The sequence below is a fragment of the Coptis chinensis genome, chromosome 2 (genome assembly GCF_015680905.1).
Source record: "Coptis chinensis isolate HL-2020 chromosome 2, ASM1568090v1, whole genome shotgun sequence".
NCBI classification, from domain to species: domain Eukaryota; kingdom Viridiplantae; phylum Streptophyta; class Magnoliopsida; order Ranunculales; family Ranunculaceae; genus Coptis; species Coptis chinensis.
In genome coordinates, this window is record NC_141457.1 from 1,431,489 (window position 1) to 1,492,436 (window position 60,948).

The window sequence follows — 60,948 nt, forward strand, 5'->3', positions numbered from 1 at the left end:
CAAAACCGGTTTGGTTCTCACACACCGAAATGATACGGCGCATTTCCCATCGATGTTGTACTCTCCCTCGATTAACGTGTTGAGCATTAGGTCGTAAGGCCGTGGGTACACGGACTGCTGCTGAGTTAGTACGTGGTCTACCAGAGGAATGCCCGTGATCCCGGAGAGCAACACAGGTGTGACTTCGTGGTGCACACCCTCGACGGTGACTCAAAAATGGTCGCCATTAAAGCTCCCATTGTCGTAGAATTTCATCACCAAATCCTTGGAATAAAGCCCTCCATTGGCATATAACAAACTCTCCCATCCTCTAGAGTGAATTTCATGATCAAAGAATGGAGCAAACATCCTGTTTTCAAACAAATTTCCAAAAAAAAATTCCACACAAATCCGCCTGTTTCCGGCCATTACTGGTCTTAGGGAGAGGATGGCTATTGATTCTTGATGAGGGGAGAAATGGGATGTTCCGACGGAAGGAAAATCTTGGTTGGAGATGTGAGGGGTCTTGCGCGAGACCGGTTTTAGTGTGGGCTGTCTCGTCTATGACTAAATCGAGAGGGGGCAAGATCCGGTTTTAGGGGAGAAGAATGATGTAAATGTGACGCTGCGTGTGTTCCGGTTTTTTGTGTTTAAATGGACAGAGAATTCGATATTTTGGTTGGGCCAAAAATTTTCCCCAAGCCCAAATCAAGCCTAAAGCCCAATTTAAGCCTAAAAAAATATAAATGCTTACCCACGTCTCGTTTGGACTCCGAATTGGACGAATGAGATATTGAAATGATCGGCACGAAAAATGATATCCAATTGTATGAGTCATCCTCAAAGGTCACAAGAGTTTTTGAAAAGAAGGAGGGTGTTTTATTTATAAACCAAGATTTTATTTATATACAAAGGAGATAAACGTGAAGAACATTAGATGTCCAAAAGAGTCACCATCTATAATCATAGACAACTGTCATGTCGGCTCTAGAGCGAACCCAATCCAGCCAGACTGTGGCTTTACCTTTATGTATTATGGGGTTAGGGGCAGGACGGTACCATCTTGGACCGTGCGCGCTACGGTCTAATAAAATTGCCTTTATTACATACGACTATCCTCAAACCGCCCCAAGGGAACTCAAAGTAACCAATTCTAGGGTTGGTCTGGTGGAATCCATTGCCCGTTTATGTTCCAAGTATGCAACATCCGAGGTTGGACACGAATCTCATGTGCAAAACTTAATGCAAAGGGAAAAGGCAACAATATAAACATATCTACAATATGAGTCTTTTAATGTCAGATCCTCACGACAAATCGAGTCTTTTAACGTCAGATCCTCAAGACGAATCGAGTCTGTTAACGTCAGATTCTCAAGACGAATCCAAACCTGTGGGAGAAACGGCGCGGCGACGAAGATTATCCCGCTAAGGGTGGTGTTAGACAAAAGTATACCTTAAACCGGCTAGTATCGGATAGGAAGTCAAGACCTAGACAGAAGGGTGTTTGGCAATGCATACACCAGCCCATCCTTCGCGCATGTTGTTTACGAGCAAAAGAACTACAACCATTCCCTATTCGTGATGAGTGAGACTTACACCAAATGATTAGCTGAAGTTCATGAAAGCGAGAGTAGAAAAGGGAAGAGAAGGAAGGAGGTGAAATTTTAGGTACCCATCGTTTTAATCGAAAGACGCGTTTTCGTGTGTTCGTAAGACATTTATACTCAATTCTGAAAAAGAGTTTTCGTGGACTAAGGTTCCGGCGCTTGCAACCACACACTTCAAAGAACTTTGGAGATCATAAAATAGAAGATGGTCCGGCTACCAAAATGGCGTACCCTCTATAGAAACAAGATTGAGTACGCCAAACGAAACATCTAGTCTGTGTATACTGGATCCTGAAGAAGAGTCTGTTCAACATCTGGTGAGCGTAATTCGTGGTAATGTTTTAGGCATTGTCCATTGACTTGAAATTCACTGTTATTTTTTGGATTAAGCAAAGAGATTGCCCCATAATGTTTCACAGCTGACACAATGAAAGGACCGCACTTCCATCGTGTTTTTAATTTACCGGAAAGATGTGTAATAATCTGAGTTGTACAAAGAAAACTTTTGGCCAATTTTGAAATCCTTACGCAAAATGTGCTTGTCGTGCACTCTTTTCATATTAGCTTTGTAGGATTTCGAGATCATAGGCATCACTCGAATCTCCTCCACCATTTAATTGCAGTTTTTACTTCGCTTTGCCTCGATGATATTGTAATTGAGGCTTTTGATGGCCCAAAGGGCACGATGCTCAAGTTCAACCGCGCAGATGACAAGGTTTTCTAAAAACAATGCGCGGTAAGAAGACATCCCTATAGTGTCTTTAAATGTCGCTCGGTATGCCCACAAGGCATCCGATAAGCGGAGAGACCAGTCCTTTCTTCATGGGTTGACAGTTTTATCCAGAATAGACTTTATCTCTATGTTGGAGACTTCCACTTGGCCACTCGTTTGTGGGTGGTATGGAGTAGCAACCTTGTGAGTAACTCCATATTTCTTCATTAAAAACCCAAAAAATTTATTACAAAAATGTGTACCCCCATCACTGATGATAGCTTTGGGGACACCAAAATGAGAGAAAATGTTTTCTTTAACAAATTTCACGACAGTCTTATGGTCATTTGAGCGACATGTGAGTGCCTCAATCCATTTGGACACATAGTCTACAACGACTAAAATGTATAGAAAACCTTGAGAAATAGGGAAAGGTCCCATAAAATCAATGCCCCAAACATCAAAAATTTCCACAATCAAGATAGGATTTAGGGGAATCATATTTCGTTTCGTAATTCGACCTAGGTACTGACAACGAATGCAAGCTATGCAATGTTCGTGTGCATCGCGAAAAAGGGTAGGCCAATAAAAACCACATTGTAACACCTTGGCCGCAGTTTTCTTTCCACTGAAATGACCTCCGCAAGATTGTTCATGGCAAAAGGATAATACGTCAGTGTGTTCCCAAATGGTGAATGCAAATGACGAATGAGTTGGTCGGAACAATACTTAAAGAGGTAGGGTTCATCCCAGAAATAATATTTCATAGTGGATAAGAACTTTTTATGAGCAGGACGTGACCAAAAGGAGGGGACTTCCTCAGTAACTAGGTAGTTAACAATATCCGCATACCATGGAGATGAGAAAATAGAGTACAAGTATTCGTTTGGGAAGGAATCATCGATAGCTTCAGAATCACTATCGATGTCACCAACCAGCCTTGATATTTGGCTACGACATTTTCGGTTCCTTTCTTGTCTTTGATTTCCAAGGTGAATTCTTGTAAGAGAAGGATCCAGCGGAACAATCATTGTTTTGCGTCCTTTTTCGCGAGTAAGTACCGAATTGCGGCATGGTCAGTATATACGATGGTCGATGTTCCAACTAGGTAGGGGCGAAACTTATCCAAAGCATAGACAACAGCTAGGAACTCTTTCTCAATTGTGGTATAATTACGTTGAGCGTCGTTAAGAGTTTTACTAGCGTAGTAAATGACAATGGGTTTGTCGTCCACGCCGTTGGCCTAGTCGGCGCCAATAGCAAAGTCGCTAGCGTCACACATCGGTTTGAATGGTTGAGACCAATCGGGGGTTGAATGATAGGAGCCGGTAGTCACCAAGCGGTTTTAGAGTATCAAAAGCTTGTTTGCAATTGAAATTGAAGTCGAATCGATCCTTAAGCGGGGAGATTGGTTAAGGGTCGAAAGCAACTTTAGAAAAATCCTGAATGAATCTCCTGTAAAACCCAACGCGGGCCTAAAAAGTCTCGGATATCACGAATTAATTGCAATGGGAAAGGTAGCGAAGCAATTTTAACAATTTTAGCTTTATCGACCTCTATCCCGCCTTTCAAACAATATGACCTAGAACAAGTCCCTTGGTAACCATGAAATGACACTTCTCCCAATTGAGTACCAGATTTTTCTCTTCGCAACGCGCTAATACTTTAGAAAGGTTGGATAAGCAAATGTCAAAGGAATTTCCGTAAATGGAAAAGTCGTCCATGAAGACTTCCATATAACGCTCCACCATATCACTAAAATGTGAAGCATGCAAATTGGAAAGTGCCCGGGGCATTACAAAGACCAAAAGGCATTCGCTTGTATGCAAAGGTTCCAAAGGGACATGTGAAAGTTGTCTTTTCTTGATCGGCCGGATTGATGACAATTTGGAAGTATCCGAATAGCCATCAAGAAAAAGCAATAGTAAGCATGACCGCTAAACGCTTCTAGCATCCGGTCAATGAATGGGAGAGGGAAGTGATCTTTACGGGTTCTAGCATTAAGTTTGCGATAGTCAATGCAAATTCTCCATTTCAAAAGAATGCGAGTGGAGATGCACTCACCATTTTCATTTTGCACAACTTGAATGCCCGACTTTTTGGGAACAACGTGGACAGGACTAACCCAGTCACTATCAGAGATAGGGTATATGATACCTGCATCAAGTAAACGTAAAACTTCCTCTTTCACTACTTCCTTCATGGCAGGATTAAGGCGGCGTTGTGGTTCTTGCGATGTCTTTGTGCCGTTATCAAGATGTATGCGATGCGTGCATATGCTAGGGTCTATTCCCTTGATATCATCTAAGGACCATCCGATAGCGGAGCGGTGTTCACGAATGACATGAATCAAACGTGCCTCTTCGTCGATAGTCAAGTGAGCAGAAATTATTATAGGGTGACTACCATCGAGATCGAGATGCACGTACTTCAAATCAGAGGGTAGAGGTTTTAAATCCGGAGTTGGAAGATTGGGGATCAAGGATTCGTGAGGGATCATCTCTTCAATGGAAAAGAGCGAATCCGGTTCTTCTGAATCAGTTTGTAACGCAGCATTAAGGTCAAATAGTGGTACTGACTCTAATAATGCATGGACATCCTTTATGTACGAGTCATCGTCAAACTCCGGATTATCAAAAGAAAGAAATTGGTGTATCTCGTCTGGGGGAAAAGAGTTTGTGAAATAATCATGTTCCAGACTATTAACCAGGCTAATCTCGCCCTCCATTATAGGATCGGGAAACTGTTTCATTAATTTGAACACGTTGAGTTCGACAGAAAGGTTCTCGAAAGACAATGTTATTGAACCATCCCAACAATTTATGAGAGCGTTAGCAGTTGCAAGAAAAGGACGTCCCAAGATGATAGGAATGGAGTCACAGGCCACTTCAGTATCTAAAATAACAAAATCAACTAGGCAGTAAAAATCTTGGACCTTTACTATAACGTTCTCTACTATGCCCTTTGGGTACTTGATGGAGCGATCCGCAAGTTGCAAAGTCATATTGGTAGGTTTTAATTCATGAAGACCTAACTGCTTAAATAAGTAGTAGGGAAGTAGGTTAACACTGGCACCTAGGTCTAAAAGTGCAGTAGCGGTATACTTGTCACCCAACGTGCATGGTATAGTTGATCAACTTGGGTCCTTGTACTTTACCACACCATTGGTAGTGGTAATCGAGGGAAACTGCTCAGTGAGGAACGCTTGTTGAGGTACATTCGTACGTCGTTTGGTGGTGCACATGTCCCTCAAAAACTTGGCATGCTTGGGCAAATGCTTTAGCGCATCTAGGAAAGGTAAGTTTATGGTCAAATTTTTGAAGGTTTCACGGATCTCATCAAAATGTTCGTCATGTTTGTTCTTTACCAAACGGGCGGGGAACGGAGCTTTTAGGCGAATCAATGTATAAGGATCGATGGTATCTTTCCTAGGGGGCGTGGGTGTAGATTTGGAAGATACAACTTCGTCCGCTATAGGTTGCGGTAGGTAGCAATTGGAAGGGCGTCGATCGTGGCTTCGCCGATTCCTCGTCCGCATAATGATATTATTATCGATGGTTCGGCCAGAACGGAGAGTAGTAATGGCATTCACCTCACCCTGGCTTGGATTACTAGATCCTGGTGCATTGTTGAGTTCAAAGGCAGTGTTTGTAGGCTTAGGGTTTGGAACTGCTTGGCCAGGGAACACGCCCTTTTGACTTTTATCCTGAGCTAACAACTGAAGAGACTGTTGGATAGAAGCTAGGATTTGATTCTGTTGATTCATGTATGTTAGGAAAGTTTTAGCCGTTTTATCGGCTGTGGATTGTACCAAAGGAGAGCAGGAACTAGTTCACGGTTATTATTCACGGGTTGATTTTGGTAGCCATATCCTTGATTAACGGGAACAAGGTTGCGGTTGTTTTGGTACCCTATATTTGCGTTGTTAGGAAAATTACTTTGCCCTTGCTGGAATTTCGAAGGATTTCCTTGACGATAGGGATTGTAATTCGCGGGTGATCGTACAGGAACGTTGTTGACACCTGGAGGAGCTTGTTGTTGGACAGGGGGTGCCCAAGCTAAATTCGGATGTTGTCGCCAAGGTGCATTAGGAATGTTGAAAGCACAAGCCTCTTCAGAAGATTGGGGAGGACACTCGTATACCAAAGGACAATAAGAATCGGCGTGTTCAGGACTTACGCAAAGAGGGCATGGGGAAGCGTTGGCAGCCATGACCTGTTTGGGTTTTTGTTCATTTACTTGTACCGAAAGAGCATCGACCTTTTTGTTTAGGGACTCGATTAGAGTTTTTAATTCCGGATCGGGTTTGACCTCGAACATAGACGTAACTTTGGTAGGAGTGTCTTTAGAGGATCTAGAAGGATCAGTGTTTCCCCAATGGGTGCTTCGTGAAGCCTGTTTCTCAAGAAAAGTGTATGCTTCAGTAGCGCCCTTGTCCATAAAACAACCGCCGTTCATGATATCTAATGTTTCTTTTTGATGGTCAGAGAGACCATTAAAGAATGAACGGACAAATACAACGGTGTCAAGTTGATGATGGGGACATTCGAGAAGCAGATCAGTAAATCTGCTCCATGCTTCCGAAAAGGATTCCTGGGGGTGCTGGCGAAAGAATTGAATCTTTTGAAGCATTTCTGTAGTTTTCTTCTGAGTATAGAACTTTATCATGAATGCTTGTACGAGTTTGGCCCATGTGTCAATGGATTGCGGCTCTTGTCCGGCAAGCCAAACTGAAGCTTTATCGAGCTAAGGTGAAGGGAAACAACCTAAGCAAGACTTGTTTCGTTGGTAAATATCCGGATGGCGGAAAGTGGTGACTACTTATTGCATCCGACGAAGATGATTGTACGGTTTTTCATGGTCTAAACCATGGTAAACAGGTAACAAACCGAAAATGTTTGGTGGAATGCGAAAATCACCTACAATCGCATCGAGTTTAATGCAGGAAGCAGGCCCTTCCTGTAAGGCAATATAGAAATCCAAAAGGGGTTTCTCGGCTGTGAGATTTTCCTCAGCCATAATTAAAGGAGATAATGGCAACGGAGATGTTTGACGAGGTTGATTTACGGAGGAGGAACTATGTCTAGGAGATAACATAAACAGTTGTTTCTTGTATTTTCGACGACGATATGTAAGTTATAATTCCTTATGTTTACCAAACCGTAGTCTCATACAAATATAAATTTTAATTTAAGGCTCATAAGGAACGAATAATGACTGGAGGTTTTAGAATTTAGGAAGGAGGGAGTTGAAGCACGTCTTCCCCGAAATTCTTGTCTTGGCGAAAGGTAAGCTAGGATAACGGTGAATATTCCAAAGCCAGCCTGTGTCACCGAGGGAGGTTGTTCGTGCTAGCACGCTCCTTAATTAGGCAACCTCAATTTTTTTCAAGTTTCCTAGGCAATCGATGGAATAGGATGATGATTTATGATGGTGTATTATGCGGGGTGTTATAATGATGATTTAGATAAAATTTTTAATTACTATGATTTTTTTTTTTTTTTTTGTTTACGTAATTAATGTATTATGGAGACGTGATTAAGAAATATACAATTAAAAACGATAGATGCCAAAATAGAAACTAACTAACATATACTAGTTTACGCAGAAAGTCTACACATGCAAATCTATATTACTTATACGTGCAACTATATGTAAGTTATACGTGAGCTAGGGGAATGTCGAGAACGAACTCATGCAATTGAATACCGTGTATGTGAATTGATGTAACATACACATACAAAAATATTCTAAGCAGATGGTTTGACGCTACACATATATCAAAATATATTTGAATCATATTGTGTTAACGTGAATATATAATGAACCACCTTTACATGCAAGGAGTCCTCATGCCAACATACAAATATACGAGGTAAAACAGGTTATAGCAAATAATATCCTCGACAAAGTTTGAGGAGTTTAAGAGTTTGAAACCTGGCGTCCCGCGATTCCTCGTATAGCGATCTACTAACTCCCGAGCTTATGCTTACTAGAAAAATAGGACCAAAGAGCCCAAAAGAGTACTGAAAAGGAAAGTGGCTTGTATCTGAAAACCGGAGTGTTGATACTCCAGGTTAGTCTCGCGTGCTACTAATTCAGGTCTCGTCCGAGACTCTTTTGTCCGCTCAAGATTTCCAAATTCCTACGGAGTACTTAGATCGTCGCTAATGAAAATAAACAAAACTTGGTTCACGATATTTGTTAGTAGAAAAGTTAGGGTAAAAGAGTTACGGTAAAGTGTTACGTAACTTGTTAGTATTGTAACGAAAATGAAAATTTAAAAAGATGAGGAGGTAGGGAGGGGTTTTATGGATGTATTCCAGCTTATTACGTTAAGTCCAGAGTCCTCCCTTCCCAACGGCGCCATTTGATAGAAAAACGCCTTTTATACGTTTTTTTATTTCGCCATTTATTTTCTTAAGTCCGAGGTCACAAACCCAAAGACCCAAGTCCAAAGTCCAAAGTCCAAAGTCCAACGTCCCAGATATAGTCGACGCTTTAGTCAAGTTACCTTACTCACGTGGGTTTGGTAGGATAGGTCGAGTAAGGGATCGTCGAAACCTTAGGGCTCGGAAAAGGTTCACAACTGGAATTACAACTTTTGGTGAGTAGGATTTTAGGTTTTTTAGTTGGATTTAATTAAATTAACGGTAGTGCAATTAATGTAAATTACTACGGTGATTTTGATGTAGGTAAACAAAGATGGAGAAATAGGGAGAGAGTTAATCATGCTCATGCAAGAATCGTTTTTCAACAGTTTACTATCACATCACTACATCTCTAATTCGTCTCGTGTTCGGAGACGATGTCGAGTATTGATCCCTAGCGCATGCCCACATCTCTAGGTCGCATTGCACTAGCATAAGGAGTTTAACTAATATCTCATCTCTGGTATATTATTTTAGCTCCTGGCTCGATTTCACATCAGCTGGACAAATTGGAGAGTCATTCGACACTGCAGAGTCGCGACGCGACATTTTTAGATTGTCGACACGAGATCGCTCGAGCATCAAAGACTCAAATTGGTACGATCCTCGATCATTTTGGGACCGGATGTCTAATCTATGCCTAAATCCTAAGTAGTGATTCTAGAATATTAACGAAGTCAATCCGATTTTTCACACGAAGCAAAGATAACCCTCCCCGGGGGATTAGCTCATGGTCATTGAAGGAATAATAAAACTTGTTGTATACATTAAGTAAATAAATGCAGGACAGGAATTACACTAGAAAAGAAATGACTGTTATTAAGGGTAAATAACTTACAATATTTAAGCTGCTGAAATGGAATTGACAGAATGTAAGTACTGAAAGAAAACGAACTAAAGCTAAGCGGATGCTAAAGCATGAAAATGCTGAAGGAAAATATATGAAGGTCACCCCCTCCTATATATAGGCTGGAGACTGAAGACGGTTTAATTTGATGTTGTTTGTTTGCTAATTGAGTTGTTCAAAACTTTGAGAATCAAAGTTTTGTTTTTTACCCATTTGTTTTGTCCTTTTCCGTATTAAAGTTTCGTCTTTTAGCCAATTTCATTTCAAACCATCTATTTTGAAAGGTGTACGTCTTCTCTCATTGCAATGTGGCACAATTTTGTGACCATCTCTTGCCACCTGCCTATGCTGACTCGTCATGCCTTTTGGGCCCGCAGAGTGGGTCTACTTAGTGTGTCTAGTAGCGGCGTCGATTTTGGCATTTTTACGACTTTCTGCCCTTGCGCAGAGTTCGTCGCCCGGGTCGCTATGGTAGCTTCACTAGCCAACGTCGGCATCTAGATTTATCCGATTTGAGCTTTGGAAGTTTGCTGCTTCTTTATATGTGGACTCATTCTGCACTGGTTTTGTTCTTTTGGAAACTTCGGCTTTAGTCAGGCTTTGTTGGGCTTCACGGGGGTTGAGTGGGAAACTTCAAATATTCTAGTATTCCCGTACTTTGATGCATGTTTTATCATTATATTCATTTTAATTGCGGAAACCTGCAAAAGTACGAAAATATAATTATTATATGATTATTAAACACATAATTGACCAAAATGCTATATCTCTCGGGGTTTAATATTACAGTTTTGGGTGCTTATCACAACATTTGCTCCTTTCTCTTGCAAAAGTGACATATTTCTTCACATATTTAACTCCAATACTTGAAATACACAAACGTACGCAAACAGTACTAACTCTTATTTATTATAAGTATAATTGGTATAAATGGAATATTATTAAGGGGTTAAAACTACAGTTTTGGGCTCTTATCAAACCACCCCCAAGCAACATTTGCTTGTCCTCAAGCAAATATGAGAAATTAAAATAAGTGACCAAAAATGGAGTTCCAACTAATCTCGTTTCACCGAGTGCGATTACATTGACCATATGCAATAAGGCCCTCAACCACTAGGAATTCCCTAGTGGACGAGTTATAGCCTCGTGAGAGTTTTTCAGAAAAGGTACTCACAAACTTCATCTATACTACAATGACTAAGAAATAAAATTACTGTTTCCTTATTTATTCTCAGATATCTATACATCTCACTAGCAATGAATACAGAATAATCAATTCGAAACCTAAGCTAATACGTGCATAATAATCAATCGTCTACGGATAAACATCTCTACTACTAGTATAGCCTATAATGATCGTGGCCTCTTAAATTCATCCGGGATTTTTTTCTGATGCATAATACCCTTGATGAATAATAAAATCAGATGCCTAGATATTTATTAATGAGGACTATTTTGTCTTTTTTATGTCTTTATAAATTTTCAGTACCGATATTGTCCTTAAATAAAAATATTGCTTAACACCTTTAAATAGGAGCAATCAGTCTTTTCATGTGGTAGTATATTAGAAATCCAAATCCACGCCATTCTCAATTGTACGCCTATCTATAAATGTCATTTAATTAGTAATAATTGGGTTATTTAATAAGAGGTTAAGAAAAGGAAAAGTTTAATCAAAGAATACGAACCGATTCTTTTCCATTCTCTCCCATATCTTCTGTTTCTCACAATTTTTTTTTCTCACAATGAAACTACTACTCTTATTCTTAAAGGAAATAAAAAATAACCAAAAAATTGAGTGTAATCTGAGTGTAACCAAAAAAATGAGATGCAGCGGTTCCATAAAGCACTAAAGGGTTGTTTGTTTTTTTTGAATTCAGCATTCAGAGCCTCTTAAACTTAAGTTTTAAGGATCTAGAGGCTCAAAACTTGTTTGTTTTTTTTAAGTAGTTTAAGCATTCAGTGATACTTTTAGCATTCAAGATTCAAAGATTCAAAGACCAAAATTTCTTCTTCCTCATGCTGAATTCTAATACTTGAAACAAGAAAGTCCCTTCTTGCCCTTTCTTAAGAACCCAATCTTAAGAACCCATCTACTTTCCTACCTTGACTTTTATGGCTTCAAAATAAGTTCTTCAAAATTTGATGTTGGCGTCACGAGTTTTTTCATTTTTTTGGGTGAATGATATCCACTTTGTTAAAAATAGAATTACATATATATATTCTGAAAATAAACAAAATATGAAAATAAATCGTTAAAATATATTTGTGAAAGCATATTTTAAATAAATTTATTTATCATTTATTTTTTTCGATAATCCATCTCTTCTCCTCAAATATAATATATATTTTGTTTAACAAGAAATCAAGTTAGTGTTTAAAATAGATAGCATGAGTAAAATTGTCCTAATGATTTATATTCAAATTTCTTCGAGCCGGAGTTATTCTAACAAAAACAAACATGTTTTTTAGAATTCAAAGAATCAAGATTTAGCATTCGTGGAGGATGAGCCATTCAAAGATTCAAAGATTTAGCATTCATAGGCTCAGAAAAACAAACGACCCCTAAGTCAATGTCTTTATCTTTTTGGGTGGTCTGCTGCCATGGAAGCATTTCCATTTCTTCAGTGGATTAATTATGGAGGGTACAAGGGAGCCATGAAATCTACCGGGTAGAGATCTCGACTCGTGTTCGAAGTTGGGTGTAGGAGCATCGACAGAGAAAACTTTCTGCAGATGTTGGGGATCATGAAGATTTTATTGATGTGATGATTTCCAGTTTAGAAGGTATGGAGTTCCCTGGCTACGACCACGATACCATCATCAAGGCTACGTGCGGGTAAGCATTACTAAACCGCATAATTTTGGACAAATTTACTTAAGTTTTGCAGATGGAATTACGATTGCGGTAAAAGTCAATATCATGATCATTCAATTTCGATACAATGTTGTTATGTAGAAATTTAAGTTTGGTAACTGAGCAAACAACAAAAATCATTTAAAAGTTTCTTATTAGCATTATTGTTAATTTGCTTTCTTATCTTAGTACGACAAGAAATTAAGTTCTCTGGATATTTTCTATCATGGAATATTCAGTTTACTTGATGGGTTTTAGATTTTACGTAGGCTATATGGTTCTAAGTGGTACAGACACAACCATGATCACCTTTGCTGTTGAATAATTGCCATGTGCTAAGAAAGGCTAAGGATGAGTTGGATGCTCACGTTAGGAAAGGAAGACATGTTAACGAATCATATATTCATAAACTGCTTTATCTTCAAGCCATTGTGAAGAAAATTTTAAGGTTATACCCCCTGTTCCACTATCAGTATCTCATGAGTCCATGGAAGACTGCACAATAGGTGGTTACATAACCTGGACTGCAAAGTTAATGGATCTAAACCTTATAAAGGAAGAAAGAGATGCTGCACAAATATGAGATACGACGCAAGGAAAACAATAAACTTCTTTTGGAACTTGCTTTTATTCAATCTAACTCCATCTCACATGGGCATAGAATTTCCAACTGATGAAACGTGATTGAAAACTAAAACTACACACTCATTTGGGTTTGAGTGTATATGGTTGTATAAGTCGGCATTGTCTCATGGGCATGACGGGTTGCGACCAGGTTCTCGGGTGTACAGTGAATTTGTCGGTTTCGACTATGGACTCAAGAGTCTCTAAAAGTGGAGATTCAAGCAAGCCTATAACTCCCTGATTTAACTTTGGTGAGAACCAAGTCACTATTGGGAAACAAAGGTAAGATCCCCTTGCTTTCCTACTTTTTTCAATATTTCGTAAGTGATAGCAGCACCTCACTTTGGAACCTTAAAACACTCAATGACTGCTCATTTGCCTTTGCAATGAGAGCACCTTTTTTCATTTGATTAACTAACTTATTTTACATTCAATTTAGTAAAATGGTTATATCAGGTCATGAAGATGCAACCATACGAATATCAAGTTGGAAATATTTCGCATCATAGTGCTCTGCAGCTAGATTAAATGTATGTATGGAATCTATTTTTCTTTTAATTTGATATATATTTATAGTCTGCAAATCCTGATCAGTTTCTACGATCTTTCTCAGAGGGATGTAAGGATGAAGGTTAATCCATAGCCTACAGAAGAATCAAGGTTTATATGTTTTCTGAAGTTTAGATTGACAATGTTATCTGCATGGTATCGTAGAATTATTGATTTAAAATCAGTTAATTTTCATATATTATTTTTTTTGTCATTTGTGGATGCAATATATATTATACAATTTGCAGTCGCCGTTTGTGAAGCTATAAGAGATAATCGAAACAAATAAAATCCTATCTCCCGATTCAACCGGCCATTTGTTGTCCCGACAGGTTGATATTCATTTGTGCAAAGTTTAGTCATATAGACAAGTATGTTAGTCAGAGATTCAGTTGTGATATTAAAGGTAATAGCATTGAACCGAACGATGTGGTTTAGTCGAAGTATTGCTTGGATTTGTGTGTACACTAATAGTTCATTGATACCATGCCATTCTGGTCTGTACACTAATAGTTCATTGAAATGGAAGTAACATTTGTTTAAAAAAAAGAAAAAAAAAATTGTGTGTATACTTTGTGATAGATCATAGCAAGTTCTAGATTTCGAGCGTATGGTCTGTCTTTGCGTTTCATGTAGTATTATAGCAAATTACGCCCCAAAATAGCATTATCATTAAGTGTTTGACCATCCTTCAAATATGTTTTAAAATTGCGCCAGCTTCTTTGTTGATAAAAAATTCATGACTTATCTGAGGCGAACAATTGAACCATGTCAACTTTGACATTTTACATATTATATGGATGAGTTCATAATTCATGAAGCTATCTTTTTTTTGTGCTTTTTATTCCATTGTATTTGATTTCATTTTACATGAGCATGATAGTTCGTAAGTCATGGTGTTGTTACTGTAATACATGTTAGTACTTCAGGTGTATGGCCTTATGGTTCTTATAGTAAAAAAGTTCTATATGTAGGTTGGTCAGTCGTGGAAGGCTATGCTGGCTGATTTTACTCTTTGGCAAGAACAGAGATCCATTTCTAATCTTTGAGGTTCAGGAGTTGCAGTTTTCGGTCAAAGAGTGGCAATGATGAGCATTGTGATAAGCAGTGAATGGAGCTTTTTCGGAGGTTCAAGAGTTATATATTCTGCATATGAAAGTAGTAAGATCTGTGCCCAATGAAAAAGCTTCTGAAGTAAATGCTTCATGTAAGATTGTAATACTTTTGCTCATTGAATTTTCCTTCAGTAGTTTTTCTCATTGGTAGAAAACATAAAACTTAATAAGGCTATGTGTAGCTATTCCTTTTTGTGACTTACATGCTTGAGTTGACAACAGCGTTTTGGTTAGATTCTTTATGGATTTCCTCTTATGGAATTACATGAGCTGAAAACAACGATACTGATCCCAAAGAAAAGTGCCTCAACTACCATAAACATTTTGGTATTGCAGGACTGGATACACATAAAGAAAAATGAAGTTATTGTCGCCTTTGTTGTTATCTGAGTTAGATTATCTTATAATTAGATGTATTTTATTTTATTCAAACTTCCTCATTTGGGTGTTACACGTGAATTTCTTCAGAGGACCATGTCGAGAATCTCAATCGAAAGGTGTGTTTAGTTTCTATGAATTCATAACTTTCCTTCAAAAAACAAACATTGTGTAGCACTGCACGATTGATTGCTAGCTTATTATTTAACAAGTTGTTTACTCTTGGCAATTTTCCCCATAGGTATTTTATCTTGGTTATGAATTTTAGATCGCCCTACACCATTAAGGTTTTTCTTAATACATGATATGATCAAGAAATCCTACAAGTGGTCAAGACCTTCCTAACTCATTGTTTAGTGAACAAGGCACTATCAATTCATCTATCATATCTCTTTGTTTTGAAATTTATTTGTTTATTTTAAAATTCCTGATTATATATTTTGGTTTATTTATATTTTTTCCATTATTGTTTGAATTGGAGAAATGAGTTATTATTGAGGTGTATGTAAGTTACATGGCCATTGCTTGCTTGTGGATGTAGGTAATTAAATAGTTCGTAGCCGGCAATCCTTTTAAGATGAAAGATATAGAAAAATCAGAATCACGCTTTCCTTTGTATTTGCATCCCACTTGACACAATTTAAAACTTTGAATGTTGGAGACTTGGAGTTGAACAGTTGTACTGTGACTTGATTATGTTCATGCTTTGTTTCTATCATATTATTTTTCGACGGATTTGTTGTTTTGTTAGTAAAATGTCAAGGTGAAAGCAATCTATTAATTAGTAAAAATAGTATATGTAGTCTTTTTCAACTGTTTCTTTGTGAATGCAGAAATATTACATGGCTTATTCCAGGGAATTTGTTCGCATTGTTAGCATCCAGAAATCACCTGTCATCCATCTCTTTAGAGAATCAATTGCTGGGACGGCTACAATCAGAGGCTTTGGTCAAGAGAAGCGGTTCGTGAAGAGGAATCTGTATCTTCTTGACTGTTTTGCTCGCCCTTTCTTCTGCAACATAGCTGCCATTGAGTGGCTTTGCTTGCGCATGGAATTACTCTCGACTTTTGTCTTTGCATTCTGCATGTTTCTGCTTGTAAGCGTCCACACAGAAGCATTGATCCAATCAAGTATAGAACTCTTCCATTCTTTCTCTTTATATCTGAGTCCTGTTCATTTTCTTGAAAAACATCCCAATATTTAACTTCAGATGATGACAATGTATCATAAATATAGTTTGAGTTTAGCACTTACTGCAGTCCCCTATTATCAAATCTTTAAGGTGTTGGAAGTGCTTCTATGCAGGTATGGCAGGGCTTGCTGTGCGTATGACCTTAACTTAAATGCACGCTTATCATGGTGGATACTGAGCTTTTTCAAGCTTGAAAACAAAATTATTTCTATTGAGCGTATTCATCAGTATTCTCAACTCCCAAGTGAGGCTCCACTCATCATTGAGGACTCTCTCGCCCTCCATCCTCATGGCCAGAGAATGGAACAATTGAACTTACCGATCCGAAGGTTAGTTAGGCTTTTCTTTTATGATTGCATTCACTTTGTTAATGATTGCTATGATTATATCCATAAACCTTATATAAAAATGATTCATTCACGTTATTTTGTCAAACCCATTTATCTCTATTTTCTGAAAATTATTATTTTTAAGGTTTGTTATAAGGAGAGTCTTCATGTTGTCCTTCATAATGTATCGTGTTCATTTCCCTCGGTGGAAAGAAAATTGGAATAGTCGGACGATTGAAGTGGTAAATCAACGCTTATCCAAGCTCTATTTAGACTAATCGAACCAGCAGGGGGAAGGATCATCATAGATAACATTGATATCTCTAGGACGCTGCAGTGAAATTGAACATTTCAAGTGATGTTACTGCTAAGTTTAGAAAAGTTGAACATTTCATTTGTTGTGTTACTATTCGGGCATTTACAGGATATAGCTCTAGGTGTGTTGCTTTATCTGAATCAACTCGAGTGAGATAGGCATTTTACTAGAATTTAATTCATTTTGCTATTAGGTTTTAATTAGCAGCAAGGCTGCCACAGTCAATAACAAGCATAAGCTATTGATAACACATATTTGAATATATCTTAGCATAAACAAAAAGTCTCAAATAGAAAGTAAGGTTCCAAAACTTCGGGAAAATAGGCTCTGAAGAGCCCTTCAGGCTTCAACCAAGGCTTAGGCGAGAAAGCAAGATGACTAAAAGAGAAGAAGGGGTCCGTTACAGGTAAACATACAATCAACAGTATTAAGAATGCATGCACATTATTCAAATCAGTCAAAGGTCGAGGGAGTCGGAGTATAACCAATCTAACCAAGTCAAGATTATGACAGCTCAACTTGTGTAACTAATTATGTTGTGTAACTAATTCTATTGTGAAAACTCCAAGATATCATTCTCTTCTTAATGAATTCCAGTTCAATTTGTCAAGCCACCCCATAACTCACTTTTTAGAATACCTTCTTGAATGCTATTTACTCCACCAACAAGTTTTAGTAAGTTCGTAGACTTGATAATATTTATGCTACAGGTTATCACAAATTGTATTGGGATAATTGAATTGAACTACAGATTACTAGACATATTCAAAACTGTAGATGAGGTATGGTGCATGCTAATATCATAGTCGGGATACTTGGCATGAAAATTCATTAGTTTTTTTTTTGTTATTCATTTCCACTAATTCATATGTTGTGGAATCACTAGACTGGCTTGAAACAAGCAGTACATCAAGCTATTTTTAGAGTAGCATGCCCAAAATAAGCATCGGGTGAAGTATGGAGTTTGAAATCAAATAATGATTCTAAAGGTTTACATTCGTCGATTTATTTATTTGTAAATATTATTATTCATAATTGTTCGTAGTTAGTGTGTTACAAAGAGGCCTTGGGCACCTTCTATGTAACACTTTAAGTCTTAGCTGATACGGGTTGAGGTATATCTAACCTTTTTAATGTTTCAGAAAAACATAAATTAGACGTTCCCCAATATAAACGAAAACACTAGAGACTAATTTAGACTCCCTAATATCTCCATTTTTGGTTATTGAAGAAACAAATATTTTCTTTTTTCGATTACTCCGACAAGGATCTCATGGTACATTGTTCACTTCTTCTTTCAAATTCTAATTCTAATTATTGTTTGTAATTGGAACTAAAATAAGACCTGATTGTAACTATGAATATTGACTATATGATTTCAGCGACCACTTTAAAACATTCTTTGCTTTCTGTAATTTCTCTCTTTCTCTAATCTAAAGTCAATAGAAGAAGCTCACATGTGTTTGCGAAGAAAGCATTTGCATTCAGTTCAATTTAAATCCTTCTTTTAACATTCTACAATCTACATACGTTAAACTGTGCTCTTGCTTTTTATTTTCTTTTATGGTGAAGAATTTGTGATCTTGCTGGTCGTTGGTGTATAATTTTTATATTTGGTTTTATATTCTTTTTTAGACAAGGAAGAGTTTTCTCTGGAGAGCTGATGCAACACGTGAACTGTGAATTCTAGGACTCAGTGAGGACGACATACTTGCATATATATATGTTGGTACCCTTTTTTTTGCAATACTTTTATGAGTTATGTTATTTTTCAAATGATCATCTTATAATTTGTATGCAACAAAGACACCTATCGACTGTACTATGTTTCCCCTTGTTGTAACAATGATTCACCTTATTAAAATAATGTAACACATTTACTATAGGAAATAGTGGATTGTTCATGTCACTTCTCTCTAGGATACTAACTACTGAGGGACGTGAGTGGTGTACATGCTAAACAAGGCACTAGGTAGTGATTCATATGAGTTATGCATAGGTTTGAATAGAGTAATGGTCCTCTGTAGAGCAAGATATGCAAAGTTTCATTAGGTTACGGTAGTCACCACTAGAGTCGTATGATATACTATAGGATGATTAAACCGTATTTACGTTGACAGTAACTGGTGTGGTTGGGGGTGATTAAACCATATTTACGAGGTGTTGGATTCAGCAAATTTAGATTTGGAGACTCAGGGGCACATTTTAATTGTTTGTAAAATATATTTAATTTCATGTCATACCAAAGATTGAAGTCCATGTGTACTATCACAATATATTTTGGACTTCATTCATACTTTCTTTGCCCACCTGATAATTAAAACATAGGTTGGACATCATCAACTTCAAAATTTAAACTTCACCTGACTCTTCTTCTTTGTACAGATATTTTCCCCATAATCAATATAAGAGACCCATACAAAAGGCTTGGAATCATCTGTCAAGCTTATGAGGATGAAATTCAAGCAGCAAGGAACTTTCTGATTAACAAATATGTAGGACACAAGCCTAGTGTCGATGCTATAGAATCAGCGCATGACAAGATAATTGCAGAAGTTTCACGAAAGGAGGAGACCAAAACTTAACATCAAGAAAAAAGTGAGGGATGTAACTCAGTCATGGGTTGTGCTGCCTGTCATCGTCATGAAGACGGCTGCTGTCTTTATGACAAAGTTGGTGGAAGGGGTTTGAAATCTACTTGTGATAGGCATCACAACCCCATCTTTGCAGTACTTGTTGTGCTTAGCGTTCTCTTTCTGATAGAGGATGGATTGACTTTGCAGGTGTTAATATCTCTTTTGACAACCATATATTTCATATATGATCGTCTGAAGAGCAAACTCTGAGCTATGCTATATGGGTATGCATACTGATAGTTCTTTTACTATTAAGATCGTATAATACTGGTCTATGGATCTTTGTTTTTGTTTTGTTGGATAACGCTGGGCTTTACTCACTCAGGATTGGTGCTTTTGGCTTTTGGTGTCTCCTGGCTATTGGGGACCTTTTTGTTGGTGTCTGTGATTCCACCCGTACTTCGAGGTCTAAGGAGTTTGGAAGTCACAACTTCACTCTTAACTTCAAAGAAGAAAATGGAAAGTTGAAGGAAGAGTTGAAAAAGAAGGTGAACACACTCGAACAAGAACTTCTGTTGTGCAAAGAAGAAAATGAAAAGTTCAAGGAAGAGTTGAAAAAGAAGGACCGGCAAGAGGGGGATAAGGAAGAAGTGCAACCTCAAACTGAAAAAGCAGTCCACCATCATGTACCGAATGAGGATGCAGAAATGGTGTTCAATAAGGATGCAAAAATGGTGCCAAATGAGTGTGCAGAAATGGTGCCAAATGAGTCTCCAGACTTTAGAGGTCCATCAATTTCCATCGGTATTCCTCAGTCACCTATACCCAAGGAGAAAGAAAAAGAACAGAGAAATTATGGGGAGAAAGAAGCTGAGAAAGAAATTAAAATGACTTCCATAATCAGGAAAGTGAAGAACAACAGAGATAGGAAAACTATGCAGATGGACCCCGATTTCACCAAAGAAGGGAAGACGAAACCACTCAAAAAAGTAACGAACCTTGACACTGGCAAAGAAATTCTTGATAAGGGGAAGCAAGTCAGAGATATTGACAGTGGGCCACTGCTAGACCCTAAGACAAGTCCCTACTATCATGGATTAGAATAAAGCAATAGACAAATTATTGACACTTTCTTCAAAATGGCGGACACCAGGTAAATCTAGGAAGACTGTAAGTGTTTTACTAGTTTAAAATAACATCAAATAGCATTTTTTTACTGATGCTAATTTCTTGGGGTTTTTGAAGCATAATCGCATGGGGAGTTGGTGACAATTTCCAAATAGCTGGTTCTCTAGTAGAAGACCTTTTGTTTGATAGGGAAATTGGTTATTAGGTAAATTCTGATACCCTTTTCTTGACTATGAACAATAAATGTTCATACTCTTGTTGGGCTATGAACATTCAATGTTCATACTTCATACACCTAGTGGACTATGAACAATGAATGTTCATACCATTGAACTATGAACAACGAATGTTCATACCTGACCTTACATCAACCGAATAATGTTTATACTTTACTATTTTTTAATTTTGATATCTGACCTTCATTTATTTGTAGAACTTACTTCATTTGTACTTTGTTTTGAATCTCAAAAATGCTCAATTCAACAAGTCATCGACTGGTGGTCTCTCCAACTTCGCAAAAGGTTCCCAACCAAAAAAGAAACATGTCTACTGTCTGCCAACTCAAAGGTGAATTATTTATTTCAAATTTTTGTTTCATATCTATTTTGTGGTTGGTCTCACATTCTTATTATTTCACGCACTCAATGTCACAGCATATACTGGAAGGAGGCATTGCAAAAATAGTGGACACAATCGACTTGAGTGCCAAATTATTGGCTATTCCAATACATTCAGAAAGCCATTGGACACTACTGGTTGTGGAGTTCGTAATGGGACAACAAGAGAAATGGTTACATTTCAACTCCTTAAAACACGAGGAAAAGTCATTCAAAATTGAAAAAGACATGGTAATTTCCACACTAAAATGAGAAGAAACTTTTGTATCTTCTAACATAAATAAAGGAATAACTTCTTGTTATTTTGCAGAAGACGAAACTGGTTGAGAAAATAAATCTTCGGATCAAAAAGGAGAAATTGACAATTAGTATGCTCAGTAGTCTAGTAAGAATACAGTCTCCAAAATGTCCGCAGCAAACCAATAGGTAAATGCATAATTATTCACTGAAATTCTTATAAACTTCTACATTAAGAAAATTATAATTGACCCGAGATTTGTATTTTCTAAATTGCAGCACTGATTGTGGACTCCATGTTTGCAAAATTATGGAAACTCTTTTTTTAAATGGTCGATGAGATATCCCTAAAGTAGCAAATGCAGAAGCAACACGCAGCATGCGCCCTAAGCTTGCATGCTACTTACTGACAGACAAACCAAGAAGCTGGACTCTAGAACATCATTTGTTTACGCAAAATTTTTGAAAGGGGTTGTTTAATGAAGAATTAATGTAGGAAGGATAAAACATTATATTTTGACATGTATGAATGTGCGTGAATGCGTTAGTATATCTGTATATCAGTTGTTATGAAAGACAAATAAAAATCTGTATATCTGTATATCAGTTGTTATGAAAGTGAACTATTATTGATGTTTATCATGTGTTCTCTTAATCTTTATTTTCTTATTTGAAACTATTATAAACTCATGTCTTACAAGTGTGAACACTGAATGTTCATACTCTTTTTTTGACAAATACCAACTTCTCTAGACTGAAATCGTACCAAAGGATCCTGTCGTTGCATTCAAAAACTGCAATATTTTCTGAGTAGGTCGACGAAACACGGGTGAGTTGGTCGACGAAACACGGGTGACGATAAGAGGAATACAATTTGTCCAATGAATACGTCCTCGGTTCACTCCACAACCTGTTGTCGTATTCATGTAAAACCCTAAGTTCTAATTTCACAGTAGCAATGTTCTCCTCACCCCAGAACCTGAACATAATAGCAATAGTACCATTAAACTGAAACAGTTTGTACGACTTTGGTGGGGATTTAGTCTGCGGTAGCCCAATCCTCGTCCAAGATTCGAGGGCAATGTTAAATACCAATATGCCTGCATCATAAAGAGACCAGTGAAGAGATCCTTTTGCAACCACTGCAGGCTGGTTCTTGATGTGTTCATCATTAAATGACAACTCCAAGTCGTTCAATCTTCTCCATTTCAAACTTCGGGAATCGAACAATTCAACATACATGATGATTGAGTGATTATAGGTTTTCATGGATTTTCATGGCTTAGGCTGTGCAGATGTCTCAATAGTAACAGAATTGAATTTTGATTGGGACATAGTCACCATGGAATCCATTTGATTCTATCCTTAAGCTGCCATGGAATCTATTTGACTCTGCATTGATTAAACATCTTTCTTTAGTTTCCAAGTCTTGAAGAAGCTTACAATCTTCTGGATTTGCATCGGCTGCCAACTAACACACTTCAAACTCAGATTGTAACTTTGTCACCTGATTATTTACATTGCCAAAATACTTGATGAAGAGAAACATTCGTCTGTTTATGAAGAGAAACACTACGCCAATGTAACATTGCTTTGGCATAAAACTCCACAAATGTCAGCCTTCCAGACGCTTCATCGATCTTGTAATCCTGGCAACTTTAGGAGTGGAATTTGACTCTTTAACACCAAGCTTCCGCTTATTCCCCTTCTTTTAATTTGTTTGCCAACGTCAACTACATCTCTTTGTAGTTCTTTGCACCGGAGGGTCCTTCTAGCTGAAAATCGATGCCCCTTTGCACCGTTGCACCTTGCTTGTGTTTCCTTGACAATTGTGGAATTAGGCAATGGAGCTGGATGCCTCAGAATATCAGTATATGTGAAAAACAATAAAATACAATTAAGAACACTATATTGTCTTTAGCTATATTGTCAAATATATCAGATGTCCTCTAATATACCGAAATAACAAATTGAACTATTTAAGTAAAGAACAAATTCACAGTCAACTAACTCTCAAATGGCCGAAGAAATATAGATATAGGGAATGGATCGGTTTACTCACTTTCGTACTCTAAATAGTGTGTCGTATCAATTAATCTAATGGCCAATTTTTTGCTTAGGTGGACAGCCATGTACTTTGTTCAGAAGGAATATGGCTTTGATCTTGAGTCAAGAACTCAAGAGCCAAAACTAGTAATGAGTTAAGGACAATCATGGGTCCCATTTCTTCTCTCTCATTCCTTTCCTTTGTTGTTCATACTCAGTGTTCATAGTCCACTAGGAGTATGAACACTGAATGTTCATACTATTGTTGAACTATGAACATTCAGTGTTCATACTCTTAGTGGACTATGAACATTGAATGTTCATACTCTTGTTGGACTTTGAACATTCAGTGTTCATACTCCTAGTGGACTAAGAACATAGAATGTTCATACTCTTGTTAGACTATGAGAATGGATCGGATTTCTTCCAATACCAAAAGAGCGTGCAAAGGATCGACTTGACTATTAGTGGCGCAATATTGCTAGTGTAACTATACAGCAAGTGTTTGAATGGAGTTATGCACAAAATCTGAAGGGCGCGACTATCACACATGGCCAGTACTACGAAGTCAAGCCTGATTGGTTTAGAAAAATGACGTGGCGAGAATAGATAACTAAAACGAGAAATAGACGAGAAAAGTAAAGGTAAATATCACAGTGAGTTCATTCTATCTCCTTTTACTAATCTCTATCTTTCTTCAGCTAAATACGTTGATCTTCATTGGTGTTTGTATGTTATATTCAGAGTTTGATCTCTCACATTGATTCATCAAAATCTTATTTAACATAAATGAAGAAGAGACAACTGAAAGGGATAGAAAACATATTGCAACACAAATGGATACTGATGAACGTAAGATGAATTCATAATCTGTTGCTGAGTATTTACAGGACTAGTGCTACATGGAGACAGAAAATAGCCCCATCATTGTTAATCAACCAAGTATTGTTCTTGTTGTAAGTTTTAGAAGCATAACACCCATATGAAAGAGAAAATCATCTCTTTCATCTTCCCCTGGCCTTGTGGACCTAGCCTTAACTCAAGCTTTTTATCTTCTGCAACTCCCAACTTCTTTTCTCTATCCTTGTGTATCAAATTTGTTTCAACTTAGGGAAATCCCAAGGAAGAAAAAAGTGAACTTGTGCTGTTCTGGATCGGTCTATTTTATTTCTCTGTCTCTTTTTGGTTATCTCAATTTCTCCTATCTTTTCGCATTTTTTTTTAAAGTTTTCACCACGTCATTTTTTTTAGGCCAATCCGGTTGATAGTGCTGGACATTTGTGATAGTCGCACCCGAAAAAGTAATTTTTGTGGGACCCAATAAAAGTTCATTTGAAGCTTTTCTCTCTCCAACCCGAAAATCCTTATTTGAGGCTTTCTCTCTTCAATTTTCCAGAACCCTAAATTGAATTTTTGTGGGACCCAATAAAAGTTAATTTGAAGTTTTTCTCTCTCCAACCCGAAAACCTTTATTTGAGGCTTTCTCTCTTCAATTTTCCAGAACCCTAAATTGAAACCCCCTAATGAAACACCAGACTCAAACCCTAAATTGAAAATGAAATTGTATACCCGATTTGCATCTGCAGTGGAAGGTACACTTCAAGTTTTTATTTTAATTTGACGTGATTGTATTCGTATTTGTGCAATTATATCTTCGGAACCCTTATATTTTCACCATTTTCCCATATATTTTTTTCTTGAACAAATGTGTAGTGTTATTTACTTACATTTTAGGTTAAGTTTGGGTAAAAGGTTTAGCATCGTGACAAATATAATAAGGGAAAAATATTTGAAAGGAAGGTTTTGATAGAGTTGGCTATCCCGGTAGGTGTTCGGTTATAATGATCTGTCTTCTCAATTTGAAAAAAACTTTCAATTTGAGAGGATAGATCATTATAACTGTACATCCACCGGAGGTAGGTAACTCTTTCATGTCCAAGTTTTCAATTATTTCTTTACGTTTTAGGTTAAGTTTTGGTACAAGGTTGTTCCATAGATATAGATAAATATCTGCCACGCAGTGATACATCACATAAGACAGTGCTGCTTTAGTTATTTTCATTGTCGAATTTGGTAATTACATTTGATCATGAGATATCTTATTATAGTTATTGGTAGAGGTGGAGAAGGTATTTTGATTGGGGAAACAATGTTTACTATTTCAGATTGGTGAAACTGTTGGCTAATTAGGGAGAAAAATGTTATTATGTTTTATGTTATTTTTTCTAGGATGAAGAAAGATGTGTATAAATATAAGCCTAAAAAAGTTGAAGACGGTCGACCTCGAGGTGGTATCAAGGTTACCGGTCGATCTTTGTCGAAAATGCTTTCGAGGATAAGTTGTTTTCGACATTTGATATAGATGAAAGGGTTGATTTCAGTGAAATCACCTTTTGGTTTTCTTCTAGATATTAATACAGAGATCCGACCGATAAAAGGTATACTATGCTTGCCCATTTTAATCGATTGTGGAAGTGTTGCAAAAGAGGATTTTACCACCGACTTACAAATTAAAAGAAGTATACTTAACTTTCAAGGATTCGGACGTGGCCCTTCCTACTGGACTGTCCACAGATCGACCTCCTGATTGGTATTTCCGGATGGATTTAACGGTGCCTACTGCCTTCCGGTTAAGGTATTTCAGGACAACCAAACTTCGGTGAGAGTCTTGTGTGGACGATGTTTTGCTAACGGAGATTTTGACGGCAAGGATGTTAGCTAAGACAAAGTCAGTACGGAGGAATAAGACGACTAGGAATGACATATTTTGACTCACGCACTTATTTGTACTAATTGTATCCATATTTTCTTCATCTATTAATAGGACGGAGAAGCTGAAAAGGTTGATGATGGTGACAACCGTGATGATGCTGACAACAAAAATATTTGTTTAAAAGTGGAGCACTTTTAAGTATGCGTATAATGTACTTCCCAAATGCAATTATATTTACGGATCCTTATATTTAAGAGTAAACATTACTGCATGTTACATTTGTTGAGGGGTGAGTAAATTTTAAGTGAGACACTGTATTGTACGTATGAGGCAATGTAGTGTAGGCTGGTTATGAAACTATTTTATCGCAACTACCGTTTCATAGCCGTTGGCTCAGTTGAGAGGAAAGCAACAGGCTATTCTCATGGATGATTTGTACTACAGGTGAAGGAATGCTACACTTGAAGAACTAGGATGTTACTATCTCTGTACAATTTGGGAAAAACTCAAAACTAATTGTATATGCGGATCAAATATATATTTTTTTTGCGACAATGTAGTTTACATGTGCGACAATGTAGTATAAGGTCTATTTTATGTGCAACTAACTCACATTTATCTTATATACTGTTGTAATTTTTTATCCTTATATTTAAGAATTCTATCTTGTTGATACTGATCACTGTCAGAAGTCCTAATAAGGCTATATTGGCAAGTATACCCGCTCAAACACCAACCCACGAATCAGGTAGCTATCAATAAATAGGATAAGAGCATAAGAACTTTGATGTCAAGATGTTTCATTTTGATTTGGAAACGAAGCGTTGGCACTGGATACCCTTGTAGAATTTATGAAAGAGGATGATAAGAAGAATGTTTAGTCCATGTTAAATCTGGTTTAGTCCACAATGTCTCTTAAGCAGTTGTAATTCAGTTTTTTTTAGGTGCATAAGTATTTAATTTAGTTATAGTAATCAAATTCTAAGTATAAAGGATCCGAAGTTTTTGATAATAACTTTTTATTATTTCCTCCAGATCCATTTTATTTCTACCTAGATTCATAATTAGTAATCGTAAAGACTATATAAATAAGATGTATTAAACTACGTCGGATCCTACCTAAAACATAACCTAGAAGCAGATCCTCATTATCTAAACGAACCCGAAATAGACCATTGGGAAGTGATTCAGTAATTAAACCTTCATGTATCCATTTTTGTTGTAACTCGTTGTTCAAACAACTATTCAGACTTGATTGTCTAATAGAGCGCTCGCTTAATTGTGGAGAAGAAGATGGATGATAAGAGCCCAAAACTGTAGTTTTAACCCCTTAATAATCATACTGTTAGACCAATTATGTGAATAATAAGTAAGAGTTAACACTGATTACGCGTTTTTATGCATTTCAGGTTACAAAGTCCATTATGTGCAGAAATGTACCACTTTAGCGAGATAAAGGAGCAAAAGTCAGCAGAACTTCCGAAAGCCGTATCTTTGGACTCAGACCTCGGAATTGGGCATACCTTATGTCAAAACGACCGGCTCGGAAAGAGCTTTGCAATGGTCCAAGCCTTGACCCAATCAGAGGAGCAGAAGTGGACGAAAAGTCTGTGGAAGTCAACTGCAGCTGAAGAGGCCTTTTTGGACTGAAAGAATTGGGTTTTGGGCCTGATTCTCTGGCCCAACCCATGGCTCCAAGCCCATGCACGAATTTTGGATCTGAATGTATAAGAACAAAAGCTTAAGTCTTTGTTAAGGGGAGGTAGCATATGGTAGATAGTTAGACCTAGATTAGAATTAGATTAAGTAGCCATTAAACCTTAGTTCTAGATCTAGTTTTCATTAGATTAATTAAGTTTAATTTCATTTCAATTCTTGTTTTAGATTAAACTCTCAAATTATTGTTCTTGATTGATTAGATAATAAAATAGTTGTTCTTTTGTCAATTTCGATTTCTAGATCTAATTTCCATTATTGTTTGTTATCATTTCATAGTTATTAATTAGATTTCGATTATTGTTTAGTGAAATCGCATAAAGTTAGAATCTTTTCATTATGTTTAGTTTAGATTCAATGGGGAATGTTAGTTTAATGAATCAAGGCTAAAACCTCCATTAGAGGGGTTGATGAAGCCTTGATGAAAACTTAGTTGTTAGTGTAGAATTGTTTGTAGATTCTATTCCACTCTAGAAAGTCGTGTTTCGCCATGAGAATGGGTGGACGACTTCACATGCTAGTTAGTACTTTCGAAAATGCCATGAACACTAGGGATTAGACTCGAAACTCTTGCCGTAAGACGTAAGAATCGAGATACAAGAATCTATACTAGGTTATTAAGTTGGATTCGAGGTGGATTCAATTCCCCTCTAATCCTTTATCTAGGTTCAAAAACAAGCATATTTCCATAGTATTCGTAGTTAAATTCAACGTAGACTCATTTTAGTTTCATCGTAGTATAACACCCTTCGTAAAGCTCTCATTGACTTAAGAGCGACTAGTTAGACTTAGAAAACAATCCATGCTAGGGAACTAGGAGTGGAACGAACTTCTTACTCCATTTAGTGCAATTCGCATTGAGAGTAGAAGCTTTGATAATTCCTTTACGTAAAAGACTAAGTTCTAGTTTACTTACGTTTTGGATTCGTAGTTCATTTCGTAGGTAAACTACTCATTTTACAATTATCAAATGGCGCCGCTGCCATCTTAGTTGCACTTTAGCATTGTTTTCATAGTAGAATTAGTCATTTTAAGTCCCATTAAACCCACCCACCCTTGTTTGATTCATACCGTGGTTATTCGTTTCAAATAAAAAAAATTCGAAAAAAAAAAACGGACGAGGCGCCCGCTTCAAAGAAAGAAGCGACCAGCTAAAGTTCTTGGAATTTTCGTTTACAACCGAAGCCCAGCATCAAAGAGAGCGACCAGCTAAAGTTCTTGGAATTTTCGTTTAAACCGAAGCTACCAGCTTCAAAGAGAGCGACCAGCTAAGTTCTTGAACACGTGGCGCCCAGCGCCACAGGCGAAGCCAGCCAGCGCCTTCTCTGAAATTCCGGATTTCCACAGTTTGATTTAAACTTGAATTGTCAAGTTTTTCAGTGTTCTAATCTCTTATTTACACTGAACACGCGTAAACAAGACGCTTATTCAAACGCGGTAGCAAGGAGGCATTCGGTACTCCTTCTTCCACTCCTCGCATCTTCCTCGTCGAGGAGTTTTAATTCTAGTATAATCAGGCTTGTTTTTCGTAGAAATAAATACAACACGCCTATCTAGAATTTCACACACCATACCTGACATAATGGCTGAAGAAAGAGAGACTCCTCTCTCCGACTTCTACAAAGCTTTGAGCGATAGCCCTAAGTCTTGCATCGTTCTAGCAGACCAAACGGGGATTTTGAATCCCCCAATATATTTAATTGTTACCCGTTTTCATGGGTTAGACCATGAAAAACCCTATCAAAGACATCGTGGGATTGAACAAGTCCTTACAACATTCCACCATCCTACGGTTGGTACGGAACAGATTAAACTAAGGGTATTTCCTTTCACATTAGCCGATAAGGCGGCGTCTTGGTTAACTGCCCAAGCGCCTAATTCTGTGGACTCGTGGGCCAAACTTGTTCAACTATTTATGGAACATTTTTACCCACCCCTAAAGACGGATGAAATGCTTTCCAAGATTCATTTTTTCCGACAAAATCCTCATGAATCATTTTCTGAGGCTTGGAATCGTTTCACCGATCTGCTTATAGAGTGTCCACACCATAACTTAGCTAAAGACACGTTAGTTCGTGCCTTTTTCAAAGGACTTCTACACCACCATAAAGAAGTCCTTGACATAATGAATGGGGGTAGTTTCCTAAGTAAAGGAGCCAATGAGGCTTACAAATTTTTAGAGGATCAAACTAAAGCGAAAATAACAACCGGGGTAGTGGCGATTACTCCCTCCGCTAGTTCTTCTTCCACGCTTAAGGCTACCAAGTATGTTTGAGGTTAAACCCGATCTAGAACTTAAAAATTTAATCGAATCTCTAACTAAAAAGGTTGAGGCCATTTCTGTACAACAAAAGCCTATCCCCGTCATGAATGTAAATTCAAATCCATGTAGTTTCTGTTGGAGTCCTGAGCATCCCGACTCCCACTGTCCTATAGCCTATGAACATTCTTGTTCTATTAATAGTGAACCTAACGCCCGCGAGACAAAATCCCAACTTCCGGTTGGAGAAATAACCAACAAGTCACACCTCCGTGGTACAATAATCAATATGTTAGGCCAACACACGTTATAACCAAGCTTCTCGGGACAAGGGCGAGTCGGGTAATTATAATAATTATAACAACCAAGCACAACCTCGACAAGGTCAAGCACAAGGTCAATATAGTTATAATAATTATAATGCTAATAGAGGTATCGTTCCTAAATAATAACTATCACAATCCGCCTATAAATAATCAACGCGACATAGTTCGATCCACACCACCCGTGACTATTACACCCACACAACCGGATCGTCTTGACACCTTCATACAAGTGAGCCAACAACTTTTCCAAACCATGGCTCAATCTAACCAACACATTCTACAACTGTTAATAATTTAAACCAACAGTTAGCCCAAGAGAAAGCCCAACCCAAAGGTGTGTTTCCGGTCAAGCGATACCTAATCCTAAAACAAAGACACACGCCTTTGAGGTAAACGGTAATACTAGTGCGGAAAACTACAAACGTAGGTGAGCTAAATGCCATCACCACTCTCCGCTTCGGAAGAGTGGTTGATAACAAAGTAACTATGCCTATAGTTACCCCATCAAGACTCCTACAACGGATATCGAACTAGATACGAAATAGAAACCAAGAGCCTACAACCGTAGAGGTACCGGTTAAACCACAACCTAAGAAACAAAAGCCAAGGTTAAACATCCTGTTGATCCATATGCTAATTATAGAGAGAAAACACCGTTTCCCCAAAAATTAGCCATGTTAACTAGGGATGTACAAATTATGAGGAGATTAGGAACGCGTTTTCAAAATCTAACTATAAACCTTCCCTTTCTCGAAGCTATTAAAAGCTACCACACCATGCTAAGTTTCTTAAGGAGTTGTGTACTACTAGGCGTAAGACCAATATACCAAAAGACGCCTTTTTAACGGAACAATTCCCAACGCTTATCCTAAAATAATGGAATTGTTAAGTACAAGGACCACAGTCCCTCTTGTCTAATGCACCTTAGGAGATTCTCACACGACGACGCATTTATTAGACACGGGGGCTAGTGTTAACTTACTCCCATTTTATTTGTATAAACAAATAGGTCTAGAGGAGATGCAACCTACTAAAATGACATTGCAATTAGCTGATCGGTCTATTAAGTATCCTAAGGGTGTGGTTGAAAACGTGCTAGTTAAAGTCCAAAATTTTACTACCCAAAACTTCGTTTGTCCTAGACCGCGTAACTCACTAACGACTCTGTACCTATCATTTTAGGGCGTCCCTTCTTGGCTACTGCCAACGCGCTCATAAACTGCCGCGATGGTTCGATGTCCTTGTCCTTTGGCCATCTTTCTGTTGAAGTAAATGTTTTCAAAACTAGGACACAGTATCCTGATTCATCTACAAATGGAGAGGTTAGCATGATCGAGAGCTTAGCTCAAGATTACTTCAAAAACATGTTTCCAGAGAAACAGATTAACAAATTCCTTTCCTTCGGAAATTCCGACTTTAACAATGACTCCCTGGTAGTAGACGAAATAGAAGAAGAATTCACGAACTCTTTTGCACCGCTTCTTTACCACTTCGAGTCCCCCTTGCCAACAACCATACATCCCTTGATACTATGGCCGGAAGATGAATTTTTCCATCTCTATCCCAAAGGATCCTTTTGACCCAACTATTGAGGAATGTCTTGCACATATCAAGATTTCGATGATATGGACTTGAGAGCTCTAGCTGAGAATCATTCACCTTCCCTCACCAATATTCCCCACCCTCCACCTTTTCAAAGGAACCTCGAGTTTGCACTTTCGATCCTTTAGTTTCTCCCCGTGCTTCATGATTTTTTAAATCCACCTAGTAAACAAATACTTCCCAAGGATAAACCACTTGACACCTTCATTTTCAGACTTAAGACAAATTCCCCCCTAACTACACCATGAATGAGTTTTTGTGCTAAACCCACATCCTCATTTTTCCATGCTCTCCTCTAAAAACTTATCCCAATCCACCATATCTTCCACAACCATTCACTTTTCCACACTTATTCACTAGGACACCCTCTCGTTCAAAGATGAAACCTAAGGTGCATGCTCGGTTATGTTATAGGTCTATTCGACTTCGCTTTCATTCCACTAGGCTGTGTCCTAGGAAATCTTGGTGCTTGATTGTGTTTGGATATGTTTGCTGTGATATTTATTTATGGAATGATCCACAACTATTTCGGTTGTTGATATATGATAAACTACATGTTCATACATATGTTTAGATAAAGTCTCGAGTATCTGACTATAAACGACTCAATTTCTGTGTTTGGTGCACTTCCTTTCATTTCAATATATTATTGAGTGCACCATTCAGGTAACCGGGCCCTCCCTATGGAGTGTGTGGCTGTAAGTACCGGATCCTAAGTCCACGTTTCACATAATTCACGTTTTCCACTCTTGCATGTTTTCTCGGTTTTTGAGTCATGTTTCTCTATGGTGTGAATTATGTCTTTACTGCTTATTGTTTTCCTTTATATTAAACCTAATTCATAAAAAGTAAAAAAGTTTAAAGATATAGAAAAATAGTAATCTAGCAAGTCTCGAATCGACTTTAAAAAGACCCACGTTTTAAAACAAATTTTTACAAACCCGTTTTCAAAAATTTGTTTGGGGGAATGGGTGTTTGGTTTTTCCATTCTTGATCACTCAAATTCCTATTCTTACCCCCACCTCGCCCCTTGAAGAGTAGCTAGATTTCTACTTGTTTGTTGTTTTGATGTTGTCTTTTATTATTTTTAGTAGATAGGATGTTACGTTGTTAAATTCCGTAGTTAATTTTGACTTTTGTAGTGAAATGTTGTTTGAATGACAATATGAATATAATGTCGTTATTTTCATTGTCATTGATTAGTTAATGTTGATCCCACCTTCCCAAACTGTTTGGGGGTGGTGTTATCTATTCCAAAGATGATTTTATATAAACTTCATTCATTCTACACTCACAACCCACACTACACCTAACTTCCATCACTCACCTTTCACTCCCACGTTTGCGCCTCATTTTTCAATTTCAGCAACTCCGAAGCGCTTTCACATACTTCTACAGAGCGCGCTTTCACTGTATATATATTTTTTGTTCGAATTTTTGCTTTCGAGGCCAGCGCCAGCGCTAAGTTGAAGCGACCAGCTAAAACACTGGAATTCTAAAAATTCAGAGCGACTCATCGCGCCTCTATATGAGCGCCAGCCGACTTCCATGGACCAAAAAAAAAAAAAAAAAATTCCAGTTTTCTACGGGTAGTTTCCAGATCATTCATAGCTATTCCAGAGCGTAATTTTGAGATGACATCTCCTATAATAATACCAGAACAGTCTTTCAAAGATTTGTTCCCAAGCACTACTTATGGTGCTTGGTTTCGCGAGGTGATCACACACGTAGGCTAGGAACCGCTTATGGGTCTTGCTAGCAATTGTTCTTGGACTTGCCATGCCCGCTGAAATACAAGACCCATGATGCTATTGGGTAGATAATATGCATGTCCGGGAGTGGAGGTAAGTTTTAGTTTCTGTTAGTGTCTGCTTATGTCCCAAGCAATTTAATTCATTAACCCCATAATGGGTGGAACTCTTATAAGCGTTAGCGTCGTTTTATTTCCTATATTAGTGCGTTCTAACCTTGTTTTGCAGATGTTTCTGAATTTCCACGCTTTCAATGGTATTTTTCCTACCCTCTTTATTTAAATGCTTTGAGGACAAAGCATGCTTTTGGGGGGGCATAGAATCACGTGTAATTAAGACATCCATTAGGATATAGATATATATAATATGCATTTGTTTTCTAGTTAAAATTTCAAAAATTTAAAAATATAAATAAATAAGTTTATGCTATACACTTAGGAATATTGGTATTGTTTTCTTTCTCCATGCTCTTAACAATCTAGAAGTCTCACATAGTTGTTGCATCGGAATAATTGTTAGAAACTTAGGTTTATACGTAGGTAATAATCTTTGCATCTATCTATAAATATATTACATGAGTATCTATGATTGTTAGCAAGAAGTTTCTGAAATCTAGGCTAGAGTACTTATTCTACAAATCCTGTGAGAATATAGCCTAAAGCCTTATATGAGCTAAAACATTTGAGAAATGACACAAGGGAGAAGTAAAATCCGGATAGAGAAATCACACGTCCACTTGCTTGATCACTAAACCATATCCTAAGTGAGAATTTAGGCGCTCTTTGGATCGATATAGCCAGAAATTCAAACCTATGAATTATTTTCCGCTAGTCACCACTCGAGCCTTTTCTTTAGCCTTCCATACACCACAATTCCTTTACCCCTGTTACAAAAACAAAAACAAAATAAAAAAAAAAGAATAAATCAACCTACCCAATTTAGAATAAGTCCGAGAATAGAATGAGTGAAGAAAAGAAGAAGAAAAACCGTGTAAACAAAAATTGTTACTTGCTTCAGAAAATAAAGAAAAGAAGTTTCCATCCAAAGAAAAGAAAAATAGAAATAAAATAAAAACTCCAAAAAATAGAATAAAAAAGGAGTCAAAAGCCAAGAAAAGAAAAAAAAAAAACTTGGGATGGAAACAAAGTGTAGAAGCAAAAGTAAATAACAAGGTTTTCTCTAGTTACATAATATGAAGACTCTATTATCTCAGACTTGTCCTCTAGAATATCCATTTCCTTCCTTCTTAAACCATCTCCTAATCCCTTGACACCTAATAAAGACCTCTAGCTCAATTAGGAATAGGTTAGTGTGATAGTAAGTGGCGATGTGTTTGATCGACCCCGCTTCCTTGTTGTCATTGAGATTGTAAGGTAAAGTGTGCCCACTGCATTACCTCGAGTAGCTTAAACTTGAGTGCAAAAATCAGAGTGTTGTTTCTTGACTATTATTGTGAGAACCTATTTAAGGACGCTTATTCGAAGTTCTCGAAAACAAACCCGCTAAACATTTTATAGTACTACTCATTTGTGTATATGTTTATTGTAGATGATAGATTATTATGCATATATTAACTTAGGTTTCTGACTTGGTTATTCTTATTCAATTGCTAGAGAGATGTATAGATAGTTGAGCATGAATAAGGAAACAATAGTTTTATTTTCTTAGTCGTTGTAGTATAGATGAAGTTTGTGAGTACCTTCACTGGAAAACTCTCACGAGGCTATAACTCGTCCACTAGGGAATTCCTAGTGGTTTAAGGCCTTGTTGCATATGGTCAATGCAATCGCACTCAGCGAAACGAGATTAGGTAGAACTCCATTTTTGGTCACTTATTCTAATTTCTCATCTTTGCTTGAGGACAAGCAAAATGCTGTTTGGGGTGGTTTGATAAGAGCCCAAAACTGTAGTTTTAACCCCTTAATAATCATACTGTTAGACCAATTATGTGAATAATAAGTAAGAGTTAACACTGATTACGCGTTTTTATGCATTTCAGGTTACAAAGTCCATTATGTGCAGAAATGTACCACTTTAGCGAGATAAAGGAGCAAAAGTCAGCAGAACTTCCGAAAGCCGTATCTTTGGACTCAGACCTCGGAATTGGGCATACCTTATGTCAAAACGACCGGCTCGGAAAGAGCTTTGCAATGGTCCAAGCCTTGACCCAATCAGAGGAGCAGAAGTGGACGAAAAGTCTGTGGAAGTCAACTGCAGCTGAAGAGGCCTTTTTGGACTGGAAAAGAATTGGGTTTTGGGCCTGATTCTCTGGCCCAACCCATGGCTCCAAGCCCATGCACGAATTTTGGATCTGAATGTATAAGAACAAAAGCTTAAGTCTTTGTTAAGGGGAGGTAGCATATGGTAGATAGTTAGACCTAGATTAGAATTAGATTAAGTAGCCATTAAACCTTAGTTCTAGATCTAGTTTTCATTAGATTAATTAAGTTTAATTTCATTTCAATTCTTGTTTTAGATTAAACTCTCAAATTATTGTTCTTGATTGATTAGATAATAAAATAGTTGTTCTTTTGTCAATTTCGATTTCTAGATCTAATTTCCATTATTGTTTGTTATCATTTCATAGTTATTAATTAGATTTCGATTATTGTTTAGTGAAATCGCATAAAGTTAGAATCTTTTCATTATGTTTAGTTTAGATTCAATGGGGAATGTTAGTTTAATGAATCAAGGCTAAAACCTCCATTAGAGGGTTGATGAAGCCTTGATGAAAACTTAGTTGTTAGTGTAGAATTGTTTGTAGATTCTATTCCACTCTAGAAAGTCGTGTGTTTAGCCATGAGAATGGGTGGACGACTTTCACATGCTAGTTAGTACTCGGTAGAAATGCCATGAACACTAGGGATTAGACTCGAAACTCTTGCCGTAAGGCGTAAGAATCGAGATACAAGAATCTATACTAGGTTATTAAGTTGGATTCGAGGTGGATTCAATTCCCTCTAATCCTTTATCTAGGTTCAAAACAAGCATATTTCCATAGTATTCAGTAGTTAAATTCAACGTAGACTCATTTTAGTTTCATCGTGAGTATAACACCCTTCAGAAAAGCTCTCATTGACTTAAGAGCTTACTAGTTAGACTTAGAAAACAATCCATGCTAGGGAACTAGGAGTGGAACGAACTTCTTACTCCATTTAGTGCAATTCGCATTGAGAGTAGAAGCTTTGATAATTCCTTTACGTAAAAGACTAAGTTCTAGTTTACTTACGTTTTGGATTCGTAGTTCATTTCGTAGGTAAACTACTCATTTTACAATTATCAATGGACTAATTTTAAACTTTTTAAATTGAATAAGCGTTTAATTATTAATTAGAAAATAATGAGAATGCTCTTATTGGTGAGAGTGCTGATGGAATTTAGCAGTATAATTGGTGGTTAACAAATTCGGACTCAGTTTTTGCCTGTTTCATGGGGACCACCTCAGCAATCCCAAATATTTAGTTCCTTTCCTTTAGTTTTTGGGGGCAAACAAGAAGTAGGAAAGTTTCTGTTCCTCTCTCTATCTGTCTTTTCGTAAGTTCTCTCTCGAAAGCTTAACATTGAAGTCAACTTTTCAACCCAAATTTCTGTCGTTTAAATCGGATTTAAATTTTGGAACAACGTGATTTGGTTTTTCCTTAAAGGTATGAACTTTACTGAACTATATCGGTTAATTTGACCATATTTGTTTTCCTTAATTGTACCCTAATTTCTATAGTTGAAAATTTGTAATTGACTCGAATATTCGAAACAGAGTATTCCGTTACTACTTTTAATTTTACTACTTTCATATTTAGGTTACAATGTTCGAAATTGAAAATTTAATTTTCTTGTGTAGAATGAAAAAGGGTGGGGGCAAGAAGAAAGTAGTGCCTAATTGGAACTATGTGGAGAAAGAGAAGGAGGTGAAGAAGAAGGTTGTTTCGAAGAAAAAGGAAAAGCCGAAATTTCCTCCGCGAAGAAACATCAAAGTTACTTGTCGATGTTCTCCAAAAATGCTGGAAGAGCAACTGTTTTCCACATTCGACAACGATGAAACCGAACATTTCAAAAAGTCTCCATTTGGTTTTCTCCTTGATATGAGTTCGGTTGATGTGGAAGGCGGTGAGAAAACTCATTTGGTTACCCACCCAAATTTGATTGTTGAGGTTTTGGAAAAGAAGATTTTGCCAATGACTTTCAACATAGGAAACCGATATTTGACTTTCAATCCTTCCGATGTGGCCCTCCTTACCGGTCTATCCATAGAGCCACCACCTCAGTGGTTTTACAAAATGGACGTGTTTGACCCTTCTAATTTTCGTCTAAGGTATTTTCAGCCGGAGGGAAGATGCTCGACTCCGCTTGGTGCCGTTATGCTGACCGAGTTTGCGGCAGCAAGGAAAAAATCTAAGAGAGTTTCTGTACGTAGCGATCCGAACACCTGTGACGACATCCACCGACTTAACCGTTTGTTTGTGCTCGGGGATTTCCTCTTGCCAAGCGGTTCGAAGGGTGTTGATGTCAAACATATTGATATTGCAGCTGATTTGAAGAAGTTTGACAAATTCCCTTGGGGGTATCTGACGTTTGAAGGCATTCGTGGTGGTGTTGAGGCTCTACATACAGATATGGAGAAGCACTTTCAGGTTCAATTGGAAAAGCCATTTACCCACACCCTATAAAATTTTCCCTTGGATTCAGCCCATGCAGGAATTACTGGAACGTCGTGCAAAAAGAAGAAAATGTTCTGTAGAAGATCAACAACCATTGGTAATTAATTAAGTACTCTTGTACTCCAGCCCATCCCTTAAATGTTTTTTTTGGAAGCAGATATAGTGTCTTGGTAAATTTATATGTACTTTCATATTTGTAGTTAATTGAAGGAAGCGGGCCTTGTGCTAAAAGAAGGGGTGATGGTGAGAATAGTAGTGATAATGATTTTGTTCAGCCTCCAAAGAGGAGGGCAATAACATAATGTGAGAATAAATCAACTAAGAGCGGAAAACAGACAAGACCACCAACCAAAAACCACAACAAACCTTCAACTAAGAACAGTCCCAAAGAAAAGTCTATTCCAATAAGCAAGTAGTGGGAGAATCAATATTGTAGCGAGCGGATTGGGGGGAACAGTCGTGAACCGCTAGGGCCTTTTTACTTTTCGGAAAAGGCTCTTGAAAAATCTGACGCGATTGTGGCAGAGGCACAGTTCACGGTTATGCAAACAGTCAATGAAATTAATAGTACATACGATCCTCTGCTATTTGCAAATGATGGAGCGGCCAACACTCTCGCACTTGCTGAGTACCATTGGGAACTTCTAGATGTGGTCGACAATGTAGTGGAACATGACTTCATGACTTTGGGAAATGGTGTGAATATGCTATTACAATATCCGGCCGATATTGTACACCCACCCGAAGATGCAGCAAGTTTTGACCCTGAAATACTGGACTCTTTGAGGAATGAAAATTTTGAGAAAGAGTTATGCAATCAGCGTGTGTTTGCAAAAAAATGGGGCAACCAACACTCCCGCACTTGCTGAGTACCATGGGGAGCTCGACTTAATGACATTGGCAGATGGCATGAATATGCTCTTACAGAATCCGGACGATATTGTACACCCACCCGCAGATGCAACAAATTTTGAAATTGAGGATACAACCATTGAAGAAGATTTGGACGTTAACACAACTGATGGAAAAGTGGTTTGTGCATTGTTCAAACACCTTTATCTTAAGTTACAAGTATTTTGCAAGAGTTAACATTGCGAGTACGCGTCATTAAACATTGTAATCTACGGTTTGCCAATCTCGGTATAAAATTTGCTGCGGGAGTTATTTTTCCATCCATTCGCCTTTAATATGTGATGTTTCGACGACCGATTTCTGCAGGGGAAGCAATGGTATACTTCGAAAAGTAGGCAGTGGAACAAATTTTCTAACCTTGAAGAAGCAATATATACCATTTGCGAAGACAAAATTCATGCAAAATTTGATGAAATTCCATTAGTAGGGAGGAACTACTCAATACCCACAGTGAATGAATTGCCTAGTGACCGCGATAAACAACGTCTGGAGAACTGACTGCACATTACTGGAGCCAGTATGAGGAAGATGAAAGGGTCAGGGCTGTTGCATCCACCGTCATAGTCGGCGCTATGGACATGATTTAGAACTAAATCGAGAAGCTTCTCCTTTCTCAAGCACCAAGGATGGGTGAACGATGAGGTTTATCTTTGCTTTGCAAAATATATATGTTGTTGATTCTCTTACCGGTTAGTCACCCTCTTCCTCTATTTTACCACTGTTTCCTTTTTTTTTTTTTTTTTTAATTTCCCTTTAAGGTTGTCTCCATCTACATGGAATTACTCAGAAGGTGGCAGCTGAAGGAGGGGCAATCTCGGTAAAAGTCAGGATTCAGGAAAGTACACTATTATTGCGGACACGCTCATTCCGTTTAGTTATGTCACTCTCCACCTCATTCTCATATTTTTAGCAACTGTATTACTTAACAATTGGAATTTTCGAGTTATACAGGTTTCCCTACTTACCTTATATGGAACCCTATAGGGCAAGTTAAATGATGGAAGTCTGACTACATAGCAAAAGATTTCAGAAACTGCGTCCCTAATGCCATGGAGCCTGACCATGCTCTTCAGAGATATGGTTTCAGAAAAAAGTGATGTACCCCACGCAACGAAATCTAAAGGAGTAATGATGGCTTTGAGTGTGGGAATGAACAAACACTGGGTTCTTGCTGTTTTTGACTTTTCTACTTGGAAGTGTCTTCTGTATGATTCCTTAGAATCAGTAATGTTCGACACTCTACCAACTTTGAAGATGATAGGTGCAGTGCTACCTTATGGGTTGTTAGTACATGATCCTCAGTGCATACATTGGTCACAATTGCAGAGACAGTGGGAAATTATTCTTACTGACTGCGCTAAACAACATGATTCATGGAATTGCGGTGTTTTTGTACTAGCTTATGCAGATCAGTTGCTGTGGGGTGCACACGTCCAATTTGGAAGGGACGCTGCCCATATTAGGATGACAATAGCGAAGGACCTTCTAGATTGTGGAATTACAGAGAGATAGTTTCTCAGCAAAAAGGAAGACGTCCAATCTCTGCGTAAAGAAGGCGTGGTCATTCATAGACCACCAATGAGTAAACCAAACCGAATACTTCTCATTCTTGATCTCAATGGTGTGCTTGTTCACGTAGCTAACAAGCTCGACCTACCACTCGGATTCGAAGCCGACACATTCATTTCAGGAAAGGCAATTATAAGGAGGCCATTCTGTGATGATTTTCTGAAGTTTTGTTTTGAAAGGTTCTATGTGGGTGTATGGTCATCAAGGAAAAACTTGATTTGGTCCGTCTGCTTTCGATTTCATTATGCCCGAAAAGAAGGTACCAGTTGGCATTTTGTTGGGACCAATCCCATTGCACTACCACCGAAGTTGCACACTGCTGAAAAACATTGACAATCTGTTATGTTAAAAGAACTGGGTCAAACTTTGGGATAAGAACGACCCAAATCTTCCTTGGGAGAGGAGAGTATAATGAATCAAACACGTTGATGTTGGGTGATTCTCCGTATAAAGCATTGTTTAATTCCGCACACACACGCCATATTCCGACTTCATAATGATTTTCAGAATGAAAACGATAATTCCTTAGGACCTGGGGGTGATATTAGGATGTATTTGGAAGGATTAGCGACAAGTCAAAATGTCCAAAAGTACATTGAGCAACATCCTTTTGGCCAGCAAGCTCTTACGGAGAGCGATCCATCTTGGCCACATTATCTGCAACTCATCAATTCTTGTTTGCATGCTCCTTCAGACCCTGGATTGTGAAAATTGGCGAATCATTTTTATTCTTATATACTGTTGTAATTTTTGTTTCCCTTTTTCGTTTGAGTGTTAGATGTTGTTGAAGTACTTGTCTGATTAAGTACTTTGTTAGATGTTGTCGCAGTAAATGAAGCACTTTGTTTTGTAATACTTTTTTGTTCGAGTGTTAGTGTTAGATGTTGTTTGAGTGTTGGTGTTAGATGTTATTTCCCTTTAACCTAGTTTTGCATCTTCCAACGTGGCTTCACTAGTCCACGTGCAACTAACTCACCTTTATCACTATGAGATTAATCTAACGGTTGTCATTGAGTAACCGTTGGAGAGTCGTTGCAGTCATCTTTGTCAGCAATTGCTTCAAATTTAACCTTTAAAAGTGGAGCCTTAAAAGTGAGTGAAAACTAAAAAAAAAAAAAAAATCAGAAACTGATGTCTTCTTCTTCAACTAATGTTGGTAAGTTCAACATTTTCAATATTGTCATCTTTTTCGTTTTTCTGCAACAGGGGGATTTTTCAAATGATTTCGGTGATTTAAGGGGGTATCTAAAATTCTCTTGAAATTATATATTTTTCCTGATTCAGTGCCAAATTTGCGATGAAGTAGGACATCCAACTTATAGATGTCCTTGGGTGTAAACCCCCTGCAAAGATCCTAAATGTGATGGGTTTCTTAAGTTGTAGCTCTCTCTAACATCAAGAAATCCCGATAGAAAGTATCTAAAGTGCCTATATGGGAACTGTCAAAGTGGATTAAAATGCCTTGATGAGGCTATTTTAGATGTTAAAAATGATTCAACAAATGGATGTCACAAGTGGGGAGATACAAGCCACTGGAAGATACAATGCCCATGGAACAATTGTGTCTGCAATAACAAGATGTGTGGTGGAGAGAGGTCACTCAAGACTACTCAATATGGGTTGAACACTGGGAGGAAGTACTTAAAATGCTCACTATGTTTAAGTTTTGAGTGGCTGTCTGATGCAATGAGGGAGGCAAGACAAAAGACTGAAAAATTTGACTCAACGGTTACCATAAAGATGGCACTATCAGACTTTGCAAAAATGTGTCTTAAAAGTAATGTATGCATGAATGAATCAAGATATGAGTGCCAAATCCCTGTAATGAATAAACATATAAACATATGAATGCAATTTTCTTAGTTTTTACTTTTTAGCAGTGCTAATCAAATAATAGTCCTTAATGAAATAGCCTAATGTATGCATGAATGAATCGAGATAACAATCCTTTAGGGTTCTTGAGCAAAGAATATTCATAGCTCATGACTATGAACATTGATTGTTCATAGTACGTACAATATGGACTATGAGCACTCACTGTTCATAGCTCATAGTCCATATTGTACGTACTATGAACAATCAATGTTCATAGTCATGAGCTATGAATATTCTTTGCTCAAGAACCCTAAAGGATTGTTATCTCGATTCATTCATGCATACATTGACTAGGCTATTTCATTAAGCTATGAACAATGAGTGTTTATAGCTACCGAACTATGAACAATCACTGTTCATAGTCCAATTGTGATATGAACAATCATTGTTCATAGTCCAATTGTATGTATGCAATCAAGGCTACTTTTCATTTCTGTACAGTCGAGTCTCTGTTAGGTTTGGTTTTTTGGTAAATGACTGGTACAATTGATGTAGGGAGGATTGATTGCCGCGGATTTTGCATTAAGTTAACGTAAATGCCATATACTAATTGATTGATTGATTATAGGTTTTCATGGATTTTCATGGCTTAGGCTGTGCAGATGTCTCAATAGTAACAGAATTGAATTTCGATTGGGACATAGTTGCCATGGAATCTATTTGATTCTGCATTAATTAAACATCTTTCTTTAGTTTCCAAGTCTTGAAGAAGCTTACAATCTTCTGGATTTGCATCGGCTACTTCAAACTCATATTGTAACTTTGTCACCTGATTATTTACATTGCCAAAATACTTGATGAAGAGAAACACTCGTCTGTTTATGAATAGAAACACTACGCCAATGTAACATTGCTTTGGCGTAAAACTCCACAAATGTCAGCCTTCCAGACGCTTCATCGATCTTGTAATCCTGGCAACTTTAGGAGTGGAATTTGACTCTTCAACACCAAGCTTCCGCTTATTCTCCTTCTTTTTTGTTTGCCAACGCCAACTACATCTCTTTGTAGTTCTTTGCGAGGGTCCTTCTTGCTGAAAATCTGATGCCCCTTGCACTGTCGTTGCACCTGCTTGTGTTTCCTTGACAATTGTGGAATTAGGCAATGGAGCTGGATGCCTCAGAACATCAGTATATGTGAAAAACAATAAAATACAATTAAGAACACTATATTGTCTTTAGCTATATTGTCAAATATATCAGATGTCGGGAATATACCGAAATAACAAATTGAACTATTTAAGTAAAGAACAAATTCACAGTCAACTGACTCTCAAATGACCGAAGAAATATAGATATAGGGAAGGGATCGGTTTACTCACCACAATTTACTCACTTTCGTACTCTAAATAGCGTGTCGGATCAATTAATCTAATGGCCAGTTTTTTGCTTAGGTGGACAGCCATGTACTTTGTTCAAAAGGAAAATGGCTTTGAGCTTGAGTCTAGAACTCAAGAGCCGAATCTAGTAATGAGTTAAGGACAATCATGGGTCCCATTTCTTCTCTCTCCTTCCTTTCCTTTGTTGTTCATACTCAGTGTTCATAGTCCACTAGGATTATGAACACTGAATGTTCATACTCTTGTTGGACTATGAACATTCAGTGTTCATACTTTTAGTGGACTATGAACATTGAATGTTCATACTCTTGTTGGACTATGAACATTCAGTGTTCATACTCCTAGTAGACTATGAACATAGAATGTTCACACTCTTGCAATGCACATAGCCAATCATTTGAGATGGCTCAGGTAGGCTTTTAAACCAATTCAATCTTGCTTCCATTTTCACAAATGCCAGTCCCTCCAAAAGTTCCAGTTCTTACGAAAAATTCATATCATATTCAAAAACAGCATTCAAATTTTACACTTCAAAGGATACTGTTCTAAATAATATAATTTGTAAGAAAATAACAAAGGTTTTTCTTGTCTTTTAATGTAGAAAACTGTACAAGCAATTCACTGGAAGACGGAAAAGCAGAGAATGAACAAAATGAGTCCAAGAAAGATACGATAGTCTACTTGAAACAACATTACCAGGTAATACTTGTTGAGATTATAAAGCCTTGCCATCAAATATATAAAGGAATCTACTAATCATAGAAAACCTATAAGCATACCTAGTGTTTTGAGATCAGAGCACCGTCTTCAAATTTAGCAATATGGTAACCTCTGAAAATGAATTTTGCAATGACTGTATCTTCTTATTAAGTTCGGCCAGCTCCTTCTCCTTGCCACTCAATTTAATAGTCAAGGCAATGCCAACTTTCTTCAACACCAAAGCACTTTTTAGTAAAAACTCGAGAAACTTGAATTCGTTTTCAGACCCTTCAAAATTTTGCATCTCAATGCACTTCAGTTGACGAAGCTTGCAAGTAAATGATAACTCTGCATCCCAATCTCCTCTCTCATCTTCAGGCCCGATAATTCTCTGATAAAAACAATTAGTAAAGCAACAGTACAATTTGTGTTTCTACAATTTGTTTCTTTTATTTTTCTACTGTTACTACTTTTTTCCCCTTGTTCCAATAATTAGCAACATATACAAAAGAGGCAAACAGAACAGATGTAATAGGCATCCCTAGTGAGACTTTTATTTATTTGTTTATATTTTAAGTAGAAATGTTGGCCTGTATAATAAAACCCCAGTTAGAGTGGTTTAGAGTTCTAGTTATTAAGGGGTAGTATTATTATATATAGGTTTTGTAGCCTTCTTTGTCAATGCCTCAATGGGTTATTAGAAAAAAAAAATTATTATTTTTGAAAGATCTTGATAGTGAATATTAAATTGAGTTGAAACCCTAGTTGTTGATTTGTTATATATTATTCTGCTGCGTTTGATGAACTTAGTAGTTGGTGACTTTAAGCTGTAACTGTATAACTACAAGATAAGAGTTGAAAAAAACTGAAATATGACATAGTAATCGATCAATGCTTCGGTTCTTTCCAAGACAAGAGTTTCTAAAAGTGGGAAAACCTCTAACAGTTTTGCCAATGAATAGATGTAAGATTTGTCACACCATTCTGTAAGCTTCAGATAGTTCAAACTTTGGACTAAAACTGGCACCCCTTCCAACATATTCGGAAATTCTTCAAAAGCCTGACAATGGAAAAGAGAGCAATCTAGAAACAACTACTTCACAGGTAAAATTTTGATAGTGAGGAAGTGCTTGACAAAAGGTGTTTTTCCCATATGCTACAACTGAATTGTTCGAGGAGAGCATCTATATATCAACCATTTACAACCTAGCAAAGTTACAAACCATTGGAATTCAACACCATAGCTTTAATCAGTAGAGGGGTATTCCTCAGAGAAAGGTACCTCTGAGTATAGAGATTGTCTAAATTGGCATTTAAGTTTGTAGTCAACAAATCTGTTATGTCACCCGACATACTTATTTAAAACAGTGTTAGTTCAAATTACTGTGTTCCAAACTTCTTGACCAAAAATAAAAAAGAAAAGAAATCATGTTCTGAAAGCTTTATACAATTGAAATAAGAACCGTTCTCACTAATAAAAAAAAAGTACACAATGCTAGCCGAAGCCATTTTCACAATAAAGAAAGATGAAAGAAAACATACTTGAAAGCCATGTCCTGATAGAGTAAGCGACTTTGCATTAGTGATTCCTTTTAGGATGCTACTCAAACATCTACCAAATGAAATATTGCGGGTTACCATGTAATACACATATGTCTCAATCTCAGCAGTAACTAGAGCTGAAAGATTCTCCAAGGTATAGTTTTTGTAGGTATAGCCAATGCATTTGAGTGATGCAAGATCAGCATGAGATATATCTTAATCAAGGTATTATAATTATATCCTTCATAAATATTCTCCAGCTGCAAGTACTTAAGTTTAGAACCAGATATTGCAAGCCTTTTAACCGTAATATGGCCACAATATTCAATAATAACACTTTCCACAATTGGCAAGTCCAAAACTAAATCCCTATGACTATTGCTCGGAAGCAAAATCCCAAATAATTCCAAAGTTTTAACTCGGCCAGAAAAATAGAGTGTTTCTAAAGACAGAATAGATACACCACCAAGTCTAAGCACTTGAACTTGTCGTTTTTTAGCATAAGTAACCCATCTATCAATCAGTCTGGAATCAGCATATTCGGCAGAGACAAAAAACAGATCGAACTTGTCTATATCAGATCCATCTTGGAGAAATAAAACCGTGTCTACAAAAAACTTGAACTTAGTCAACCTGTTCTTCTTCAGTTTGGGATTACGTCCATTCCAACGATTACAACGATTCGTCCAGGAATGTTCATGAAACTTAAGAGTTCGGACTGATCGCCATAGGTTTTGTCCATCTTTTGGAAAGAAGGCTTGTTTGGAGAACTTCTTTCATGTCCATGAAAGAGAGGATGTGATGAATAAGTGGTTCGTGTAAGCCACTGATTCTGTCTTCATTATTCATATTCATTAACTTCTTGTTGGCAACAGTGGAACTGGATGAAGAAGAATTCCCTTCAGCTTCCATCTCAATATTTTCAAACCAAATCCTCCAATGGTAGATGAACTGCAACCATAGATAACAAAACACATTATCATATTACACTAGATAACTGCAAGCAGTAGGGGCGTGAGCGGAGGTAGAGAAGATAGAGGGAGAGATGGGTTTGTGGTGGGGAGAGAGAGAGTTGGGTTTGGTTGAGAAGGAGAAATTGCTCGAGGATGAGGACAGACAGAAACCAACCAAAATACTTTTTGGGCCACATACCCCCCCTGTCGGCCATGATCATTCGGTCTGCCTCACTTGACTAGTAAACTGCATAGCAGTGGGGCATGAGCGGAGAGGGAGAGGGACGAATAGGAGAAGATGAGGACAGACAAAAACCAACCAAATAACGTTTTGGGCCACCTTACCCCCACCCGGGCCAAGATCGTTCGCTCCACTCACTTGATAATGATAATAATTATTATAAAGTAATAATAATAATCGAGTGAGCGGAGTGAACGATCTTGGCAGAAGGGGGGGGTTATACTAGATAACTGCTAAGCAGTGGGGGGCGTAAGCGGAGGGTGGAGAAGAGAGAGGGAGAGATGTCACTGTAACGACGAATTTTTGAAAGTCCAACAAGATGAATGAATGTAAAACTGTTTACATGTCACCAAACAGTATGTAATCAAAAGTTCAGGAACATAGGATGGTAAATAGAATTCACCTCTTAGGCTTATAATCAAACATGTCCTAGGGAGCTTCTAAAATTGCTCCAACTAATATATAATTTTCTAACACACAAAGAAAAAAAAACAAATCATCATAAACAGATTGGAAATAACATCAAACTTATGAATAAGACATGACCCACAATATAAAAACAAATACGTATAGAAAAATAAAATAGATGGAACAAATCATTCAATATTCAAACATCAAATAGTGGTGAAATAAATAAAAAAAAATCACGACCCACTTCTTTGCAAGGGAAATTTTTCATTCTAAAATTCTCATACAAATAATGAGAGTGAAAAAAAATTCATTGGAAAATCTGTAATTAATTGGCGAAACTTTAGTATTAATTGATGATAACCATAAAACTGAAAGGGAATTAAAACCATATAGGACATCACAAACTCAGAATTTTGAAGAGGAGTAAAAGAAAGGATTGTACCTTTGATTGTTGCTTTTAATCACCGTTGGCTCTAAAATCGCACTGTGTCTGGCGACAGTTATATCAAAATTACCAAAATTACCAAAATTCACGAGATGGATTTAACCTAATTTTAAGTAAAGTGGACCACAAGCGACAAGCCTGACGTGGACTAAGTGTTTAGGTGGACCAAGTATATTATATTGTCCACGGGACAGCTTTTTCATGTATGTCTACAAATTCGATCTCCCGAAAAAATGTAGGGTGGAGATTGAGAAGGCGTGTGAGGACTGTGTTGATAGACATGCTGTAATGATGGGAACCAGTAGCTGTGGTTAGTAGCTTGCAGAAGTGATTGCCTCTAGAAGATAGGATGAGTCATGGCATAGACCGATCTGCGTAGTGATACGATCTGTTATGGAGCGATCTAGTAGCTCGTGGGGAATTAGTATTGTAGATGTTGGTTATTTTGGGACTACGACCTGATGATTTGTTGGATAGGGAATGGTTGCACTCTTCTTGGGATAAGAGTTGCCTACGTATCAAGTTTCTCGGGGTAAACTTGAATCAAGCCTTACGTAGTTCATCTCTCTTTATTTATAGATGTGTGCTTGAACCGTTATGGATTGTAGATCCACCTTGTATGTTATCTTGATGATTCACCATTACTCTGATGTTACAAAGTAAATGTCTCCTTGATTGTTGCGTTGACTGAGTTCCAGGATTGCGCTAGTTAATATCTTTCCATAAATGGCTGTAACAGTTGTTAGTAACGACCTAGGTGTTGGATCGTTGGTATGATCTGATGTGGTGGGACGAGCTGAAGTAAGACGTCCTGCCTTATGGACACGTGCTCTGTAGTGTAGAACGGAGGATACTTACACATCCCCCTTTATTTTTGGGTAAATCTAGGGTGCATGTGGACATATGTTGCATGTGGAAAGAACGGTTTAAAAAGTAAAGATTTGAAAGCACGTGTCTGACAGCTGTTTTGTTTTGAAATAAGGTTTTGGGGAATGTGCGCGAACTGTTTGGGCTGGATTTGTGGGCCCAAAGTTACGGCGATTTGTGGGCGTGTAATGATTTAGGTTTTGGGAACACGAAACGTTTTGATTGTCTCGAGGTAGTGTTTGGGCAGTTGAGGGTTTTTTGACTTGTTAGAAGCCTTTTGCGTGTTCACTTTTCAACCAAAGGAAAAAAATAGGGGCGCGGTATTGGCACCCTGATAAATGAGACTAGCACCCCTTTGACAAAAAGTAAAACAATAATGGTTATTCATTATATGTCCTTTTACACCCCACATGTCCATAGTTTTACGGCAGCGCGCTTGCCGAGATCTCATATCCCCACGGCAGGGCAAATGCCATGAGATCGCATAATCCACGGCATCGGGTTGCCGCGAGATCGCATATCCCACGGCAGGCAGTTGCCGCGGCATATATTTTTTGTGTTTTTTGTTTTTTTTTTCACTTCAAATTTTGCGTATTGAACACACACGACATATGGATACCTCATTTTCTTCTTTAAAATTTCTTTATACACTCCAAGAACAACACCAAAACCATGACAAAAAAAAAAATACAATCGAGCCATAATTTTGCTATCTCGCGGCAAATATTTTCATATGCTATAAGAAAATTTTGTGATCAAATTAATGAAGAAGAGTTTTGATAATTAACGCACGTAAAGACTCCATTTTAGTAAACAAAATCATCTCACGGCAACTAACTTTTTTTTATGGTGGCTATTAAAAAAAAAATTAAAAGACCCACGGCATCCACCTTCCGTGGTATATGGAATCTCGCGGCAAACCAATGCCGTGGATTGTGCGATCCTGTGGCAAGTGCTTTCCGTTAGTGTTTTTTGTGTATTTAATGGAGCGGTGCTAGTACCGTTGAATTGGTCAAAGGGGTGTTAGTCCCATTTATGGGGGTGTCAATACCGCGGCCCAAAAAAATAAGGCTAATAACGGTAAATCTACCAAAAAAATTAAAAATTAAGGCTCAAAAATTAAATAAGGACAATAATCCAGAGTGAAAAAGAAAAAAAAGAATTTGATATAAATCAGATCCATCTCGGAGAAATAAAACTGTGTCTACAAAACACTTGAACTTAGTCACCTTGTTCTTCTTCAATCCCAAATTACATCGATTCCAACGATTCGTCCAGGAATTTTCATGAAACTTAAGAGTTTGGACTGATCGCCATAGGTTTGTCCATCTTTTGGAAAGAAGGTATGTTTTGAGAACTTCTTTCATGTCCATGAAAGAGAGGATGTGATGAATAAGTGGTTCGTATAAACCACTGATTCTGTCTTCATTGTTCACATTCATTAACTTCTTGTTGGCAGCAGTGGAACTGGATGAAGAAGAATTCCCTTCAGCTTCCATCTCAATATTTTCAAACCAAATACTCCAAAGGTAGATGAACCGCAACCATAGATTCTGAAACAAAACACATTACCATATTACATTACACTAGATAACTGCAAGCAGTGGGGGCGTGAGCGGAGGTGGAGAAGAGAGGGAGAGATGGGTTTGTGGGTGGGGAGAGAGAGAGAGTTAGGGTTTGGTTGAGAGGGAGAGGAAGAGAGAGAGAGAGACAGAATATTCTTTGTTCATATTCCAAATGGACTATGAATAGTGATTGTTCTTAGTTCGGTAAGCTATGAACACTCATTGTTCATAGCTATGAGCCATACTGTACGAGTGTTCATAGTCCATACTGTACGTACTATGAACAATCAATGTTCATAGTCATGAACTATGGCCATACGAGGCAATAATTCGTAAAATATCGATATCGGTTTGTTAAAAAACTGGCATATATCGTCATATTTTGCGGCAGTGCAGGACTATAACATAATTTATGTCATACGTCAAAGTTATGTCACTCCCTGTGACATAATACATTGACTTTTTCATAGTCGAAACTCTACTGCATGCCGAACAGACACATTGGTACGTGTATGGCACCAACAGTGTCATACCCCAAACTCGAATCTCACATTTGGCTCTGTTCGACTCTCTAGCGCCAAACAGAAGAATTTCAACATATGTGATCCACACTGGCAACGGTTTATACGGTAGTTAAATGGAAGAGTAACATGTATGATGTATCTGATCAAAACGGTGAGTGGTTCAAACAATTATACCTAGGCTATATGATCCCTGACAATTAATCTGTAACCAAATTTGTTTATCCTCTTTTGTTTGTATTTCGAAATTTTTAATCTTCATTTGCTGGACTAAGATCAAGTGCAAACTTTTGGACACTTCGAATGAAATATCAACAGAGCACAACAATTTTGTTCTCCGTTCGGCTCCATAGTACGAACGAGCGATGCGTGATATAATTTCCACATATGTCAGAAGCAGTGTCATACTCCACTGACATATCTCTGCCCAACAACAATTACAAGCAAAATTTGTTGCATCCGCTTTATAACCTCCTCTAATAACTTACGCAGTTTAACAACATTAAGGATCTTGAATGAACAAAAAGAGCAGCAATCCCAAAAAAGAAAAGATAGCTAGGCACTCATCTCAAGTCATTTTGTTCCATTTTCAATGCACCAACAGTGCGTTTCTTTATATTATCCTGAACCAGAAAAGAGAAAATTCACTTCGTTTATGAGCTTTGATCTTGATTTTCAAAGAATCATGGTGAGAAATTTGGAAATCAAGGATCTCCAATGCGCTTTCCCTCTGGGTGATGGTAATCAAATTGAAGAAAATACGAGATGGAAGCGGAGAAATAATGAAATAGCGATCAGGCGCGCTCTTCTGGAAACTAGGGTGAAAAGAGAGAATGCAACGGAAGATGACAAAATCTCGGTGGTGGACTATGGAAAGGATGAGCGAATTTTAAAAAGCTTAGCTTTCCGCAGTAAAAATAGGATCTTTTCAAGAAACAAAGGTAAAAATGGTTACTTCCTCGATCTTCTCACAAGTGATGAGGAGAGTAATAGTGAGAACCGGAGGAGGACAAAGCGAATGCAAAAAAGGCTAAAGGGAAGGTAGTGGTGGATGATCCTGATACCTTGATGAATCAAGAGGGGGAGTCTGAGGAGGACGAACCATGGGAGGACTGCGAATCTGATACGTTCCAGTGCACTAAGGATTTACCCCAAGCCAAGATTCTCGGAAAGCTAGGAGAAGGTAGCCGAAGAGTGAAAAGTGGGGGGACTTTTACTATGGCTATTCCTCAACAGCCGCCTCTGTTTTAATGATGGCCCGGAATTGTCGTGGGATTGGCACCAACACGGCAGTTCGATATCTAGAGGGCCACATCCGAGAACACGAGTCGGATGTCTAGAGGGCCACATCCGAGAACACGATCCGGATCTCTAGAGGGCCACATCCGATTACAAAACCCAGAGAAAGCTAACTGGAGGATGCAAGCGGTTTTCAAGGCCACCATCAGTGTTCTAGATAGTTGTTTTCCCTGTAACTTCTTTTGGATTCCTAGGAATCTTAATAGCCAAGCCCATGAACTAGCAAAATGGGCAGCAAGGCATTTGGATACGAGAAGTTATTGAATGTCCCTCTGATGAAAACGTTATTGTTTGTTGGCTGGTTAGGGGCATGAAAATTATACTAGAGACTGACGACGCGGTGATAGAGTTCTTTGCCAATTCGGCTCCTCACGAAGATGGGCTCGTTCATATTTATGTGGACTTTGTGCAAGATCTGATAGAGACGGTCCTACCAAGAATTCAACCAACCAGCCAAGACGGTGAGTATTCCTTTTCCATCTTCACTTGTCATTGTCACATGATTTTCCTAAGTTCAGTGGGTGAAACTGAGAAGGACTGAAAAACTAAGAGTATAAACATTCAGTGTTCATAGTCCACTAGGAGTATGAACACTGAATGTTCATAGTCCAACAAGAGTATGAACATTCAATGTTCATAGTCCACTAAGAGTATGAATACTGAATGTTCATAGTCCAACAAGAGTATGAACATTCAGTGTTCATACTCCTAGTGGACTATAAACACTGAGTATGAACAACAAAGGAAAGGAATGAGAGAGTTGAAATGGGACCTATGATTGTGCTTAACTCATTACTAGTTTCGGCTCTTGAGTTCTCGACTCAAGCTCAAAGCCATATTCCTTCTGAACAAAGTACATGGCTGTCCACTTAAGCAAAAAACTGGCCATTAGATTAATTGATCCGACACGCTATTTAGAGTACGAAAGTGAGTAAACTGTGGTGAGTAAACCGATCCCTTCCTTATATCTATATTTCTTCGGCCGTTTGAGAGTCAGTTGACTGTGAATTTGTTCTTTACTTAAATAGTTCAATTTGTTATTTCGGTATATTATAGGACATTTGATATATTTGACAATATAGCTAAAGACAATCTAGTGTTCTTAATTGTATTTAATTGTTTTTCACATATATATACTGATGTTCTGAGGCATCCAGCTCCATTGCCTAATTCCACAATTGTCAAGGAAACACAAGCAGGTGCAACGACAATGCAAGGGGCATCAGATTTTCAGCAAGAAGGACCCTCGGTTGTGAGAAGTTTGTGAATGGACGTGGCCTTTAATGCTATAGGCGCGAAGAGGAACAAAGTTGATGGGAAATGTTTGTGTTGGTACTGATGCAATGCTAACGGGTGCACGATCTAACTTGATTACACTGATCTAAATGAAGGAAACTGTGCCAGCAAACAATCTCATCTAAAGAACTTCCCACATGGTCTACATATAAGTTACTAGGTCAGTAGATCATTTGGTGCCTGCTGTAGCATATCATTCTATAATTTTTGATTGTAATGATTACATGTCCAATTACATACTCCCTATTTTTCTGCATATGTCGGTTAACTTCTAGAACTCGTATATGTCTTAGAACCACTTACCACGCCCTAACCTAACCTAACACGCCCAAAATGCCAATCCTTTTGACACACACTCTCTTCCCTAGTTGAAATCGCATATATATATGAATGCTCTACTCTTAGCATAGTTTAGTTTGTAATATGTTGGTGATGGCAAAATAGATACTCATGAGACTAGTCAAAATTGAGTGACCATTTCTTTAGATTAAATCGAAGTCATAAAGCGACTAAGCAAGAGTTAGGCATAAGAGGATCACAGGCATTATCTTAAGTTATGCGCACATACATGCATTCCTTCAAAATCTCTACACTATATGATAGCCGGATCTTTAGGAGAAAAATTTCTCAACTGAACTGTGTATTTGTAATATCTCTATTTTATGATTTTAGAACCACCTCCCTTAATTATTCTAATCAGCTTCCTCTTTTTTAAATAATTTATCAAAATCTCTCTCACTTTATTGAAATTAGAATTAGCTTCATATTATTTAAAATAATTTAGAAAACCTCATTCACGTCACTCAAATTATATTCAACCCCTCTTAATGTTTTATATTATTTTTTAGATTATAGCTAGAATTCAAAAAATCATACTATCATAGAGAAGTTAGAGCGACAGGTTTAAAGATTTGAAAAAACACCGATGCGTAGCACGGTTCGCATACTCGTTATACATACATGACAAAATTCAATTGATAAATTGATTTCGAGAAGTAATCATGTATAATTCGAGGAGTTCGAGATCCTGCACAAAAATTATATGCTAGGTTTTCGGTTTAGGGCCTATTTACATTCTATAGCAGTATAGCATATAGTCATCAAAATATTTATATTGTACCCTGATACCTATTTTTTTCGATAATCTAGGAAATAATATCTGCAGCGAAAGTGAAATGTTCCATCGCCTCTCTGAATAAAGTAAGTAACAATTTCAACAGAAATTCCCCCCACCCCTCAAATCAAATCCATGTAATCACTCAAATTTCCCTCCAGTCTCTGACCACGTCAGCAAATTTTCATTTCCTCTTTTCATAATCCCTTTATGAAACTTCTCCAACACTCCTCCTGCTGCAGAAAGTCAGAAACCGTCCCTCACTTTTTCTATAAACACAAAACCTCCCTCACACTCCACCGAGCACCACGTCTGCCACCACCAGCGTCTTAGAACCCACCATCTCCACCGTTTAAAGTCACGTTGTTTTGGTAACATGTTTTCTTATTATATCTTACATATTTTTACCGAAACTTGTATGCGAAATTCACGTATTGCCTATTAACTGTTAAATACAAATAAAAAACGTTTCACAAGCATGCACTAAGCTGGAATTTATGGTACACTTGATAAAATTTTCAAGGTTTTTTGTGATTTGGCCACTAGGGTATGTGTTCAAATTATTAGTAGTTTTGTTGTTGTGATAATGTCTCGGGTATTTCCCCTACTATGAAATTGAGAAAAGAGTCACTAGCGTCAAGAATTAAAGTATTTATGGAGAGTTGCTAACTTATGTGTGATTCATGAAGTAATATATCATATTCTTTCGCACCATCAGCTTCTGTCAAAAACCAACATTTTAAATAATGAAGTAGCATACTTAGTGAACTCAAATGGACACATGGAAAAGTTATATAAGCTCCGATCACTTCACGGTTTAAATTAATTCAGTGATCCTCTTTAGAAAGACTGACTTATCTAAAATGGTGTGTTGCAACAATGAAATTTATTTAATAGTCTTTCAATCGTGCTTCCCGTTTGGAAAAGACTTCCAATCATCCTTCTGACACACATAGCTAATCTGAAAGAGGAGTTTTTGGGATACCTCTTTACATGCAGTGGTTATGGTTGAGAGCGTGATTTGGTTGCACTTGTCGAGAACTCACCTTCGTTACCTCCACACATGTCTATAGTTCACTGTTATCTCTTACAAACATTCAATATATGAGAACGATGATTTTGCTGCATATTGTTTTATACATTGTAGAGTGTAGACATCTGTGTTTTTCCTCGAAAGGGGTTTACATTTATTGTCATCCGTGTATATATTATCTTAGTTTGATTCTACTTACTAATCTATTGCTTTATTTTAGTATATCTCCGCATTTAGATGGGGAGGGTGAGAGGGGCAACAAATAATCAATACTTATATATGCAGAGTCGCCACATATCTTCTTTACTAATGCATGGAGCGGTAATTTTTTGGTATTTATTACTCCGGTTTCAGTTTGCTTATTTGACTTCACAACCAATAACAAGTGTAAGTGGTGAACAGGAGCGTCCGATTGTGCGGATTCATGAGCACAACCGAAAATTGAAAGAATGGAAGTTGAGTCGTAGCCAGAAGAAGCTTATCTCTGCAATGGGTTTCAAACACATCAGGAAAATTGGACATTTCCAAGCTGATAGAGACCTGATTTCTGCTTCAATTGACCGTTGGAGGCCAGAAACAAATACTTTCCACTTCCCGTCATTTGAAATGACAATTACACTTCAGGATGTGGCCCACATATTGGGCTTGAATGCCTTTGGGGAAGCAATCATTGACACCTCAGAATTGACTGCCAAACAAGCTTGTTTAAAATATTTGGGAGTATCTCCTCCAGAAGATAAAATCAGAGGGAAATCCGTTCGTGTCTCCTGGTTGAGAGATACATTTAAGGGCACTAGAATTGTTGTTGACGAGGAAAAACGCACAATTGCATATGTGTTGTACCTCATTGGGAGCACAATATTTTCAGAAGGTGGCGGCAATTGCGTGCACACCAAGTACCTAAAATTCCTAGCTAATACAGAGGTGTGTGCTACCTATGCTTGGGCTGCTGCTATTCTTGCATATCTATTTAAAGCACTCAGTCGAGTGTCACTTTGCCATAAATCCACAACAAAGAAAAGGAATAAACTAGAAAAGGAATCTAATTTTGTGCAGAATATTTGTGGTTCGTCTACGTTGTTGTTGGTACGTATAGCCCGTTTATACTTGATGATTTTTGATTCAGATATCTTACTGTTTTTTATTAACTTTTGAAAACTTGCTTGTAGGCATGGTTCTATGAAAGGTTCCGCGATACACCCACCAAAACGGAACTAAAAATTGTGTTCCCTACTGGAAATGGAAAAATCCAAATTCCAGCCTTGTACAAAACAAGTGTATAAGGTCCTAAGCAAAGAGTTGGATTCACTTGGTGAAGATCAGGTTAGTATAAAATTAGTACCCACAACTCATCAAACCTGTACCAAACTATTGTCTACTTTCTTACTAGTATTGATTCTATTCTATTAGGTTATCTAGCGGCCGTGGGATAAATGGGTACATGCTCCTCATTTTTGCCTCTCGCCATTCTCGCGGTCGCCTTTCTCTACATGGATGATCCATTTCAATTCCGTGAGAGGTATATGCCCTAATCGATGTATCGTCAATTTGGGCTTGACCAACACATACCGCGACCACTTTCGGGTGGGATCCTAAAGCAAATAGTTCTTTTTGGAAAGATGTATTATGGAGTGGAATGTTTGGTGGAAGGGTGGTTGTGAAGTAGAAGTCAACTTTCCTTCGCTTCAAATGAAGCTTATCTAGATTGGTATCGGGAGCATTGTATGAGTCGCACTCAACCATTTTCCTTAAGGAGTTGTTCCTCATGAATCGCGGTGCACTAAAGAGGTAAATTTGCAATGAATTGCTTATTTTGTTTTACCACCACTATTTTTTTTAATCTGTTGACTGTAATTATCCCCTCCATTTAGTTTAGACTTCAAAGTAATTATTGTAAGCGTAACCTACTGATGCCTTTTTGTTGGAAAGCTAAAAAGGTGGCTATTATTTATTCTTTTTGCTGAATTTTTGACGGCACATAGGTTCTCATCACTCAATATGTTATTTTTGATGAAGTAATGTAATAAAACATGTCGTTATCTATGTTTTCATAGAATTGCTTGTATTTAATTCAGTGGAAGGAATTTATTCTAATCGAACGCATAATTGTATTTTATGTGGTGTAGGTGGATAAGAAGTACACAAGATATTACTTTAGCCACCACCAATTTGCCTTCCCAATTCCCATAGCAGTATCCTCCATGCGTAGATTAAGTATTTATTGACAACTGACTTGAAAACATAGATGAGGTTTTTTTAGTTTATATATCTTCAACATTGATTTTGTTATCTGCTTATTGTTAGCGTTGGATTTGTTGTAGAAGGTGCGCCGTTATGACTATCAAGAGTTGGTTGAACCATTAATGAAAACAATTCCTAATGAAGAAATCCCACAAGAGTTACAACTGTTGCGTGCAGAGATATTGAAAAATGGTCGACTAGTTGAAATGGTCGGTGGCAATGGTTTGAGTAATAATCACAATGAATTTGAACAAGAAGATCCATTTCGGGCATTAACATATTCAAGTGCAAATAGTGGCAGTGACTTGGAAGAATCTAGCCAAAAAGACAATATTGCGGAAGCTCAACCGAATATTTTTGAAGATATTTCACCATCTACAGGGACTCGGGGAAGGCAAACCATGCCTTCAAGTAATGGGGTCCAACTATAAATTTGATTCATTATTGGTGGTGTCTGATAGTTTGTTCAGCAGTATAAGTTTTTTAGATTGACATGATTTATATTGTCATTGTAGTTAAATCTTGGTCGGTACGTATACTTGAAGAGAAAAATGGATTGAGTGGTATTGTTAAAACTCATCATTCTAACATGCCTTTTTCCTTATTGTTATGCAGGAAGTTGGTCTAGTCCGAGAGCTATGCATTTTTCTCCTTTAGCTGATAATATTGTCGTTACTGTAACAGAACCTAGTCCTTGCCTTGAATATGGTAGGTGCATGCCGACAACCAATAAATGTTGGAGTTGCTCACCTTTTTTTTACCGTATATGAATTAAATTTTATTGGTGTAGATAATATTAGTGGAGGCTGTGCAAGTGGCATAGAAGAAGTCGAGGAGGAGGTGATCGAAGGTAAATTAGTCAAGGATGACTATGTTTTGACGTAAATGGGTTACTTGTAACGACGCTTTCCATTGGTTTTGCAGGTACTTGTGGTAGCCGGATGCAAACATGTTGAAGTCGGTGTTTGAAGGAGCGGAGATGTCAGACATCTTTGCAGGTAAACGGGTTTTTATTGCAACTATTTGGGTACATCTATGTTAATGCAATTATAAAGAAAAAATTATACACAATGGTATTGCTATGCTATATATCTATTAAATTAGGAAAATACTCGTAATTGTACTAAATACTTGTAAATTAATAATATTTGTGCTAAATACTTGTAATTGGTATATAATGGTAATTGCTGGTGGGTAGTTTATTTTAGAATCGAAATGGAACATGATTCTTTGGAGGGAGCAAACCACCAAAGGTAGTGCACAACCATATCTAATAACCTTATGTTGTCCTTGAGACTGTATGTGATGGTAACCGATGTACTAGTACCGCTTTTGTGATATGCAACCCGGACCTACATAGTACTATTAGGTCTTACAATCAACTCAACAATGTCTAAATTTAACATCCACGCAATGTTAGCATTTAATATATGTTGTGTAGGTCTTGATTGGTTATGCAGTAGTCGCCCGCCCGGATGTAAACATGTTGAACTTGGTGCACGAAGATAGTGCTAAGAGGGACATGCATGAAGGTAGCAAGTTTCATTTCGCTTATTTGGTTTATATCTCAATAATATTACACCCTCACATTCGTGCTTTCTTTTCGGGTAGCATGTTGACATTAACAAGTGTTCAGAGATACATGAATGGGTTTGTTTGTAAAATTTGAAGTACTTTAATTTGTATATTTGACATAAGTCCTTAATCTTTATGTAGTTTGGTCATCAAAAATCATCCACTGAAACAATGTACTTTGGTGAAAACATGAGGATTAGGAGACAACTCTATGACGGCACAATATTCTTAAAAAAGGTTGAAAAATAGAGAGGGAACAGAGAGAATATTTTTTCTTGCGTATTAAATGTGAACTTCACATGTATATACCAACTTATGTTTTCTTGTATTCTTACGGGGTATGACCATGCTATGCGAAAGAGCCAACGAGGGGTAGCTCGCTAGCATTTCTCTATTATTATATTATATTAACTAATTTTCCATAGTAATTTTATTGTGCATAATTTCGAATATTTGACTTATAAATTTGTTCCGTATGTGCATTAAATAACGAATTTATGTGTAGACAACAATAATGGAGGTGGTGCAAGGGTGAATGTGATCGAGGATAAAGATAAAGGGGTTACCTTTGTTGTCATTGCATTATTGCACTTGTGCTCAATACTCGATATTTGTCGTTAAGTAATGCCGAACCATAATGGAACATCATATATTCCTAGGGCGGACTCTATCACCAAAAAGTAGTTAAGAAATGTTGTATCAAATAACTTTTGCCGCCCTTCATACGAGGTGATGGTTAAAGATATATTATTAGCACCATTTTCTTCGTGATGTGCAACCATTCCCGTTAGACATTGTGCTAAATTAATAATTAATAATATAGACAAGATTGTTCAAATTTTTATTAAAGGCGCATTGAATCACATATACGTTGTGAAATCATAGTCATA

At 37.5% G+C, this 60,948-nt stretch overlaps 2 protein-coding genes and 1 long non-coding RNA gene across 3 annotated transcripts; 2 read left to right on the top strand and 1 right to left on the bottom strand.

Annotated features, from left to right (window-relative positions):
• The first annotated feature begins 13,223 nt into the window (after nucleotides 1-13,223).
• Nucleotides 13,224-15,297, top strand: LOC147514306 (uncharacterized). The gene is made up of 4 exons (XR_015213177.1): nucleotides 13,224-13,339; nucleotides 13,514-13,587; nucleotides 13,671-13,717; nucleotides 14,581-15,297. It is a non-coding gene; the product is annotated as an uncharacterized LOC147514306 (long non-coding RNA).
• A 25,310-nt stretch (nucleotides 15,298-40,607) lies between these two features.
• Nucleotides 40,608-40,988, top strand: LOC147514307 (uncharacterized). The gene has a single exon (XM_086588721.1). It carries the CDS (start codon nucleotides 40,608-40,610, stop codon nucleotides 40,986-40,988), a length of 381 nt encoding a protein of 126 aa, XP_086444847.1.
• A 4,061-nt stretch (nucleotides 40,989-45,049) lies between these two features.
• On the bottom strand, nucleotides 45,050-47,409 carry LOC147514308 (putative FBD-associated F-box protein At1g32375). Its single transcript, XM_086588728.1, has 5 exons — nucleotides 47,217-47,409; nucleotides 46,781-47,104; nucleotides 46,594-46,712; nucleotides 45,893-46,015; nucleotides 45,050-45,346 (listed from the first exon to the last, which is right to left on the bottom strand). The coding sequence occupies exons 1-5, from the start codon at nucleotides 47,407-47,409 to the stop codon at nucleotides 45,050-45,052; spliced, it is 1,056 nt and encodes a 351-aa protein (XP_086444854.1).
• Between the last annotated feature and the right edge of the window lie 13,539 nt (nucleotides 47,410-60,948).

Bases quoted from the DNA above. Each gene is read 5' to 3' on its own strand.
- LOC147514307 (XM_086588721.1), top strand. From the start codon at position 40,608: ATGGCTTTGAGTGTGGGAATGAACAAACACTGGGTTCTTGCTGTTTTT.
- LOC147514308 (XM_086588728.1), bottom strand. From the start codon at position 47,409: ATGGAAGCTGAAGGGAATTCTTCTTCATCCAGTTCCACTGTTGCCAAC. The intron at 47,105-47,216 runs GTCCGAACTCTT...AGTTTTTTGTAG, and splicing joins GACAAAACCTATGGCGATCA to ACACGGTTTTATTTCTCCAA. The intron at 46,016-46,593 runs GTAACCCGCAAT...TTCCATTGTCAG, and splicing joins AGACATATGTGTATTACATG to GCTTTTGAAGAATTTCCGAA.